At 50.5% G+C, this 71,105-nt stretch overlaps 3 protein-coding genes across 5 annotated transcripts; 1 reads left to right on the plus strand and 2 right to left on the minus strand.

The window, feature by feature from the left end:
• Positions 1–326: 326 nt before the first annotated feature.
• Positions 327–2,338, minus strand: LOC136500387 (indole-2-monooxygenase-like). Its single transcript, XM_066495729.1, has 3 exons — positions 1,720–2,338; positions 1,208–1,636; positions 327–1,115 (listed from the first exon to the last, which is right to left on the minus strand). The coding sequence occupies exons 1-3, from the start codon at positions 2,266–2,268 to the stop codon at positions 489–491; spliced, it is 1,605 nt and encodes a 534-aa protein (XP_066351826.1). The 5' UTR covers positions 2,269–2,338; the 3' UTR covers positions 327–488.
• Positions 2,339–23,308: 20,970 nt separating this feature from the next.
• Positions 23,309–26,580, minus strand: LOC136500694 (SWR1 complex subunit 2-like). 2 transcript variants are annotated; one of them, XM_066496104.1, is made up of 11 exons: positions 26,452–26,580; positions 26,298–26,367; positions 26,018–26,089; positions 25,829–25,872; positions 25,474–25,732; positions 25,226–25,301; positions 24,995–25,114; positions 24,821–24,889; positions 24,449–24,491; positions 23,937–24,002; positions 23,309–23,784 (listed from the first exon to the last, which is right to left on the minus strand). In XM_066496104.1, exons 1-11 carry the CDS (start codon positions 26,517–26,519, stop codon positions 23,589–23,591), a joined length of 1,083 nt encoding a protein of 360 aa, XP_066352201.1. In that variant the 5' UTR covers positions 26,520–26,580; the 3' UTR covers positions 23,309–23,588. The 2 variants fall into 2 exon arrangements, with proteins under 2 accessions (XP_066352201.1, XP_066352202.1); XM_066496105.1 differs by having other exon boundaries at positions 23,642–23,784; positions 24,423–24,491.
• Positions 26,581–30,046: 3,466 nt separating this feature from the next.
• LOC136500442 (F-box protein At5g39450-like) lies at positions 30,047–33,113 on the plus strand. Of its 2 annotated transcripts, none has more exons than XM_066495793.1 (2): positions 30,047–31,817; positions 32,620–33,113. In XM_066495793.1, exons 1-2 carry the CDS (start codon positions 30,148–30,150, stop codon positions 32,636–32,638), a joined length of 1,689 nt encoding a protein of 562 aa, XP_066351890.1. In that variant the 5' UTR covers positions 30,047–30,147; the 3' UTR covers positions 32,639–33,113. The 2 variants fall into 2 exon arrangements, with proteins under 2 accessions (XP_066351890.1, XP_066351891.1); XM_066495794.1 differs by having other exon boundaries at positions 32,663–33,105.
• Positions 33,114–71,105: the final 37,992 nt, after the last annotated feature.

Consider the following 71,105-nt stretch of genomic DNA (forward strand, 5'->3'; position numbering starts at 1 on the left):
TTTTGTTGAATTGAGAAAAATGTACAATTGATCACACAAGGCCATCATGGGCCCACATGAAGAGGGCTTGGGTTCATTGGCGGTAGCGCAGTGGGGTTGAAAAGTGCATGGTGAAGGCCGTGGGTGACTCAGCATGCTGACCTTACGATAATCTTCGACCTGAAGATCTTCTCAAATTCCTCCTTTTTTGAGCGTTTTCCTAAATCCGAGAAATTCATGGTGAAGGATTAATCCTTTTGAGGATATTATTGTGAACACACTCACCATGTATGTTCCGAGAAATTCCTCCTTTTGTCCATTACAAATATGTTAAACAGTTTGATGCATGGTGAAAGGATGCAACGCATGCTTTCTTTATTTAGTATATATGCGTGCTTGACAACAAGTCCAAAACCCACATGTATGATGCAATTACAATAGGTAGTGCACATCCGAGTCCTTGATCTATTGCATACATAAGGACTCCATATCTATAGACTAATAATGCATTAATCTTGTGGAACTATAGGGACAAGGATGAGTTTCTCTGCACGATGCACTGTCACCCCGAACGATTCAGTCATATCGATGCCTTTCTTTGCTAATTCCACAGGTAGCTCCCAATTGAAGTGGTAAACAAGGTTTGCGAGCATGACTTCGATAGTTGAACTTGCAAAGTTTATACCTGGGCATATCCTTCGCCCTGCCCCAAATGGCAAGTATTGGAAATCGTTTCCCTTATTGTCCATAGCTGCGGCGCTACCTCCTTCCATGAACCGCTCAGGCATGAACTCATCTGCTTTCTCCCAATAGCTAGGATCCCTCGCTAGAGCCCAGCTATTAACAATGGCACGTGTTCCTGATGGTATTGTATATCCTTCTATGTTGCAATCGGCCATGGAGAGGTGGGGCACGAGGAGCGGCCCCGGCATATGGAGTCGGAGTGTCTCTTTGATGACTGCCTTTAGGTAGGCTAAACTGTTAAGCTCGTCTTCGGTAACGATCTCTTTTCCCTTGGCTATAGTGCTTCTCACCTCGGTTTGTAGCTTGTTCATGAGGCAGGGGTTTTGCATGAGCTGAGCCATCGCATATTCTAGCACAATGAATGATGTATCTGTGCCAGCTTGAAACATTACCTACATACATATGGATACAAATATATAAGAATCAACAACATATATATAATATAATGTATGTAATAGTTGGGTTATGTCATATCCATATATACCACTAGCTGCGCCTTAATATGATCTCTTGTGAGGTTGTACTCTTGTTGAAGGGAGAGTAAGACATCAATGAAGTCACTCTCCTCCCCGTCACGTTCTGACGCTGGCTTACTTGCATGGTCATCAATGAGCATATCGAGCAAGATGTCCCACATCTTGTTCACCTTTTGTGCCTTTGCACACACCATCCTCTTGATGATGTCTAGCTTCACCAGCACCGGGAAGTAGTCCTCTACGTTGAAACCCCCAATGAGTGACGAGTTCGCCTCAAGGAGCTCCCGAAAAAGTGTATTCCGGCCTTCCTCCCTGAAGAACTTGCCAGACACGGCGTGACACACGATGTCGTTGGCGAAGGAGTTGAGCAGTTCGCTCAGGTCGATAGCGGTGCCTGCGGTGGCCGCCTCGTGGATCTTACCCACCACCAACCTCACCTGTTGTGAATTATTTTAAGGCAATCATCTTCGTTCATGGAACGATATACCAGTGATTGTTCAAACAGACGCATGGTTATTACCTCATGTTCACGTGCATGGCGGTAGGACCGGACCTTCTTGTTGGTGAGGAGGTGCGTGGTGACGATCTTCTTGACCTGGCGCCAATGCTCGCCGTAGGGCGAGAAGGCGATGCCCGTGGAGCCATAGAAGAGGATGTCAATGGCGGGGGAGTAGGCCCTGGACGCGAAGATGTGGTCTTGCGTGCGGAGCACGGCCTGCGCGGCGCTCGGTGAGGAGACGATGAGCGTTGGTACGGCGCCGAGGTGGAGGAGCATGAGGCCATCGCGGCCATGCCTGGCGGCGAGGTCACGGAGGGAGACGTGCGGGAGGGAGCCGATGAGGTGCAGGTGGCCGATGATGGGGAGCCTGCTGGGAGGCGAAGGCAGCTTGCTTAGCAGCTGTTCTCTGGCTCTTGCGCTGGCGGTCGACAGCGTTGTTCCAAAGCGACGGCGCACTAGAAGGAGGACGAGAAGAGGACAGACGACGAGCAATACAGAGACCACTAGGGCCGCGTGTGGAGGAGACTTGGCCTGCAGCAGAGGCTCATGGTGGCCATGAACGTGAGCCATCACTGCAGCGCAGCGCTTCCTACAGCTGGCTGGGTAAGGTTGTTCAGTTTACTGAATGATGATAGCTGGGTTTCTTTGCCCAGGTGGCTTTTTATAGAGCCGAAACCTGGTGATTGCACCAGGAACGAGGCATCTTTTTAGTCCATATAGTTTTCATTCAGAACAAGCTGCCGACAGACGTAGAGAGCCACGACCATAAAATGCTATTGTACAAATATAAACAGCACGGTGGCCTCCTTCGCAGATACCATGGTTAACTAGCTTTTTTAATTAGTGAAATTTTACGGTGCTCAAAAAAAATTAGAGCCATCTGTTTGAATAAATCACGTGGCTATAAAATTTGAAGAACCAATATAGAGCAACTTAAGTTTTGGGATTGAACCAGAAGTGTGTGGGCTCGGAACGGAGTAAAGAATTATTTTCAAAATAAATTTAAAGGATAGAATAGTACTTCGCGTAGCTGCCCTTTATCTCCCAGGCGAGCTCATTTCACTCCTTTAGGGGCATGTTTGGAACCTTTGCCACAGCTCTCCTGGGCGGGCAAGATTTTTCTCGCGCGCCTCTCCTTTGCGCCGGAGTCATCGGACCAGGCGGCTGCCTGCCGCTGGTGGTGTTCCTGCCCCGTTCGTGACGCCATCGTCGGGACGACGGACTCAAAGTGGTGCGTGGGCGAGCCGTCGATGCCTATCATGAGACTACGCTTGCAGCCTGGAGGCGGACTGCGACTCAATCCAGCCGTGGAGCCGTGCTTCCGGCCGGATGTGAGCCCGTTCGGTTGGCTGGTTCGTATCGTTGCTGGTTCGTGAAGAAGTATTGCTGGTCGGTTTGTGTGAGAGAAAAATACTGTTCCGGCTAAAAATTTACGATCGTTTACGAGAAGCCACAGCCAAACGAACAGGCTGACAATATGCCGGCGCACGCCCCTTCGCCTTCAACAGCTACTGGTGTGTGGTGTGTGTGGATGCCCGACGATGTGAGTGAAGACCTTGCAAACTGAATCGATGGCGCAAGTGAGTTGAATCGATGGCATGCAGGTGATGTGGATCAGTGCCATCAGGCGCAAATAGATCTCTATCACCCTATGGTAATTAAAGATTGTGTACCGGAGAGGAAAAATACTAAACTACCCTTAAGCACAATTAATTAACTTTTTAATTAATAGCTGCGGCAAATAATTTCATGGGATGACCCTAAGCACCGTAACAAACCTCTTTTAATCCTATCATACTTAGGTTTTTGTTTATTTATTTGTTCTATAGTTATTATTCTCTCTTCATGCATCCCCGTTGTATCTACTGGCATGAATTGTTCTATATTAATCATCATCTATCAATTCCTTGGTTTAGCGTCGTCCTCTTGTTTTCACCCCTATATTTTTTAATAAGGAAACAAAGTTTCAACCTTTATCATCCGGGAATGGTATATATAAGTGATATCTAATTAGTTTATTTTCAAGCCTCTCACAAATCTTAGGCTTTGTACTCACGGTACTCTATAACACTGTAGCACAGACTCCTACTCACCTCCCGCATAGTCCGTGGCCGCACGCCACCGCCGCCGCTGTTGCTCGTGCGCGCCCCAGCCGCTCACGCCTCGCATCCGCAACAGCTACACCGCGCCACCGGCCCCCGCGTCCTGGCCGCCGCCCGGCTGCATCCTCCTCTGGTTTTCTGAACTGGAGCAGAGTTTTGGGAGAGCAGGAGATCCGACTCCCATTCCAGCGTACCGAGGCAGCGGCGCCGGACCGTTGACACTCCGGCGAGCCGGCGGCGGCGGATCCGCGCTACTCCGGGGCTGTGGGCTGCGGGTGGTGTCCATTGCCTTCTTCTATCGCCGACTTCGTCAGATCTGCGGCCGGTGACACACCACCGGGAGCAAGCAAAAGAAGCAGATCTTGGGGCCCTTGAAGGGCACCTCGGGCCGCCGGCCAACACAACAATCGTCATTGCTGGCCCCATCGTCTTCTTGATGTGAGGAGCCTCGATTCAAGCGCCGCCGTCGCTACCTCCGACAAGTCAACGCCACCTTCGCCCTTGTTCCCGGTTACGCTACGCTTCACGACCGAGGAGCTCCTCCTTCGTCAACAGCTCTTCAATCGACTACATCTCTTCTCGGCGGACCTGACCTGAAGCTTGTTGAGACCGTGAGGTGCCATCTTCACTTCATCACCAGCCACCATTTTCTCATTGTGCGTCGCTATCAGAGTTCATCTGCTGCGTCAGTCAGACACTTGGACGGAATAAATTATTTGCCGAGTGCCAAACGGGGGGCACTCGGCAAAGAGGACGCCGCTGGATGCCGTTAAACCCTATCAATCTTTGCCGAGTGTTTGCCTTTGCCGAGTGCAGAGTGCGGCGCTCAGCAAAGCAGGTCTTTGCCGAGTGCCCGAAATTTGGCACTCGGCAAAGATTTTTGCACTCGGCAAATCACGTGTTTCCCGTAGTGACTGTAGCGTGAAGCCGTTTTGTAAGCCAGGGTTAAAATGAACTAGAAGTCGGGAAAAACCAGTTTTTCTGGCTTCACCGGTGAAGCCGTTTTGGATGAGCCGTGCCAAAGGGGGCCTAATACACGCGCAAGAACGCTGCCGCCGCCGCCTAGCTCGCTCCGCTAGCACGAGTTGGCTGCGCTGCCGACGCTCCCTGAGTGGACGGTTCCTGATCTGTCGAGCTATGTGAGCGAGGACTGCACAGAAAGGTCACCAAGGGGCGTCGCAAGGTGCTACAGCTGGTCCTGCGTCGTGGCCGCTGCCACCGCCATCGCCGCCGCTCCTTGTACCGCCGGTTGCCAATTTCTGTGATGCAAAAGAGATCCATCTGTAATGCATTTTGGAATGACAGATTATCGGTATTTTTTTTCTTGAAAATACATAAGGATGCTTCTTGCTTGACCATATCCCATCTCGTCGCTTTCCACATAAATAGTTCTTGCATACTATCCAACTTATGTGCCTGTTTGGGCCGAATTCCTGTGTCATCATCTATCTCAATTTCAAAACCTTGTAACTCCAAAATTTTCCCTTGAGACACCAACAGGTGCAAAGTTAGTGGCAACTGAATGGTGTGATTAGTATTCCAAAACTAGATCAGACACTTTATAATGTCCCTTCTCTTATGACAACACCCATGCGAACTTGACAATCGGTTCTAGTTTCAGCACTTGGATACTTTGTTAGATAATCCCTTTTCTGAAAGATCTATTACCGGCTTTCATCGATAAGAGGAGAGCAATTTTATGTACAAGGCCACCAAACGTGGCGTCAAGCACCACGAAAGGCGAAGCCCACCCATGCAAACACGACAGAGTACACACTACCGTGAGTCATTGTTGCTGAGCATGGCTACAAAGCAGCCAGTAGCTTCGACTTCCCATGGCAGCTCACAGATGACCCAACTAAGATGTGAGACCGACGACCCGAAGCAGGAGGTCGTGGTTGGTCATCGTGGAAGAGCTCAAGCGCGCCGCGAAGAGCAGCTCCGACTTCCATCCTCGACCTCACGCCCCGCCCGCGGCGATTGTCGTGCATCCGAAGCAAACCCAGCCATCGAAGAAGGGGTGGACCGGGCGCCGAGAAGCAAAGGGCATCCGCCACAGGAGGCATCGTGGCCGAGTAGAAATTCCACAGCGACGCCTTCAGGAAGGGTACGACGTCGAATGCGCCGCCGTCGCTCATCCAGGAATGGACCGGGTTTTCACCCGCGGAAGATTGCTATGGGGACACGACGCCCCCAATAGGGAAAGCGACGCCCACAGGCATCGCCGTCGCTAGGCTTTCGCTCGAGGTGCCCTCCCAGCATAGACGCCGGCTAAGATACCGGACCCCAGCCTATCAGCACCGTCGTCACTGCCAGCCATCCTGCAGAAGCCTCGCCAGAGGGGCATCAACGCGTCGGTTGCACGCAGCAGCCGCACAGCTGCGTCGGCCACCCCTACCGACCAGACAACATGCCGAAACCCGGTCTCACTCTACCGCGCATCCCCCTGCCCCTGCAGCATGTTGAAGCCATTGCCGGCTGCCGCCGCCGGCTGAAGCACCCTCCGTGGACGCTGTCGACCTTCGCCAGGCATCGTTAGGCGCATGCTCCACCACGGGCGCCGCCCCTGCCCTGGGGGAGCCGGATCTTGCCAACAAGGCACCAGACCCGGGTTCCCTTGCCGCCGCCGCCACCACCACCATAGATCCATGGTCGAGTGCGCGCCCCGCCGGCCCACTGCTACGCACGTCGCCACCACCACCGAGCGTGGGGAAGAGGAAGAGGCCCGCCCCTGGTGCCCCAGGCAGGCACAGCCGCACCGCGCGTGTCCCGGCCGCCGAACCGGCGTCTAGGGCTGCAGCCGCCGCCGCCGTTGCCCAACCACCCGAGCTCGGCACGGATCTGACCCAAGGCTCACCGAATGCGGACGCCTAGGAGAGCAAGCAGTCGCGAACCGGCGGCGCCGCCGGCGCCGCTGCACGCTCCATGCCGCGCCTCAGGACGCCACACATGAGCTCTTCCTTGACCACCACACCCACCACCGCGAAGAAGGGCTCCACTGCCGCCCTCACGGCAAGCCGCACGGCCATGCCAGCGGCCTACTCCGGCGGCGGCACGGTGGGAGGGAGGGAGGAAGGGGAGTGGCGGCGAGGGTTCAAGTCGCCTCCTGTATCGCTCACGTGGGAGCGACGTGGGGGCCTCCCGTAGCCACCACAATGCAGATAGATAATCCCTTTTACCTTGCACTCTATGACCTTTACTTGAACAAATGTATCTGCAAAATCTAACCTTCCCATCAGACTTTCTTTTTTTTTACCTTTTTGTAACCTCAAAACCCTTTTGACTTCCAAAGGTTAACCAAAACATCCAAGCCTTTTCTATTGTACTGAATTCCATGTCAAATTGAGGTAACAAACTAAGAAGCGAACCCTCCCTACAAGAAAAAAAATGGTTTGGTGCTAAACTGAACAACTATAAAATGGAGCATCTGTGCTCAACTGAACAACATCCGGTATGCCGGCGTGTGCGATGCATCATGCATGGGACGCAGAATCTGTAGGCCTTTGTATTTTCAAAGCATTCGCTGCCGTGGATGGGGATCGAATTGGACAAGAAGGCATGCAGGCATTGTCCATAATATATCAAAAGGATCGGAGAAGACGACGAAGCTTATGTTGCTGCAGCAGCAAGGGGCTGTCGGGTGGGGCCATGCACGTCACGGCTGGTGGAAATAAAGGCAAGCAGCACTCGCTGTCACTAGCGCCCTTGCCTGCTTTCTTCGAGCATTATTTTTTCGAGAACATATTTAGCACATGTTTCATGAAGAAGTTGTCATACACACCTATCATCACATCACAGCGAAATACTATTAGTGATGGGGTTGAACACAAACAAAAGGCACCACTAGACGGTGGAACGCTCGCTGGTTTGACTAACTAAGAAACTGATTGTGCGACCTAATAGAGCAGTGATCCTAGTCGAAGATGGACCGAGCCACCCCCCTGCGCTCTTTCCTGGCGGGGAAGAGATCCCACATTGCCTCATGAATGGTACAATGCGGCGGGACTTTTCCATGACCTGTGGGACGTTTTTTGTGGAGACAACAATGACATGAAAGTGGAGCCTAACCTTTTTAATACAGAGTCTTGCATTTCCTTAAACTTTGACCGCAGGTATTATAATTTGGGTCCATGAACTTTCGGAGTGCATATTTGGATCTCTTAACTTTATTTCTAGTGGTTTGTTCAAAGTGTGAATTCAGGTCCATGATTGGACCAAGCTAAGAGTGAACTTAGAATGAACCACTTTTAAAGTTGAAGAAGCCATATGATTACTTCGAGAGTTCACGGACTCAGATAAGAATATGGCAAAAGATTAGCACTTAACTCTATAAAAAGCTATTAGCAAATTCCCTCTAGCTATTACTGCTTATAAAAAGTTTAGATAATCCAAACAGGATCTAACATTATTCAACCTTCTCCACCCCCCCCCCCCCCCCCCCCCCCCCCCACCCCCAAAAAAAATGAAATAGCAATAATTTGTCTTTTTTTGTTGAATTGAGAAAAAATGTACAATTGATCACACAATATATTAAAAATACTAATATTTATGGTACATAATTAGTATCATTGGAAAGATCTTTAAATCTAGTTTTTTTAATAAATTTATTTAGAGATACAAATGTTGCACGCATTTTCTACAAATCGAGTCAAACTTGTGGCACGGAAACAAAAAAACGACAGTTAATTTGGGACAGAGGGAGTACTCTCTTGGTCCCCTAATAAGTGACGTTTTAGCTGTAGGCACGGAGATTAAGAAAAAATGTAAAAGGTGTAGTTCATAGGAAATGAGAAGGAGAAGAAAAAATTGATTTGAAAAGTGAGAATGACATTTATTTTGGGATAAGTATAAAAGGCTAGATAACACTTATTTTTTAGATAGAGGTATAGGTCCGGCTGCTTCAACTTTCTCCATCGGTCCAATTAATCGCAATGTCGTTTGATTGCTGCTTTTTCGTCGTCACTGATACGACGAAGTTCCAGGTACAAGCATGCATGCGCATATATGGTACATGCATTATACTGATCGGTCGATATATATGATGATACATTTTTGTCTATATTTGTGAAACGATAGGGATCGGTCGATATGATGATACCTTCTTATCCATTTGCGAAATGATATGGGTGGATGGATGACAACGAGTATACAAAGTCAAGAGAGAACACTGGCGCTTTGGAAAACTTAATAGTAACATCAATTATTACCTTAGTAAACGTCAATCACCTTGTTCGCTTATTGGTTTCAGCCAGCCCAAACCAGCCAACCAACAGTGTTTTCTTCTCACAACAAACCAGCACCAGCCAGCTCAAACCAGTCCAGAAACCAACCAGCGATCAGGCCGAATATCATCCTTTTGTCAGAGAAGAATGATATGCTGCCTTTGTAATATATATGCCTATTTACTATCATTAAGCCGGCGAGCTTTGGCCGCCACCCAGGCTGTCCACGTCGCCTGAAATCCTTCAGCCGTCCGATTCTGCTATCGACGATCGGTATTGACTTCACCGAACGCTACAGTGCAGAACGCCTCCACCAAAACATTCCCGATAGCTATTTCTCCTTCTCGACCGCGACGCCCTCCCACACCGTGCCACCTCCACCGCTCCCGCCGCCGCCGCCCCTTCCTCCCTCCTTCTCCCTCTCCCTCTCCCTCTCCCTCTCTCCCAGCGTCGCTGCGTGCCTCCCAGGTCTCGGCGCCGCCGCCTCACCGCGCGATGCGCTGCCTAGGCGACGGCGCCGCCGGTTTGGTGCGCAGCGGCACGCGTGCGCCCCAGTGGCAGACCTCCACCGCAACGGCGTGGTGCCAGCAACCACCGGCGGTGCCCTCCTTCGTGCCTGCCCACAGCGCTGGCTGCTCCCGCGGGTTCGCGTGTGCTCCACAAAACCCTAACTCCATGGGCTTGACGCCCGCCACTGCACCACGAACTGCTCCCTCTCTTCTGAGCTGCGCTAGAGTTTGATGGATTCGTTCCATTCGTACAAGAAGAGACAAGAAGACAGGTGCTTCCTCCTGATCTCCGTCCCCATCTCTCTATCTATCATGCACTGATGAACATATCAATACATTCGTTCCTTTTGTTGCAAGGGGAACACGTGTGGTGCTCTGTTCAGGTGTGTGCGTAGGGTTTGGGAAGCGGACATTGTGGGAATTTCCCCCTTTTTTGATATCTTTTTTAGATTGGCACTAATCTGGGTTTGGCACTGATCTAGGTGTTCGCCAGGTATTGACTCGGATGTTTTAAGTTACAAATGTTTACAAATGTAAAAAAGCATTGTGTCGGGTACCATAAAACGGGGTACCCCGGGCGTACACCAAAAGAGTCACTTAAGTCCCATCAACAACGAGGCCAGAAGGTAAACCATGGGTTCATCACCGGCCCCGTCCGAGCCCACCGGCTCTCTGCCTCGCCCGAGGCCACGCACGGGAGGTCTCGACGCCCTGACGAAATCTCTGCCTCGCGCGAGGCCTCTCGCGGGAGGCCTCGGCAAGGAGCCCAATCTCTGTCTCGCCCGAGGCCCCGTGCGTACAACCTCGAATGAGATAGCTATTCTCCATACCGCTCGAGGCTGGCTTGTCAATAACCCGTCGCTCCCGCCTCGACCAGTCTTCCTGACAGCATGTCACGTCCTATTAATGCGTCAACCACTCCCGCAATCTCAGTCGGACGACGGCTCGACACCACGGAGTGGCCGACGGGACAAGAAGTCGCATCAGCGCCATACCGGCTGAGACAGGGCGTGGCGGGGATTACCGGCCACTGTATTCTGGCGCTGTGCCCACGACCAGCGCCCGCACTACACTATGCCCCGCAATCCCCGCCCCGAAGACAACGCGACATGGGAAGTCTAGCCCGGGTCATCATCGCCTCTGAACCAGCGTACCAGAACGACCGCTCCCTCCGAGCGTCGGCACCCTACGTCAGGGCCTCGGCCATCTCGAGATTCACGTCTACCGAGACCCCCAACATGGTTTGGCCTCGGCGCCAATCGAGCCCCGGCCTCGCGCGCAGTCAACCCACAGCGACCGCACGCTGACCGCCGCGCCCGCTTCGAGGCAGCCCTGGAGCTCCCATGACGCACAGGATCGGATGTGACCAGCATGTCACCCTAGCGCTTCAAAGACAGACCACTCCGACAACCACGCCGCTACAGGAACAGGCTACAGGGCTCGGACATGCCGCCTCCGTTCGCACGACGCCGTATAGTTAGCACACGTACTACCCTTGTCTTCCCTTCAACTATAAAAGGAAAGGACTTGGGCCATTTCTAGGGAGGAGGAGACACGCACTCACAAAAACAACACCATGTAACACGCATACTCCCCTGCCGCCTGAGAGCGACGTCTCAAGCAGCCTGCACCACTCCACACCGAGACCTGGGACTAGCTCCCTCTCTCACCCAGCTTGTAACCCCCTACTACAAGCACTTCGGTGTAAAGAATACAAGATCGATCTCTCAGACTGGATGTAGGGCACTGATTGCCTGAACCAGTATAAGCTTTGTGTCTCTTTGCATCACCATCCGGGATTGGGAACACGCAGTACAAATTCACTAGTGGGTTGAGGATCCACCGGTCCAAAACACCGACAGTTGGCGCGCCAGGTAGGGGCCTCTGCGTGTCAGCTTCGTCATCCCAACAAGTTCTGGATGGCAGACCCCATACGACCACTGCGTCTCGGCATGGTGGTCTGGTTTGGGAGCCTAGAGTTCATGTCTCTAGGGCACGAGTATGACATGGTACTCCTCACACCCCGAGCCCCGCCTGCCGACGACGACGTCATGCACCGGCAACCCAGGCGTAGGCGGCACCTGGGTGGCCGCTCTCGCCACGCTCGCCGGGCACGACGCGAGCAGGATCACCCCGATGCTACGCGAACACAGGACGACACGCCGCACTCTGCTAATATCCTGTGCCCAGCTATTGGCATAGGGCCCCTGGTTGGGGACCTGTCTGGCCTAAGCCTGGACAAGGGAGAGACGCCGGTGGCATGCGACAGCGCCCTGTTACCGAGCCCTACTCTGCCACCCCCTGAGGCGTCGGCTCTGGCAAAGCGGAATCCGGCGATAGCACTATCTCCGTACCCCTTCGGGTTGAGAAATGCCGCCGCCTCCTACGCTTATGCCTATGCTTCCATTCACGTGAAGCCCTCAGGACACCACCAACGCTTCGCCCTCGACTTCGATACCGTGACTTCAACTCACTCTCACGCCGACTCCTCAGAGGAGAACGAGGCGTGGGCCGGAGCGGATTTCTCTGGACTTCGTGACCTCGAAGCCATGCGTCGCTTCCTGGCCACGAGTGACTATTGCTTTGGCTATTCCGACTCTGACGACAAAGGTACTTACGATCCCGCTCGTGAGTGCTTCCACATCGGACTTGGGATGCCAAGCACAGGCGATGAGGATGAGGGGGCAGGCAACCGTACTCCGCTTCATCAGGGAACGGGCGATGCCACGCCCTTGCGCATTGTCCCACCGGCAGCACGGAGCGAGAACCTTGCCCTCGGACAATTTCGACGACCAGACCTGGAGCAGCTCCGCGAACTTTAGGCCAAGGTCGAGCAAGATCGACTCCTTCTGCAACAGCTTCGAAACACTCTCGAGCAGGAGCAGCAGGGCCGTGGTGATGGCGGAGGAGCCCAGCGACGGGCTCGCGACATGCACCACCGCATCAACGACGACGAAGGGGACGATCGTCCCCCAATCTTCAATCATGCTAGCCAGAATGTCATGGCTGTGGCGATGCTAGTGCGCGCGATGCCCGAGCCCTCCACCACGGAAGGGCGACGGGTTCACGGCAAGCTCTAGGATCTCCTCGACACCGCCACGGTGCAGCAGGCCGAGAGTTCCGCCTCCCAGCGGCGTGGTACCGTCTCGGACCTCCCCTCAGCACCGCATCGGCAGGATAGGGAGGCCTCGGTTCGTCCCGAGCCCGCTCAAGCACCGACGATCAATAGGGTCCCCTCGGTCCACGACCACCTCGACAACCGACGCGAGGCGTAGGGCGACCACGAAGTGGTCGGCCGACGACGGCGCCACGACAGTGAGGGGCCCGCTCGAGGCTACCATCCGCATCGGGGCAGCCGTTATGACAGTGAGGAAGACCATAGTCCTTCTCCTAAACCACCTGGCCCTCGGGTCTTCAGCAGAGCCATCCGCAACGCTCAGTTTCTAGCCCAGTTCCGCCAGCCAGCCAACCTCACAAAGTATAGCGGCGAGACCAACCCCGAGCTCTGGCTTGCCGATTACCGTCTGGCTTGTCAGCTAGGTGGCGCAGACGATGACCAACTCATCATCCGCAACCTCCCCTTACTCTTGTCAGACTCGACGTGAGCCTGGCTCGAGCACCTTCCTCCCTCTTAGATCCACGACTGGCGCGACTTGGTTAGGATCTTCATCGGGAATTTCCAGGGCACATACGTGCGCCCTAGAAACTCCTGGGACCTTAAGAGCTGTCGCCAGAAATCAGATGAGTCTCTCCGAGACTTCATCCGGCGCTTCTCTAAACAGTGCACCGAGTTGCCTAGCGTCGGCGACTCAGAGATCGTCCAGGTTTTCCTCTCCGGCACCACCTGTCGAGACTTGGTCCGAGAGTTAGGCCGGAATGTGCCGCGCTCAGCTGCCGTGCTCCTCGACATCGCCACCAACTTTGCCTCGAGCGAAGAGGCTGTAGGGGCCATCTTCCCCGACAACGACGCCAAGGGGAAGCGGAGGGATGAGGCCCCCGAGGCCTCGGTTCCCCACCTCCCCAAAAGAAAGAAAAAGGGTCGCCAAGGGAAGCAGGCCATCCTCGAGGCCGATCTGGTCGCGGTCGCAGAACGCATGAATCCCCGAGGCCCCAGGGGCCCCAGGCCCTTCGACGACATGCTTAAGAAACCCTGCCCTTACCACCAAGGCTCGGTAAAGCACGCCCTCGAGGATTGCTCCATGCTGCGGCATTACTATGCCAGGCTCGGACTCCCCAACGACGACGCCAAGCAGAAGGGCATCGGCGACTGGGACGATGACAAGGACAATGGGTTCCCCGAGGTGCACAACGCCTTCATGATCTTTGGCGGACCCTCGGCGTGCCTTACGGCATGGTAGCGAAAGAGGGAACGCCGAGAGGTCTTCTCGGTCAAGGTGGCCACTCCCTGGTACCTCGACTGGTCTTGGGAGGCGATCACCTTTGATCGAGATGACCACCCGAACCATGTCCCGAATCCTGAGCAGTACCCGCTCGTCGTTGACCCATTTGTGGGCAACACCCGGCTCACTAAGGTGTTGATGGACGGAGGCAGCGGCCTCAACATCCTCTACACCAGCACCCTAGAGCTCTTGGAGATCGACCGGTCGAGGCTCCGAGGCGACGCCGCACCTTTCCACGGCATCGTGCCAGGGAAACGCACGCGACCCCTCAGGCGCATCGACCTTCCCGTTTGCTTCGGCACCCCCTCCAACTACCGCAATGAGGTCCTTACCTTCGAGGTGGTCGGGTTCAGGGGAACCTACCACGTCATCCTGGGGCGACCGTGCTACGCCAAGTTCATGGCAGTCCCCAACTATACCTACCTCAAGCTCAAGTTGCCGGGTCCCAACGGTGTCATCACGATTGAGTCCACGTACGAACATGCATACGACTGCGACGTCGAGTGCATCGAGTACGTCGAGGCTCTCGTGGAGGCCGAGACCCTCATCGCCAACCTCGACCAACTCGGTGGTGAGGCGCCTGACTCCAAGCGTCGTGCAGGGGCGTTCGAGCCCGCGGAGGCCATCAAGCTCGTCCCGGCCGACCCCGCCTACCTCGACGACCGGGCGCTAAGGATCAGCACCACCCTCGACATCAAATAGGAGGCCGTGCTCGTCGACTTCCTCCGTGCAAATGCTGACATGTTCACATGGAGTCCCTCGGACATGCCGGGCATACCAAGGGAGGTCGCCGAGCACGCCTTGGACATCCAGGCCGGCTCTAGACCGGTGAAGCAACGCCTACGCCGATTCGACGAGGAAAAGCGTAGGGCCATCGGCGAGGAGGTGCAGAAACTCTTGGCGGCCAGGTTCATCAAGGAAGTGTCCCACCCGAAGTGGTTGGCTAACCCCATGTTAGTCAAGAAGAAAAATGGGAAATGGAGGATGTGTGTAGACTACATCGGTTTGAATAAAGTCTATCCAAAAGTCCCCTTCCCATTACCTCAAATCGATCAGATCGTTGACTCCACTGCGGGGTGGGAGACCCTGTCTTTCCTTGATACATATTCTGATTACCATCAAATCAAGATGAAAAAGTCCGACCAGCTTGCGACTTCTTTCATCACCCCCATTCGGCATGTACTGCTACGTGACTATGCCTTTTGGCCTCATAAACGCAGGGGCCACGTACCAGCGGTGCATGACCCAGGTCTTTGGCGACCACATTAGGCGAACCATTGAGGCCTATGTGGACGACATCGTGGTCAAGACCAGAAAGGCCGAGGATCTCGTCGACGACTTAAAGATAGCCTTCAAATGCCTTAGAGAGAAGGGCATCAAGCTCAATCACGAGAAGTGTGTTCGGGGTCCCCCGAGGCATGCTCTTGGGATTCATAGTCTCGGAACATGGCATCGAAGCCAACCCAGAGAAGGTCTTGGCCGTAACTAGCATGGGACCAATCAAAGACCTCAAGGGAGTGCAGAGGGTCATGGGATGCCTTGCGGCCTTGAGTCGCTTCATCTCGCGCCTCGGCGAAAAAGGCTTGCCTCTGTACCGCCTCTTGAGAAAATCCGAACGCTTTTCCTGGACCCCCAAGGCCAAAGAAGCCCTCGCCAAGCTCAAAGCACTGCTCACCAATCCTCCTGTCCTAGTACCACTGGCCAGAGACAAGGCCCTCTTACTCTACGGCACCGCAACGACCCAAGTGGCCAGCGCTGCTGTAGTAGTAGAGAGGCAGGAAGAGGGGCATGCTCTACCCATCCAACGACCTGTCTACTTCATCAGCGAAGTACTCTTCGAGACCAAAACATGATACCCCCACATCCAGAAGTTGATCTACGCCATAGTCTTGGCTCGACGCAAGCTGCGTCACTACTTCGAGTCTCACCCAGTAATTGTGGTGTCATCTTTCCCCCTAGGAGAGATAATCCATAATCGGGAGGCTTCGGGTAGGATAGCCAAGTGGGCCGTCGAACTCATGGGGGAAGCCCTGACCTTTGCGCCTCGAAAAGCAATAAAGTTTCAGGTCTTGGCTGATTTTGTGGCTGAGTGGACCGACACCCAATTGCCACCTGCTCAAGTCCAGACAGAATGCTGGACCATGTACTTCGATGGGTCTCTGACCAAGACCGAGGCAGGCGTGGGTCTGCTCTTCATCTCACCCCTCAGAGTACACATGCGCTACATGGTTCGGCTCCATTTTGCCACCTCCAACAACGCAGCTGAATATGAGGCCCTCGTCAATGGCCTACTGATCGCCATCGAACTTGGAGTATGGCGTCTCGACATCCGGGGCGACTCGCAGCTCGTCGTCGATCAAGTCATGAAGGAGTCAAACTGCCTCGACCCCAAAATGGAGGCGTACTGCAAGCTGGTACGCCGCCTGGAAGACAAGTTCGACAGTCTCGAGCTCAACCACATCACACAGAAATACAACGAGGCCGCGGACGAACTGGCAAAGATGGCCTTGGCACGGGCTCCGGTCCCCCCGAACGTCTTTGCCAGGGACCTCCACAAGCCTTCCATCGACTACGCCTCGGCAACGGAAGAGGGCCCACCGGTCGAAACCACCATGGGGCTCGACACCCCCTCTGCCGCCGAGACTCTCTCGACCAAGCCCGAGGTCATGGAAGTCAACACCAAGCCTCCCCAGACTGACCAGGATGTGGATTGGCGAACCCTGTTCCTTGATTGGCTTGCTCGGGGGGAGCTTCCTAGTGACCGGACCAAAGCCCAACGACTTGCGCGGCGAGGCAAGACTTACGTCCTCTACAATGGTGAATTGTACAGGCGAAGTCCCTCTGGTGTCCTCCAACGATGCATCACCGCCGAGGCAGGCCGAGCCCTGCTTTGGGACTTGCACGTAGGGGCCTGCGGGCACCATGCGGCGCCTCGGACGCTCGTCAGAAACGCCTTCCGTCAAGGGTTCTACTGGCCAACGGTGGTTGCCGATGCCACGTGTCCTCCAACGATGCATCACCGCCGAGGCAGGCCGAGCCCTGCTTTGGGACTTGCACGTAGGGGCCTGCGGGCACCATGCGGCGCCTCGGACGCTCGTCAGAAACGCCTTCCGTCAAGGGTTCTACTGGCCAACGGTGGTTGCCGATGCCACCAAGCTAGTACGCTCCTGCGAGGGATGCCAGTACTATGCTTGGTAGACGCACCTCCCGGCCCTAGCCCTCCAAACCATCCCCATTACGTGGTCGTTCGCCGTGTGGGGGCTCGACATGGTCGGGCCTCTACAAAAGGCCCCCAGGGGCTGCACCCATCTACTGGTAGCAATCGACAAGTTCTCCAAATGGATCGAGGCTCGTCCGATCAATCGAATCAAATCCGAGCAAGTAGTGCTGTTCTTCACTGACATTATCCATAGGTTTGGGATCCCTAACACCATCATCACCGACAACGGGACACAGTTCACCGGCAAAAAATTCTTGACGTTCTGCGACGACCACCACATCTGTGTGGCCTGGTCGGCCGTAGGACACCCAAGGACCAATGGCCAAGTAGAACGTGCCAATGGCATGATCTTACAAGGCCTCAAGCTAAGAATTCACAACCGGTTGAGGAAGTTTGGCAAGAAATGGCTCGCCGAACTCCCATCGGTCATCTGGAGCCTGAGGAACACTCCAAGCCGAGCCATGGGGTTCACGCCTTTCTTCTTGGTCTATGGGGCCGAGGCCATCCTCCCCACTGACTTGGAATATGGTTCCCCAAGGCTATAGGCCTATAACGAACGAAGCAACCGCACCACCCGAGAGGACGCCCTCGACCAACTGGAGGAAGCCCGAGACATCACACTACTGCACTTGGCTAAATACTAGCAGACCCTATGGTGCTATTAGGCCCGGCGCATCCGAGGCCGAGACTTGAAGGTAGGTGACCTGGTGTTGAGGCTGGCACAGAGCAACAAGGGCCACCACAAGCTGACCCCACCATGGGCACCATGGGAAGGACCGTACATCATCGCCCAAGTGCTGAAGCCCGGGACCTACAAGCTAGCCAACGAAAAGGGCGAAATCTTCACCAATGCTTGGAATATAGAACAGCTACGTCGCTTTTACCCTTAAAATTCCAAGCATTGTATATATTGTTTCTCGGAATACAATTAAAAAGCGTTCTTTAGTTGTTCTAATTTTTCGAGAAACCCCCTCGAGCCCATCGTGGGTCTTGGCAATACGATGACACTGTAAGGGAAACTCGGCTCTGCCTTCGCAGAATCGAATCTCCCTCGGGGGCTAGATGGGGGATTCCCCCCTAAGTCCCACGCACCATTTTTTAGTCGTTTTTCGAAAAAAAAATCCTACGCCAAACCCTCTAGCACGCTCTGACGAATCGGTTGCGAAAAACCGAAGGACCAAAAGCCCGTCTCAGGGCCAGAAGGCCGGTAGAGTCACGAGACGACCTAGGCCTCCAGGCTACGGTGCTCCCTCACCACCTTTCGCCCAGGGGACGGCTTAGGCTCCAAGGAGGTTTTTTGCGAAGAAATCTAATCAGAGACAACAAGAGGGCAGAGGCTCGGAAACACAAGACAAACAATTAAAGAAACATGAGTACTTCAAAAAGAAAGGCCTCCATGGCCACAAACATTACGATACATAGTTAATTCCTATTCTATTTACATGGCCTCTCGGGCCCAGGTCACGGCTCAAGGCCTCCGGCATCGGCAGACGGCGGGGGAGGGACCACCTCCTCTTCAAACAACGTTGCCAGCGTCATGCCAGGGCCTTCTGCCGCCTCCAATAGCTTCGTCACCACCTCATCGGCCTCATCGGCATCATCGGGCAAGACGTAGCCATCACTGATGGCTTGGAGGTCAACACCAACATAGTTCGAGGCGATGACGGCCAGTGCGCGCTTGACGCCCATATGCAGCGCTCCTCGAAGCCGCTCACGCACTTGACTGCTCAGTGCAATCAGACGGCTCCCAAGGGAGCTGCCTGACTGAACCCCCTCGACCACCAGGGCCTCGCAGGCGGCACGGGCGGCACCCTTCAGCGCGTTGTGCTCCTTGATCTCGGTCTTGAGCACCGTCTGCACCGCGACGGAAGCCTCGGCCGCCCGGGTGACCTCCACCTCCGACTCTGCACCATAGAAAACAAAATGGGGTTGAGCGAGAGGAAAAACAAGCTAAATAGGGACGGAAGCCTACGGAACTCACCCTTGGCCTTAAGCTCCTAGTGTCGGGCCTCGACCCAAAAGGCCTCGGCTTTCTCCTTTAGGCGCTGAGCCTTGACTCGAGAAGCCTCGGCCACCCTAAAAGCTTCACTCCCCAGCTCTGTGTCACACCAGGAAGTTAGGGAGTGAACATAAGGAAAAGAAAATAAAACGAGGGGACTAGGACTCACCCTCGGCCTTTCCCCTCCAAACCACAGCCTCGATTCGTGAGGCCTCAGCCGCTGCAAGGGCCTCATCCAAAACGCCTTTTGTCAGCTGGTGCGCACTCTGTTCCGCTCCTAGCTGCCCAGCAAGAGCCTTGCCCGAGGTCGTGGCTTCTTTGGCTCGAGACCTGAAGGCATCCCGATCACTAGCCACGCGGGTGAGCTCCTCCTCCAACTCCTTGACCCGCGCCGCCAGAGGGGCGACCTGCTCCTGAGCCGTGGCCACCTCGACCTTCGCGTCGGCACAACGAAGGCAGAGGTCCTCCACCTCTGCGCTCCGCACCGACAGGAGCTCGTTGGCGCCTGCAAGAAGGCCCTTCTGCCGCTGAAGCTAGTCCTAGACGTCCCTCTCCCGCTGGAGAAAGACCAACTTCCCAAGAGACCGGGTCTCGAGCTCCTGGGGGAAACAGAACAGGGGTCAATCCCTACAAAGAAAACTCAGAAAAAGACCATCGCATGAGAAAAGAAAGCACGAACCTGGGCGACTCTGGGCAGATCGTTGGCCACCATGGATAGTGCCGTTTGTAATGACCGCTCTGCCAGCTGGTGGTACTGCTCGAACATGTCCCAGCGACCTCCCTCGACCGCGTCCTCGAGGGCAAACAGAGGCTCCGCCCCAGGGTCGTCTCGGCTCTGCCATAGGACACGCGGGTGATCCCACCCGTGAGGCTCGAGTCGTACTCGCGCGAGGGCCGAGCTTCCCTCGCCCGGGGTTGGAACCGGCTATTCCATGACACCGGCCACCTCAGCGCCGGCCATCTCCTACGCCCAGGAAGTATCGTTGGAGGAGATCGGAAGGACCTCCACCACCCAGGTGCTTTCCCGCAACAATGGCGGGCCTTGAACCAAGGGTGCCACCGAGGCCTCCGTCGCCTTCATCTCCACTTCCTGGGCCGGCAGCCTCGCCATGATCACGACAGCCTCAGCGGTCCCAGGGGCTTCGGCCTCTGCCATCGTGGCCTCGGTGGTCTCGAGGGCTCCGGCCTCCACCATCATGGCCTCGGTGGTCATCAGGGCTCCGGTGCCTGCCGCAGCGGCCTCAATGGTCCTAGGCGCCACGGCCTCCGTCACCCCAGCATGTGAAACCCCGGGGACCTCAATCCCGGTGGCCTCGGTAGCCAAAGGAACCTCGGCCGCATCCGACCCACGGGCCTCGCCATCGCGGGGCGGAGGTGCTCCCTCTCCCTCCTATGTCAGGGCCACCTCAGCAGCCCCTCCTTGGGTGGCCGACTCCTTCGGGTCGACCCTCGCCGACGCTGCGCCACGTTGTAGGGCGGCTTGCGCCTCTGCCACCCAGTGGGCGGTGGAGCTAGGGTTAACCTTGAGCGCTTTAAGGGGCGCCAAGGTAGGCACCTCCGCAGGTCGCTTCCGGCTAAGGACAAAACGTTTACAGGGTCAGCACAAGACAAAAGAACAAACGGAAAGCACTGCGACCCCACCAAATATACACCTACCTCGAGCAGGGCGGCAACCGCTTTGGCACGGCGACCCTTGTCCGCAAAGGTGGTGGCGGCGGCAGAGGCACGGCCTCTGTGTTCATCGGCGCCGGTTGGTCCTCAACGGACCCCGGTGCCCCCTCGGTCCTCTACGGGGGCAGTTGCGTCGTCTCCACCGCCACCTGCTCCACCGCTACCGCCGAGCCCACCGGGCTGACGGCGCGTTTGCCCAACGCCCGCGCCTCAGGCGTGTCAGCCTCGGCCCCGGAGTGGGCAATTGTCGACCCCGGGTCTGCTCCTCCTCCTCCTGGGAGCGCCGGGCTGCTGGCCGACGCCCCGAGCACCGTCTCCCCTACGTCAGGGAGATGGTCTAGGGGACCCCGCCCCATCTCGCCCTTGTCATCCCCGTCCGAGGCCTCCGTCGATAGCGACGGCGACGGGGATTCCTCCAACGGGAGGCCATCCTTCCTTTGCTACCGGTGGCGCTTATCCAGTTCCTCACACGCGAGGATCTTCTTCGTGCGCTTCGCCACCTTAGCGTGCTTCCGCTTTTTCTGCGCCTCAGCGTGCGCCCGGTTGATCGCCCACCGCCTCGCGTCCTCGGGAACGGGCGGTGGAGAGGCGCGCACGTCCCTCATCCCCTGTAGGAACGGCGAACGCGCAAAAGGGAACGAGAAGTAAGGAGAAACAGAGGAGGCTCGGGGGCTGCAGCGGCGCACGACTTACCAGCGAGAGGAACCCCCACGACAGGCGCATCGCGATGGGGGTCAGGTTGCCGCCCCTCAGCTTCTTCTCCACCGTCTCCCCCACCCGACAAAGAATTTCCTCATCGGAAAGGGCGGAGGAGGACATCCAGTTGCCCTCATTTGGCTCACCCGGCCTCATCTCGAACAGGCGCCGCCGCTGAGCCATCAGCGGCAGCACCCTCCGGCGGTGGAAGGCAGCCACGACCACGGTTGCGGTAAGGCCACGGCCCCGCAGCCTCTCCAGCCCCTCCAGAAGCGGCTGCAGCTTAGGCTGATCCTCCCTCGGGACGCCGTACTTCCACCTCTCTGGGCAGCTCCCCACAATCCACCCAGTGTTGGGGGGAAGTCCTCTGTCGTCGTTGCGAAGATAGAACCAGCTCGTGTACCATCGACGATTGGATGACGCGAGCTAGGCCGGGATGTAGAGGTGCTGGCGGTCCTGGCGCACTTGGAGAGTGCAGCCACTGGCCCTCACCGCTTTCCTCATGCCCGTCGGCTTAGTGGTATGCCCCGCCCGGAAGAGATGGAGCCACAACTCCCAATGGGGAGCAATCCCCAAGTACCCCTCGCAGACAGCGACGAAGATGGCCGCCTGTGCGATGGAGTTGGGTTGAAGTTGTGGAGCTCCACGCCATAGTAGTGCGGGAGCGCCCGCATGAACCGATCCACCGGGACGCCGAGGCCGCGCTCGTGAAAGGAGACGAAGCTCACGACGTAACCGTCGCGAGGCCTCGACTCCGGCTCGCCCGACGGAGCAATCCACTCCGGCCTGTTGGGGTCCATCACCGGACGAAGGAGTCCACCGTCGACGAGCGACTGAAGCATCTCCGCGGTGATGTCAGATGGATCCCAAGGGTCCGCCTCGATGACAACAATGTCGCCGGCCATGAGTGCGGTGGAGGGATCGTATGCGGCGGTGAGTTTCTCTCTCTCTCTCTCTCGCTCTCGCCCTGGCTCGCTCTTCTCCCTTCTTCTTCCCGGCGCCCGCTGCTCTAGCGATGGCTCGATGGGGGCAGAGCTAACGCAGCCAAGGTAAAGTGAGGAGGGGCGAGGCTCTTTGCGTATTTATGCAGGGTAAAGGCAAAACGGACGGGCGATGAAATCGGGGAAGTTTCCCCCGGATCCGGCGCGGTTAACCCCGATCCGATTTTACCGCCCACGCGCCCACCTTTTTCGCATTAATTGCGGGAACAGTTGCGTCCCATCCGCTAACACCACGTCGCGCCCGACCGCTGCGGCAGCAGGCGTCGTTCCGTCTCCCCAGAAAACCGCCTCAAAAGGCGCGCCAGCCGTTGCCGAGCCGATGGGGAAGATATTCCCCCCGCCCTATTCCTTTCAGATGAAGGAACTAGGCGCTGAGCCTATTACGGTACAGGGGTTCGAAGGCTGGGCCCCTAAGGTTTCGACAGCCGCCCCAGGGCAACAGAGTCAGGGACGACCGCCGGCGAGCCCTTCCCGGCCACCAGCGCGGCCATCCCGGCCGCCAGCCCTGCAACCCTAGCCGGCAGCGCGGACCAAAGCCGGACGCGAGACAGGGGAAAGGAACCGCAACCGGAACTCCGGCGGCCGGTGAACAACAGATGCAGGCGAACACGCAGGTGCTTATCCCAGCCACGCCGCAGAATGTTTACTACGTTTCAACTCCTGCATGTACTTTGCTCTTAACCTTGGATAGCTCGAGTTCCTATTAAAAATGGTAATGTATGATTGGGAAAAAAAACTTAGCACGAGAAGAAGAATCGATTTATAAAAACAGGTTGACATCGGATTTGGATGGTGAAATAATAGGATGATCAAACAAATTGCACGAATACATGCTTCTGCTTCGGCCAACAGCAACGACCACTGCAAGCTAGAAGTCAAAGAGTGTAGCAACAGACGGCTGCGGCATCATTCAGCGACCACCAATCAACCATACACTCTAGAAACGTCACATAAAAACAATTCAAATGCAAGTAGTACTGTAGTGAGCCAAATACAACCTCAAGTCAATAGGACAGCAAAATTCATGGGCATCTTTCTATCAGGCTCATCTGAAGTCACCATCTGTCTCGTTAGTCCTCGTCCACCATATCAAGAGCAGGTATTCGCCAGAAGCGTCCTCCGTGCCTCGAGCCTCCTGATATGTTCGGAGACCTTATTTCAACCCTTCTCTTCTTAGGCATCAAATGTTCACCAGTTATTGATTCGAAAAGCTCTCCCATATTCGACATGTTCGGCCTCTTTCTATCAGCCTCCTCTTTCAGGAAACTGAATGCATGGATCGGTTGAAGAGATGTTAGCATGTTTCGATTGCACATTCAGATAGTAAGCAGTATTTTGCTTAAGAAACATAGCAGGCAAGTGGTTTACGACTAGCTGCCAGAGCAAAGTAGGAATCTAAGAGAAGAAAGAAACTGTACCTCTCCCGGATTTTTTTAAATGCTTCCATAGTTGCATAAGGCAGCCCTGTCTTCGGATCACGGTATCTACAGGAAGTAAGCCTCGGATAAGCATAAATGTCCTCAAGAGTCTAGTGTAAACTGCTTATAATACTTAAATTGGTTATGTAGTCCTGCCTCAAGTTTACTTCTGCCATAGCATTTCAAAATTCTAAATGAAGAGCACCCTACTACGGCCAGGTAGCTCACTTGAACTTGTTTGCATGGTTAGTGGGAAAATATCTAATACAAATGTCTCAAGGTTTTCAGATCATACACGCACTGGTAGTGGTAGGATCTGAGTGATCCAGAACATATAAAACCATACTCAAAGATAATGCAGCTACAAAACATTGAAGGATGCATGTCTGTCTAATTTATTACTTGTACTGAAATGAAATATATATATATATAGACAATAAAGCAGGGGGGGACTCGTGTGGATTTCAAGGATCAAAGAAGGGATACCATAAACAGGGGTCACAAAAACATACTTGGCTGGAAGTCCTGTCACCACACAAACAGGTTTCTCTGGATCTGTGATAAACAGAAGTATTACGGAAAGACCAAGGCTTGTACAGAAATTTGAATCAAAACTGCTAAGAACACACACATTTTAAAGGAACTGCTAGCAAAAAAAAAAAGGGCGTACCCAGTGCAGAGAGCTCCCGCTCTGTGCGGGGTCTGGGGAAGGGTGTTAGTGGCAAGCCTTACCCTCGCCTGTGCAATGCGAGGAGACCGCGACTCGAACCCAGGACCTTCCGGTCACAGGCGGTAAGACTCTACCGCTTGCACCAGGCCTGCCCAAAGGAACTGCTAGCAACAAAGAAAAAATAATATAGTACTGACGAAACTGTGGCACTTACAAGGGGGTGATGTTGTACAAAGTTCAGACCCAAATGTTGCCCCGTTTATGAATTCCAAACGTGATTCCCCTAATTGAGCACAATACTGATAATCAAGTAAGGAACTCCTAATTTTCTAAATTCAGAATTCATATTGCAAACAAGTGAGTGATGATAATCCGGTAAAGAAATTACCATCTTTTGAGAAAAAACGAACTGCAGGACCCTCATAAGTGTCCTTATGAACAACAGCTTTTTTCTTCACTTCCTCCTCTCTAGCCAGTACACGTTCTAGATTTCTCATGTTCATGATCTCTGGAAACATAGACAATAAACGAATAAAATGTAAAAGGCACAACACAACCGATGCTAGCAAACTCCATCTATGTATTTCTGGATAAGGTAAAAGGGAAACATAGTCTAAACCTGTTTCAGCCGCTTCCAAAAGCATCTCCTCTTGCGTCATCCGCTTTTCTTCTCCCTCCTTTTTCCTCTTAATTGGCTGGCAAGGTACAGCAGAGAGTAAAAAATAAGCCAACACAAATTACAAACAATGCCACAGCAACAAACTAATCCAAGTAGCACAAGATTTTGTCCCAAACAAGTATCTCAAATGCTCAATGGAATTACAACATTTGATACCAGCGGTGGAGAGCTTGCAAACAGGTACATACCTTGGCCGTTGCTTCTTTTTCAGCACGTATCGCTTCTCTTTCGGCTTGTCTCACGATGACCGATGTTCTAGTTGACTTCCGGATGGTCTTCTCAGCCTCCAGTTCATCAGGAACATCTGCTTGTGTGGACGAACTCGGCTTATCCACAGACTTGTCAGCTTTTGCGTCATATTCTAGTTTTGGGGTCACCTTCTTCTTCTTGACATTGGTCTTCCTCAGCGTCTTGCCAGGAAACATTAGCCGTTTCTTGATAGGTAGTCTGCTTGGCAGTGGGGTTGGGACATGGGAGGGGAATTCGTAACAGGTTCACATGATGAAATCTACCAACATGGTTATCAGCAAGGAACATGTGTACCTCTCACGTTCTTCCTTTTCCGGCTCATCGTCAGGTTCAGATTCCTATGCAGATACAGAGATGTTAGATGGGCATACATAAGGCGCTCGAACACTCAGTGAGATGCTAAACTAGAAAGAAACGGAAGAACACAACACAAATATAATAGGCCAAGAGGAGAGGAGGAGAGTGAGAATGAAGGGAACTCACATCTTCACCAAAATCACTGTCGAATTCGTCACCAGCATCCTGCTCTTCCACGTAGTTGTCATCGTTCTCCTCCTGCGAGGAAATGGCAACACATCAGGAACGACAAGTGCAGCACGCTACAACGGTATGTATGTACATGGTAGGAGGAACTCGCAAAACAGCATAAGTCAGAAATGAGAAGAACCCTAAGCTAATCCCCCAGTAGCTGCGGCAGCGGCACCAATCCGGTGCTGGCAAGAGAAGGAAGGAAAAGAACGAGTGGGAACCGTCTGCGACCTACATCCTTGAGGGCTTCTTGGCTCCAGAAAGCCTCATCCTGCTCGACCTCGTCCTCGACAAGCTTGGTTATCCTGAAAAAGAGGAACGATTTCGATCTCAATCAGGAGCAAGCTGCCGGGGGAGAATAAGCATCGGGGTCGGGGAGGGAAGCTGACCTCTTGCCTCGGGTGGCGCGGGCGGCGCGGTCGAGGAGAACGGGGGGCTCGTCGTCGCCGGCGTCCATGGCGGCTGGTGGGGACAAAGCCAGGAGAGGAGAGGAGGCTGCCGGGGCCTGGGAGGGGAGAACGAACGAAAGGAACTAGCGGCGACGGTGGGCCGGCCCATCCAGCCCGGTATCAACTTGGCCACTTGGAAAAAGGTCGCGTGGGCTCTCTCTGGGCCTCAATCACCACCAATGCTCGATCATGTCCAGGTTCATCAGAGATGTACAAAATATTCAAAATTTTCCTAACAAAACAAAATATTCAAAAAAACAGTACAGTTGATGATATATATAACTAAAAAAATAGCTTGTGTGTGTTCCGCAGCTACAAATTTCAGCAACTACACTACAGCGCTAATCCGTGAACAAAGGCTCCCTAAGCATTTTGTATATATAAGCCGCAAAATTAAAGTTATGTTCTTACTATAGAATGCATTAAAGATTTTTTTATATATATTAACAAATGCATAATAATTGGTCAAAGTATTATGCAACACCGTGGGGAACTCCCCCACATTTTTTGCGTCAAAAAAAGTTATTATGCAACAAAATGTTCATAGCGAGCAGGTGTTCACCAGGTATACGAATATGTGTATATTCAAAAAGACGAGCAAACCTCTCAAAAAAAAAAAAAGAGGAGCAAACGAGCCATATGTGTGCATTGGTTTCATTTCATTACTTTTTTACTGTTCATATGACTATTAATATTAGGACCAAGTAAGAGCAAGACAATTGCAATTATGGGGCCAGCCTAAATCCCGAGGTACATGGAAACATCTTTAGCTTGGGCAAAAATATAAAAAGAGTGAAATGCATCATAGGTCTCTAAACTCTTCTCATATTCTTTTCTAGGTCTATGAGCTCTCAAAGTTATCATCTAGGAGACTAGGACCTTTAATTTTGCAAATGGTTCATTCGAAGTGAAAATACAGGTTCATAGTTAGACCTGAAGTGAACTTACAATAAATCACTTATAAAGTTGAAGGACCTAGATGGGAATTTGGAAAAAGTTCAAGAATCCATAATGCATTTCATTGAACATAAAAAATATAGTTTCACTCCGATAAGGAACCATCTTACAAGTATGAAGGCAGAAACAAAATACTCAATTAATTTCACAAGAAATTAGAGCAAGTCAAATAAGGGTCAGCTATAGGCATTTTAGAGCAAAGAACTCAAATGATTCACTATGAAACACAATAAAAGCACGTTTTAATCCAAGGCAAACAAAAATAACTACGGACTTGATACTGTCAGACTCACATTAGTTTAGGTGGCCTAGTATAATAAACTAAATGAATGATATTGCATACTAAGGAGCCAGCTACTCCAAAACTAAAGCTCGTTTTGTGCCTTTGTGAAGCAATTTTTGAATTTTGGAGTAAATGTTTCATTCTTGAATCAAGATATTTACAACCGAAAAATTGTTATTCTTACAAAAGTGTTTTATAATTAGTCCACAAGAGTAAGTCTAATAATTGTTCTATAACCAAGAAAAGTCGGTATTTTTGCTGATATAGAGGAGAGAGAGAGAGGAGGTCAGGTCTCACCAAAGCAAAAAGTTGGACACTGAAATCTATGTAGTAGTGGCTTAGATAACCAATATATAGATGAGAAGAAATTGAAAAAAAAATAATATATAGCATAGATAAAAATTGGTAACATATAACAATAAAAAATTTATTATAGTACTAGCATAGATAAAAAGTAGTACCATATAATAATAAAAAAATTAGTATAATACTTGATTTTACTACTAGACTTTAGTAACAATATTTTTTTGCGAAATGAGCCTAGACCTCAGTTGGTTATGTTCCTTGTAGTGGAACATGCTCATCCGAGTTTAAGTTCTCGACTTGGTATGGGTGCTCGTATTTTCCTGGATTTATTCCAGGATTTAACGGTGTTGTGTTTTCAGTGGCAGGCGACGTTCCTGTCGACAGTGAGGCGTCCGTGGTGACTTCGTCAATCACCCAGGTTCAAGTCCTCGACTTGGCATGGGTGCTCGTATTTTTCTGGATTTATTCCAGGATTTAAAAGCGTTGTGCTTTTAATGATATGTGACATTCCCGTCGACAGCGAGGCATCTGCGATGACTTCTTTGATCTCGAGATATGCCAGCACAATCTTTTGGAGGTGCTCATAGAAATAGGGTATGCATACCTATATTTATAGGGGTGAGTGTGCGTGCGTGTTGAGCGTCTGCGTTTGTGTAATTCGCAAAAACAATATATTTTTAAAAAATGCTACCTTAAGGGGGGGAAGTGGAAGGAAAGCAAATCCCATTCCAAAGGTAGGGGTAAGGCTGGATAACGAGCTGGCTCGGCTCGGCTCAGCTCGTTCTAGCTTGTTAAGATAATGAGCTAGCTCGGCTCGGCTTGTTATCCTAACAAGCCAGAAAGCCAGCTCGGCTCGGCTCGTTAAAAGCTCGAGCTGGCTCGTTAAGCTTGCGAGCCAGATATAAAAAATACATAAAATATAATATTTGTATTTATCTAAAGTTTAAGAATAATAATAATATAAAAGAAATACATCTAGACCAGTTACCCGTCAATTTATAGGGTCTAGATCAGGTACCCGTCAATTGTAAAGTACAAGATATGAAGTAATACAAAAACTAATATAAATTTTGATACTTTTTTCCTGAAAGCTTGGCTCGTTTAGCTCACGAGCGGCTCGCGAGCTGGCTCGAGTTGGCTCGTTATAGCTAACGAGCTAAAATCTTGGCTCGGCTCGGCTCGTTATCATAACGAGCCGAGCCGAGCCGAGTCGAGCCAGCCACGAGCCGAGCGAACTAACGAGCTTCGAGTTTTTCAACCAACCTTAGGTAGGGGTTATTGGTCATATCCGTTTAAATTTATCAACTATATTTTTTTAATAAAATAACAATATTTTTCTTTTATAAAAAAATAACAGAAATGCTATACAACATATATGTGTTTTAATAAAAAAACACATGGATTTTTTCTCTCCCTTCCTCTCTCTTTTCAACCGTCTTCTCGGCCTATACATGTGCACTCCCACAGTGACATGACCAACTTGGCTCCCACGGAGGACCAGCGCGCTAGCCAACCGAAGGACCACCCGTCCTATACGTGTATACGCGTGCAGCCAGAGGACTGTCCGTCTGACGTTCGATTTGTCCTTTTGTCCTTGCATAAAAAAATTATTTTTTGTGATTTATAGATCTATGATCTTGTGGTTTATGATTATCTAGAGGTAGAAGGAGGATGAAAGCTGTTGGATCTTAATTCTATGGTATAAAAAAATTTACGTGTTGAAACTGCATAAAACACGCAGTTGTATGGTGGACAAACTCAAAAAGAGTATCAGCGTCGGCCGTTTTTTCGTTGAACCGAACATGTATTGATAGCAGCTTTCAGTGGTGTGTGCGCATTGGATGTTGGAGTGGAGCACACTGCGGTAAGCAGTGGACACGAGACTGATGCCGTCCGGATTAATAATTTTTTCATTTATTTATTTATTTAATTTTAATAACTGGTCCCACGCCACGACGACGACGACGACTGCGACGAGTACGAGTCGACGAGGAGGAGGAAGTATCGTGGTGGGCGAGGAAGAAGAAATCTGAGCGAGCAGAGCAGGCAGAGCAAAGCAGCTTCCCCTCCCCTTCCCCCCGATCCCCACGATGCTCGCCGCCGTCGCCAGGGACGGCGCGGACCTCATCCTCTCGCTCCCGGAGGACGTGCTGGCGCTCATCTCGGCGCACCTCCGGCCGCGCGACCTCCTCGCGCTCTCCGGCGCGTCGCGCCGCCTCCGCCGCGCGCTCTCCGCCGACAAGGCGTGGCTGGCGCAGTGCCGCCGCCTGCTGCCCTCGCCGGCGCGCCTCCTGGCGTGGCGCGCCGCCGCCGCGGGCGACTCCCTCGCCGTCTGCCGCTTCCTCCACTCCGCCGCGCCGCTGCTGGGACTCTGGGCGCACCAGAACCCGGAGCTCGGCAACCTCGTCGCCGCCGTCCCGGGCTTCCTCTCCGTCGTCGCCGCCCGCGCCATCCCGCAGGAGCTCTCCCCGCGCCTCCGCTGGGCGCCCGTCTTCGAGCTCCTCGCTGACCCCCACGGCCGCCCCGCGCTCCTCTTCCTCCACGGCCACCACCACGCACACCTCTTCCCTGGCCTCCTCGCCTCACTCCAGCCCCACGCCAACGTCATCTTCCTCGAGGCGCACACCGCCCGGGATCCGCTCGCCTCCTCCTCCTCCTCCAGCCTACAGCGCTTCGCCCGCCTCTCCTTTGGCGACCGCCGCCGCCTGCTCGACTCCCTCGTCTCCGCCTGCCGGGTCACGCTGCCGCCCGACCTCGTCGACGCCCCGCTCTTCGCGTGCTCCGACGACGACCTCCCGCTGCTCGCCAAGCGCCGGGAGGCCATGCTGCGCCTGCACAGGGAGGCCGCCGGGGGCATGGTGCGCACGCCGGAGGTCCAGGGACTCCTTCTGGAAGCCAAGAAGAAGGCGACGACGCCGTCGCCGACCGACGGTGGGCGCAGGATTCCCCTGCGGAGGAGCTTCTCAGCCGTAGCGGGGTATTTCAGGAACGGCCTGCGGCAGATGGTCACACGGTCAGTGTCAGCAAATTCCAGGGCTGACTATGTGGACGCCAAACATCTGGCATTGTCTGACTTCCTACACGACGGTGAGAGTGTCGGGCTGAGCCTCCGCGGCGCAAGAATGCGGCTGTCGACTTACCGTTCGTGGCCGAGCATGCATGACAACCGGTTCGCGCTCTACAAGCTCACGGTGCAGGCGCCCGTGCCGGGAAGGGAGTACGCCGGCCTGTGGGGAGGCACATTCGGGTGGCCGCCAGGGCGGCCAAACGATGAATGCAAGCCCAAGAAGGCTCTCTTCTTCCTGCTCCTCTCATACGAGGAGGACAGTGAGGGGAAGCTTCAGCTGATCGCGACCAAGGTGTTGGAGGGAACGCACTATGTTGTCCATCCCAATGGGTCTTCGATGTTTATCGCGAGGATGGGCGAGCCATCAACAGAGCCTTTTCCATGGCAGACTGATGGGGAGTCCCGAAATGTTGATGTCGAGAGAGGCTTCGCGGGAGAGGGCATTGCAAATGGGTATGGCTTCAGATACCCTGGCTCAAAGCCTGGTTCATTGTTTGTCCTCCAGGATGGGCTGCTTGCATTTGTTTGGAAAGAGACCGGGGCCGTGCTTACCTTGCAAAGACTGGATTTGGAGGAGTTGCTGAAGAAAGGGGAGCGTGTGCCTGCATTGCAGCCGGTGCCAAACTTTGCTTACCTGACAAAGTCTTACTCCAATGTTTTCACCGGTTTCCCTGGCAGCTCGGCTTCTCCCAGGTATATTTCCAGTTCCATATTATCACGGGAATATATTGAGATACATGTTACCCATTTCATTCTGTCCTGGTTAGCTCATGGTCTGCAGTTGTTGTTGTGTTTTGTCCTGTTGTTCAGGCTTATATCGATTTTGAAAGTTCAGTTGGACAAATTTGTTAGACGGAACACCTAATTAATTAGGCCCCAAAATCCTAACAGATGATTCTTGTCATTGTTAAGCCATTTGGGGTCAAACCATTTTAGATTCCTTACTGGACTATGCACGCAGAGTATGCCTAATCCCTGTGGCTGTTGCAATTCTTGTATGTTGTTTATTATGTTTTATATGTAAGTACTCCAAGCGTTAACTATCTGATGAGCTATGATTACTGAACACTGTACTCTGCAAGTGCAAAATACAACACTTACAATAGTACTAGTTTGCTTCTGTTCTAAAAGACTAAAACTGCACTAAACACACTGCCAAATATGTATATTTCTTGTAAGGTCTGTATGTTCAACTTGGCTAACAATGCGCCTTCAGTATTCTCCTAGGCTTTTCATTTTTTCTGTTGAAAATATCAGTCTTTGGAAAACTTCTGCTCAATTTATTGTATTTCAGAAGGTTGAGGAGTGGTCTACAAAATGCATCTGTGACTGGCTAGTTAGTTTTTGTTCTGAAACATTTGATTTACATAAATGCTTATGAAATACCATTGTGCTGCATCTACCATGTTGCTCCTGTACTGACTGACTTTATATGGTATGAATTAAGCAATGCCCGATCTATCTTTTCTAACTTCCGAGTCGTTTGGCGTCTCAGAGTATATATCGTCATCTGACGAGATGGACAACCTTTTCTTCAGGTAAAAGGCATGAGAGGAGGAGGATGCATCAAATGATCACCTGATGCAGACAACGGAGAAATGGTCTCGAGGATCAAGTTTAGCTCTTCTTGCTTGCCGGGTGATAGTCACCTGGCGATGCTTCCATAATCCATACCTAGTGGCTGAAGGAGCATAGCAGCAGCCGTAATACTTTAGGAATTCAAATACTTTGTCCTGAAGAAAATAGCAACCACACCCCATATTCCTTACTAGTTACTACAGCTATTTTTCATGTTTGTGCTATAAATGAAAACCATATGGAGTGTACACTTGTTTGAGATCTGTACATTTCTTCGCTGTAATGAAGGTGATTATACAAAGCCTATACTGGCATAGCTCAGGTGACAAAGTGTTTCTTTGGATGCAGTTGACATAATGTGTTTCTTTTGATGCATTCATCATCAGTGTTGTGCATGACCTTTGTGTGTCAAAAGTAAAGCAAAAGCTGAGTCACTGTTTTACTTAAATTGGTTCAACAGGCCCGATAAGGTCCATGTATGGTCAATCGTCTTCCGTCACAGTTTTGGACCTATGTACGGACTATATTAACGAGCGGGCCTTGCTTTCTGGGGCCCAGTATCTTATTCTCGAATGAATCTGGAATAGTTGGGCGGATGCAAAGGGTGGCATTTCTGTCATCTACGTTGAATGTTTTCAAGGTGTAGGACATCTTATCTGCTTGTCAACACCATTCAAATTATATTCCTTTCTGATTGAGAAGTGGTTATTAAGGCAGTTTCATCTTTTTTACTCCCTCCCTCCATTCTAAATTATAAGTTGCTTTGACTTTTTTCCATCTATTTTGCTATTTATCTAGACATATTATCATATCTAGATGCATAGCAAAATAAATGTACCAAAAAAAAGTCAAAGCGACTTATAATTTGGAACGGATGGAGTATTTAAGAAAAGTCCAGTAAACATCCGATAAAATTCTTAAACGGCTAAGAGCATCTCCAAACTCACTTCCCAAATCATCATTTGGATATTCATTTGAATAAAAATAGCTCTCTATATCTTTTCACTCTCCCACAACTACTATCGTGTCCGTACTTTAGAGACTCAACCTCGCTCTCTATCTTTGCTAACAAGAAATCCGAAATATAGGATGTCTATATTTTGATATTTAATTTAAAAAAAAGTTGTCGGGGGGTATTTTCTCACAAAGATCTCTATTCCTATCTACTATAAAAGATATAAAAGATATAAAGAGACTCTTGAAGTTGCTCTAAACCATAAAAACTATCTCTAAACTTCTAAACCGACAAAAATCCTAAAGATAGATTGTAACACAAGAAACCCAAATACAATATTTAGAGCCCGTGAAAATATCTCTAGAAGCTTACAAAAATTATATTTTGCTCTAGGAAAATAGAAATTTCCCAAAACATTTTGATTGATGTCTAAATGTGTTGGAAACTTATCACAACATGAACACGAGATGCAACTAGTGAACTAGAAAACCATGAATGTGACATTTGTTGTGCAAAGTTTTGAAAACACATCTAGACATTCATTCTACTAGACGTTCATGAATGCAACATATTTTTTGGTTGTGCGAAGTTTTTAAAACACATCTAAACATTGATGAATACAACATACATTAATGTAGAAGGCATTCATGCTAGTTGTATCCATATTTTTTTTGTTGTACAAAGTTTTCTAAAATACATCTAGACAACCAGGATAAATCGACTGTCTCTTGCGTTAACCATCGAGTTCCGCATACACTGAAGCCCGAACATACTGCCCCAGGGACCCCCGTGGCAGGCTATCGGTGGTGAAACATCGACAGCTGGCACGCCAGGTAGGGGCTTTCGGCGACTTTGCATCCGAGAGCTCGATGGACCTCGACAACATGATCTTCTCGACAGGGTCAACCTTCATCTTCGGTTCATGGATCTACGAGGCAGGTGACAATGGCAAGCTCTAAGGCCATCTCCTCGAAGATTCGGATCATCATCAAGACCTTTCCATTTTGGCGACAACGACAGATCAACTTGCTGGAAGATTCTCGCAGCTCGCGATGTCCGATCCAACTCAGATTTCGTAGCTTCACGCATCCGATTCAAACTCAAGTTTTGCTTCCGAGACAGAGTCTTATCCGAGTTCTTTCGGAAAACCGAGTTCTTTTCCGACAAGGCTCTGGAACACGACATCAACCTATCAAGAATACAACTCGGAGTACACTCAGAGTACTCTAAAGAAGTTGGGTCATCTTCCGTTCGGACTCCACAACATGGCAACATCTTATTAGACACGGCCCAAAGGATCCACCAATCCGGTGCTTAGAATGCCACTGAAGGGAGCCCAGGAAGGTCTCGTCTTAACTATAACATCCCAAGACTGCATCGTCCACTGGCCAGGTTCCGTTCCTGAGGATAGCGGCACCCAACTAGTCGACAATGCGACAGCAACAATTCTACCCTACCAAGAAGGAGACTCGGTCTATGACCTAGAAGCCTCTACCGAAGTTATCAACAATTCTAACAGTACAGAAACCAATGCTGATGACAGAACAACTCACGCTCAAGAAGTATTCATGATTCGTCGTCCTCTATCACCATTGGTCCCCCAGAAGCGCCCAACGTCAGGTCTTCAGATGAATCTGAGTCCAACATATCACCATTTACCCAGGGGCACGATGGTGAGACTGAGAGTCAGAGGCAAGCCAGAGAGAGAAAGAACAAATTGAAACAAGGACGTCAACGTCGTGCTAAGCAGCGAAAGGAAGCTTGGATAAAATATGAGTCAGACCTAGCCGAGTACAATAGAAGAAAATTAGAGCGAGAGGTCGAAGAAGGATGAGCAGTGAATACACCCTACGATAAGATCTGAGAAGCACTAGAAGAACTCAGGACGACTTCACATCCCAATGAAAAACCAGAACAGCTGTGGGACTTCCTCCGATCAACAGTCCTAAGGACGCACGATGGAAGGGCCCGCTCAAGACTACCTGATAGGTCAACATCTCATGAGTAGGAAGATCAAAATCAAAGGAAGTCCACTTTCGAGAGACTTGGACCAAGTGGAAGTCACAACAGAGAAAGTAGAAGAAATCATAGTCAGAACGACCGAGTCAAACAACCAAGAAAGGCCAGAAGCAAAGCACCTACTCGGACAGCCACGCAAAACTACTCTCACCAAGACAATAGTTGCCAAGAAGGGGGCGCTGAATCAAAATACACAGAAGCCAGAACGCACGATAGATTCCCCTATTTTGCAAATAGACTTGCTTCAATATGACTGCCTCACAAGTTCAAGCCGTCCAACCATTCCAAGTATAATGGCACGACCAAACCAAAGCAATGGCTCAGGATTTACTCACAATCAATTGAATTGGCCGGAGGAGACAATGACATCAAGACCTTGTTCTTTCCCATGGCCCTAGAAACCATGCCACTTCAATGGTTTGACAAATTGAATCCAGGATCAATCAGAAATTGGGAGGACTTGCAAAGAGCTTTCTGTGAAAATTTTGCGGGTATCATTACACACCCAATTACCCACGCAGAGTTAAAAGGATGAAATGTCCTAATATGGCTAGAGGGGGGTGAATAGCCTATTTAAAAATATATAAATCAACTAGAGCAATTTGATTAGTATGACAAATAGCGTAATGCAAACTTGCTCTAGCTCTACAAGGGTTGCAAGCCACCTATCCAACAATTCTAGTTGCAATGATTACTTAGGCACCCAAACTTGATATGTAACTACTCACTAAGAGCTCTCAATCTTGCTACTCTAAAGAGCTCAACTAGATAAATATAAATAATAAAGCAAGCTCTCAATTCTAATTACACTAAAGAGCTTGTATCAACTAGTTTGCAAGAATATAAATAAGTGAGTAGGGTGATTATACCACCGTGTACGGGATGAACCAATCACAAGATGAAGATTAAGCCAACCACCGGGAGAATGCAAATGACAAGAAACAACCGATTTTTCTCCCGAGGTTCACGTGCTTGCCAACACGCTAGTCCCTGTTGTGTCGACCAACACTTGGTGGTTCGGTGGCTAAGAGGTGTTTCACAAACCTTGTCCACACGATAAGACACCATAAGAACCGACCCACAAGTGAGGTAACTCAATAACACGAGCAATTTACTAGAGTTACCTTTCGGCACTCCGCCGGGGAAGGTACAACTCCCCTTACAATCACCGGAGATGGCCATGAACAATCACCAACTCATGCCAATCCTCCACCACTGCTCTAACCGTCTAGGTGGTGGCAACCACTAAGAGAAACAAGCGAAATCCGCAGCGCAACATGAATACCAAGTGCCTCTAGATGCAATCACTCAAGTAATGCACTTGGATTCTCTCCCAATCTCACAATGATGATGGATCAATGATGGAGATGAGTGGGAGGGCTTTGGCTAAGCTCACAAGGTTGCTATGTTAATGAAAATGTGCAAGAGTTTTAGCTTGAGCTGGCCATGGGGCTTTAAATAGAAGCCCCCATCAAATAGAGCCGTTGTACCCCTTCACTGGGCACAACATGGGCTGACCGGACGCTCCGGTCAGACTGACCGGACTCTAGACCCAGCGTCCGATCAACCAATGTAAGCCACATGTCATTGTCCATTCAATAGGAACCACCTGATCGCAATGGCTAAGTAACGACCGGACGCTCCGGCACAAGTGACTGGACGCTGGACCCCCAGCGTCCGATCGTTTACAGTAAGGTTCCAAACCAGGTTTTCTTCGACCGGACACGTCCGGTCCATCTCGACCAGACACACCTCAGCGTCTGTTGCAAAACCCTAGATACTGTGCTGACCCGTTAGTTCGACCGGACCTAGACTTCCAGCGTCCGGTCAATTTAGATACAGCGTCCGGTCACTTACAGTGACCTCCAACTTTTCTATCTAGGGCGCTAGTGGCACCGTCAGACTATCCGCACTCTATGGGCAGACACTCTGCCGGTGAAGTATCTTACCCTTGCTCAAATGTGCCAACCACCAAGTGTATCACCTTGTGCACATGTGTTAGCATATTTTCACAAATGTTTTCAAGGGTGTTAGCACTCCACTAGATCCTAAATGCATATGCAATGAATTAGAGCATCTAGTGGCACTTTGATAACCGCATTTCAATACGAGTTTCACTCCTCTTAATAGTATGACTATCTATCCTAAATGTGATCACACTCACTAAGTGTCTTGATCACTAAAACAAAATGGCTCCTATATTTTATACCTTTGCCTTGATCCTTTTGTTTTTCTCTTTCTTCTTTTCCAAGTTCAAGCATTTGATCATCACCAATGTCATGATCTTCGTCATTGCTTCATCACTTGGAGTAGTGCTACCTATCTCATGATTATCTTGATAAACTAGGTTAGCACTTAGGGTTTCATCAATTAACCAAAACCAAACTAGAGCTTTCAATCTCCCCCTTTTTAGTAATTGATGACAACCCTTATACAAAGATATGAATTAAAGTTTATTTGAATCCATGTTGCTTGCCCAAGCATATTTACCATGTGTAAAGGATATGGACAAGTTTCATGAACTCCAAATGGTAGTAATTGCTCCCCCTACATATGTGCTAAGAGTTTGGATTGTAGCTTGCATATATGCTTAGATAGGAAATATAGGAGACAATTTCTACCAAATGATGCTAAGGTATAAGAGATGGACCTTTGAAGCGTGATACCAATCAGAGTGCACCAATATACCATCTTTAGCATCATTAGTAACTAGACATACACAAAAACTAGAATACCCCATGAGATCAACATTAAAAGCAAGGGTCTAATTTTTATAATGTGAGCATGAGTCTAGTTACTTAGCCTATGCATGCTAGTTTTTCATTTCATCATTCAAACCTATAACTAGCATACACCACACAAGCATGGATATTGAAATTAAGAACTTGTATCATGCAATCAAATATATGAAATGTTCATTCAAATGCATCATACAAGTTTATGAGCTTGCTCCCCCTACTTGTGTGATCAAAATTTTAATTGATCATTTTCCTTTATCATATCTCTCCCCTATCACTCATGTCTTTGTTTCTCTCCCCCTTTGTCAACAATTAGCACAAAAGGTGAGCTCAAATTATAGGTAGGTTAGGGTGAAACCATGTGAAATAAGGATCATTTTCCTAATTTGGTTCAATCTAGATTACTTGCAAAAGATATTTAACTCGGTTTGATCCAAGGACAAGCTTCTTCACACCTCCAAATAAGGGTTATCTTGTACTATGTTGAGTTAAACACTTATAGCTCATTTTCTAAATCAAACACTAGTTTTACAAGCCCACAAACATGTCATATGCTACCACTAGATCATTTCAAACATACAAGCAATAGTAGTACCATACAAGCATCAAATTCATTTGATTTTCATGAATGAGCCTAGAACATGATAGGAATGACTAGATGTACTAAACAAGTCCTTAGCAATGGATGGATGACATGTCAATCAACTTTACCTTGCTTTGCTCGAAGGAGAGGCATGTCATATAATGGGGATGCATCAACACATATTGGAGAAGTCAAGTATGTTCAATTCATTCCTTAGCTTGCAAAACCTCTTCTCATCAAGTGGCTTGGTGAATATATCGGCAAGTTGATCTTCGGTGTCCACACTCTCTATGCAAATGTCCCCTTTTTGTTGGTGATCTCTTATGAAGTGATGACGAACATCTATATGCTTTGTTCTTGAGTGTTGAACCGGGTTGTTGGTGAGCTTTACGGCACTTTCATTGTCACATAGCAATGACACTTGCTTGAACTTGATTCCAAAGTCACTCAAGGTAGCCTTCATCCAAAGTAATTGAGCACAACAACTACCAGCCAAAATGTACTCCGCTTCGGTGGTTGAAAGTGCTACACTATTTTGCTTCTTTGATGACCAAGATACAAGTGATCTTCCCAATAGTTGATATGTGCCCGATGTGCTCTTTCTCTCAACTTTGCATCCCGCATAATCGGAATCCGAATATCCAATCAACTCAAATCTTGCTCCTTTGGGATACCATAATCCAACATGTTGTGTATGCTTTAAATATCTCAATATTCTTTTAGTTGCCTTCAAATGACTTTCTCTTGGTGAGGCTTGAAATCTAGCACACATGCATACACTAAACATCACATCCGGCCTTGATGCGGTCACATAGAGTAGACTTCCGATCATAGTCCGATACATCTTTTGATCCACCATGTTGCCACTAGCATCACTATCTAAGCTTCCACTTGTCCCCATTGGTGTACTAATAGCTTTACTCTCATCCATTTCAAACTTCTTGATCATGTCCTTGATATACTTGCCTTGACTCACAAATGTGCCATTCTTCATTTGCTTGATTTGAAGACCAAGGAAGTAACTAAGTTCTCCAATCATAGACATCTCAAACTCACTTGCCATCATCTTGCCAAACTCCTCACAAAATTCTTGATTTGTTGATCTAAAGATGATATCATCAACATAGATTTGCATTACAAACAAGCCATTTCCAAGCTTCTTGGTGAAGAGAGTGGTGTCAACCTTTCCCATCTTGAATCCCTTAGAGAGTAGGAAATCCCTCAATCTCTCATACCATGCTCTAGGTGCTTGCTTCAATCCATACAAAGCCTTTCTCAACTTGTAGACATGGTTCGGTTTCTTCTCATCTTCAAAACCAGAAGGTTGCTCAACATACACAAGCTCATTGATGTACCCATTTAGAAATGCACTTTTCACATCCATTTGGTACAACTTGATGTTGTGGGCACAAGCATAAGCTAGCAAGATCCTAATTGCTTCCAATCTTGCAATCGGGGCATATATTTCTCCAAAGTCAAGACCTTCAACTTGAGTGTAACCTTGAGCCACTAATCTTGCTTTGTTCCTTATTAATATCCCATCTTGATCTTGCTTGTTTCAAAAGACCCACTTAGTTCCAATCACATTATGATCCTTAGGCCTCTCAACTAAATCCTATACTTGGTTTCTTGTAAAGTTGTTTAGCTCTTCATGCATAGCATTGATCCAATCAACATCCCTCAAAGCTTTATCTATCTTCTTAGGTTCAATGGATGACACAAATGAGAAATGCTCATAAAATGAGGCCAATCTTGATCTTGTTTGCACACCTCTTGAAATATCACCAATGATAGTGTCCAATGGATGATCTCTTACAACATTGGTTGGTTGAAGCACTTGCACTTGATTGCTAGCATTTGATTGATCACTTGGTTGAGATGATGAACTAGCCATTTGTTGATCTTGTACATTGCCATTACTAGTGCTTGCTTGGATTTGATCATAAGAACCACTAGCTTGCACATTTGAGTTAGAGAGCACTTGGTTCTTGTCATCTTCAACATCAATCACCTCTCTAGGCCTTAACTCACCAATGTCTATGTTCTTCATTGCATTTACCAATTGAGTGCCTCTTACATCATCTAGATTCTCATCTTCCTCTTGGGAACCATTTGTTTCGTCAAATTCCATATCATGAACCTCCTCAAGAGTACCACTAGCCAAATGCCAAACTCTATAAGCCTTGCCAGTAGTGGAGTAACCAAGCAAGAAACCTTCATCACATTTCTTTTCAAACTTACTTAATCTAGTGCCTTTCTTCAATATATAACATTTACAACCAAAAACTCGAAAGTATGCTATGTTGGGCTTTCTTCCATTCAATAGCTCATAAGGTGTCTTTTCCATCATGGGGTGACAATAGAGTCGGTTGCTATAGTAGCAAGCCGTGTTGATTGCTTCGGCCCAAAATGAATGACTCACATTGTACTCACTCAACATTGATCTTGCCATATCAATCAAGGTTCTATTCTTTCTTTTAACTAGCCCATTTGATTGAGGAGTATACTTGGCCGAGAATTGATGTCTAATTCCAAATTCATCACATAACTCATCAATTCTAGTGTTCTTGAACTCACTTCTATTGTCACTTCTAACTTTCTTGATTGTTGTTTCAAACTCATTGTGAATACCTTTGACAAATGATTTGAATGTTGCAAACACATCACTCTTGTCAACAAGAAAGAATACCCATGTGTATCTAGTGAAATCATCTACAATCACAAATCCATATTTGTTTCCACCAATGCTAGTGTATGTAGTTGGTCCAAACAAGTCCATGTGCATCAACTCAAATGCCTTAGATGTGCTCATTATGCTCTTCTTAGGATGTGTATTACCAACTTGCTTTCCGGCTTGACATGCACTACATAGTTTGTCCTTCTCAAATGTGACATCTTTTAAGCCTCTAACTAAGTCATGTTTAATCAACTTATTCAATTGTTTCATTCCAACATGACCAAGCCTTCTATGTCATAAACAACCCATGCTAGACTTAGTGATCAAACATGTTGACAATTGAGCTTCTCTATCATTGAAATCAACTAAGTATAGATTCTCATATCTAAATCCTTTGAATATCAAGTTAGAGCCATATACACTTATGATCTCTACATCATCCACACCAAATATGCACTTGAAACCAATATCACACAATTGAGCTACCGACAATAGGTTGAAGTTCAAGCTCTCTACTAGTAGCACATTGGAAATGCTCAAATTATTGGATATTGCAATCTTACCAAGCCCTTTGACCTTGCCTTTGCTATTGTCACCAAATGTGATACTATCAATCCCATTGTTCTTGCTTTCATTGATTGAATTGAACATTCTTGAGTCACTAGTCATGTGTTGTGTGCACCCACTATAAAGCACCCAATGCCTTTCTCTGGCTTTATAATTTACCTATAAAAGCAGATCAATTCTTTTTAGGTACCCAAACTTGCTTGGGTCCTTGTAGGTTAGTCACCAAGGACTTTGGTACCTAAATGGCCTTCTTCTTTGGGCCCATAATTGGTGTACCAATGAACTTAGCATTCACACCATTGGCACCCTTATAAAGCATGTAACAAGAATCAAATTTGATTGAGGATACATTAGGTAGCTTGTTCTTGTTAGTCTTGCAATTTTGCTCTATATGCCCAACTTGCTTGCATCTATTGCAAAACTGACCATTGCCCTTCACAAAGCTAACTTTGGGAGTGACAAAGGCTACCTTGCCTTTCTTAGGGGTATAGCCTAATCCCTCTTTGTTGAGAGAAAACCTTTTGCTACCCAAGCACTTTAGCAAGCGGGCATCTCCACCATAGGCATTGCCTAAGGCACGAGTGAGCTCATTCACCTCCTTCTTGAGGGTTTTATTTTCCACCATTAGTGATGTATCATTCATAGGTGGAGTGGTAATGGTTGTGCTACAAGAAGTGTTAGTAGAAGCAACAATAATGGGTTCATGAAAAGATTCATCAATAAGATCACATGTTAGTCCCACATCACATGTTACTATCACTTGCTCCTTCTTGGCTTCCTCCTTCTTGACTTGCTCAATGAGAGAGGAGTGAGCCTTTTCAAGCTTAGAGTGAGCTTTGCTAAGCTTCTCATGGGCATCCATTAGCCCCTCATGAGTGGCATTGAGCTCATCAAAGGATTGCTCAAGAAATTTTACTTTCTTGCGCAATTCTTTGCACTCCTTTCTCTTCATCTCATTGCAAGCGTGCACTTGCTCACATATGTCCAAGAGCTCCTCCTTGGAGTACTCCTCCTCCTCCTCATCATCATCATTATCATTCCTACAAGAGTCACTTTCACATTCATCATCATCACTCTCATCATATTTTACCTTGGTAGGCTTTGCTATGAGACATGTCGATGGAGTGTCGAAGATGGAGAGCTTCTTGTTGATGGCGATGCTTGCTAGTGCTCTCTTGATAGATTTCTTGTCATCATCACTAGAGCTATTACTATCCGAAGATCCATCACTATCCCATGTGACCACATAACCTCCACCCTTCTTCTTTTGGAAGGTCATTCTCTTCTCCTTCTTTTCCTTCTTTTCATTCTTATCTTTCTTGTGCTTCTTCTTCTCATCTTCATTATTATCACTATTGTAGGGATAATTTGCTACAACATGATCGGGGCTCTTGCAATTGTAACATCTTCTCATATATTCTTTGCTCTTGGTGTGATCTCTTCTCTTTCTTGCACCATAGCCCTTCTTTTTCATGAATTTGCCCATCTTGCGTACAAATAGGGCCATGGCTTCATCATCAATGTCACTAAGATCATCATCGTCACTTGATTCTTTCTTGGACTTGCCCTTGTTCTTAGATGATGATGAGCTAGCCTTGAATGCTATACTCTTCTTCTTCTTCTTCTTCTTCTTGTCCTCTTCTTCCTTCTTGTCATCCTTGTCATCCCCCTCCCTTTCCACACGGTATGTCTCTTGTGTCATGACATCACCTAGTACTTAGTTGTGGGTAATGTCCTTCAATCCTCCTCTTATGATGAGCAATCTTAACATCTCAAATCTTGGAGGTAAGCACATCAAGAATCGATGGGAGACATCATCATCCTTGATCTTCTCTCCCAATACCTTCAAGTCGTTGACAATGACTTGTAATTGATGGAACATCTCTGGAATGCTCTCATCATCCTTCATCTTGAAACTTGTCAACTTGTCCTTAAGGATGTACAACTTGGCACTCTTCACCGCCGGTGTGCCCTCATATGTTTCCTCCAATCTCTTCCACACCTCATTTGCTCTTTCACAATCCTTGATTTGCTCAAACACCTTGGAATCAATGGCATTGTATATGGTGTTGAGAGCCATTGTATTGCATTGCTTGTTGATCTTATCTTGATTGGTTGGATCATCGGGATCAATGATAGCATAGTCATTCTTGGTCACTTCCCATACTTGATCATTGATTGAACCAAGATACATCCTCATCTTTCTCTTCCAATAACCATAGCATGTGCCATTAAAGAACTGTGGTTTGCCCCCCACATGGTTGAACACAACTTGAGCCATAATTTGACACCGAGGTTGTTAAGCCTTCAATCAAACGGTGACCACAGCTTTGATACCACTTGAAAGGTCCTAATATGGCTAGAGGGGGGTGAATAGTCTATTTAAAAATCTACAAATCAACTAGAGCAATTTGATTAGTATGACAAATAGCGTAATGCAAACTTGCTCTAGCTCTACAAGGGTTGCAAGCCACCTATCCAACAATTCTAGTTGCAATGATTACTTAGGCATCCAAACTTGCTATGTAACTACTCACTAAGAGCTCTCAATCTTGCTACTCTAAAGAGCTCAACTAGATGAATGTAAATAATAAAGCAAGCTCTCAATTCTAATTACACTAAAGAGCTTGTATTAACTAGTTTGCAAGAATGTAAATAAGTGAGTAGGGTGATTATACGGCCATGTAGGGGATGAACCAATCACAAGATGAAGATTAAGCCAACCACCGGGAGAATGCAAATGACAAGAAACAACCGATTTTTCTCCCGAGGTTCACGTGCTTGCCAACACGCTAGTCCCCATTGTGTCGACCAACACTTGGTGGTTCAGTGGCTAAGAGGTGTTTCCCAAACCTTGTCCACATGATAGGACACTGCAAGAACCAACCCACAAGTGAGGTAACTCAATGACACGAGCAATTTACTAGAGTTACCTTTCGGCACTCCGCTGGGGAAGGTACAACTCCCCTTACAATCACCGGAGATGGCCACGAACAATCACCAACTCGTGCCAATCCTCCACCACTGCTCCAACCGTCTAGGTGGTGGCAACCACCAAGAGAAACAAGCAAAATCTGCAGCACAACACGAATACCAAGTGCCTCTAGATGCAATCACTTAAGCAATGCACTTGGATTCTCTCCCAATCTCACAATGATGATGGATCAATGATGGAGATAAGTGGGAGGGCTTTGGCTAAGCTCACAAGGTTGCTATGTCAATGAAAATGTGCAAGAGTTTTAGCTTGAGCTGGCCTTGGGGCTTTAAATAGAAGCCCCCATCAAATAGAGCCATTGTACCCCTTCACTGTGCACAACGCGGGCTGACCGGACGCTCCGGTCAGACTGACCGGACTCTAGACCCAGCGTCCGGTCAACTGATGTAAGCCACGTGTCATTGTCCATTCAACAGGAACCACCTGATCGCAATGGCTAAGTAGCGACCGGACGCTCTGGCACAAATGACCGAACGCTGGACCCCCAGTGTCCGGTCGTTTACAGTAAGGTTCCAAACCAGGTTTTCTTCGACCGGACACGTCCGGTCCATCTCGACCGGACACACCTCAGCGTCCGGTGCAAAACCCTAGATACTGTGCTGACCCGTTAGTTCGACCGGACCTAGACTTCCAGTGTCCGGTCAATTTAGATCCAGCGTCCAGTCACTTACAGTGACCTCCAACTTTTCTATCTAGGGCGCTGGTGGCACCGTCGGACTATCCGCACTCTACGGGCAGACACTCCGCCGGTGAAGTATCTTACCCTTGCTCAAATGTGCCAACCACCAAGTGTATCACCATGTGCACATGTGTTAGTATATTTTCACAAATGTTTTCAAGGGTGTTAGCACTCCACTAGATCCTAAATGCATATGCAATGAATTAGAGCATCTAGTGGCACTTTGATAACTGCATTTCGATACGAGTTTCACTCCTCTTAATAGTATGGCTATCTATCCTAAATGTGATCACACTCACTAAGTGTCTTGATCACTAAAATAAAATGGCTCCTACATTTTATACCTTTGCCTTGAGCCTTTTGTTTTTCTCTTTCTTCTTTTCCAAGTTCAAGCATTTGATCATCACCAATGTCATGATCTTCGTCATTGCTTCATCACTTGGAGTAGTGCTACCTATCTCATGATCATCTTGATAAACTAGGTTAGCACTTAGGGTTTCATCAATTAACCGAAACCAAACTAGAGCTTTCAAAGGACTCAAGCAGAAAGAAGGCGAAAGTCTCAGAAATTACTATCGATGATTTGGCGAACTACGATCTCAAGTACATGACATCACCCAAAGAGAAGTAATTGAAGCTTTCTCTCATGGAATCATGGCTAGGTGGCAATTTCAAGACTTCTGCAAAGAAAACCCAAGAAACAATGAAGAATTTAGACGAACAGTGGAAAAGATGATTACTGTAGAGGAAAAGACACAAGAAAGATTCCCAGATAGAAACAACCGAGACAACCCAGACAAGCAAAATCTTTGAAACAACAGACATCAGGAAAGAAAACGTGGACCAGACAACACCGTAGCAGTCACTAACAAATCAAGAAAGTTTTCTAAGCCTAGGAGGTATGACGACATTGAAAACATGCATTGCGTCTTGCACCCCAAAGGAAATCACACCATCGAAGATTGCTACACCTTCAAAGATCAATACACAAGAAAGGATAGTAAGGAAAATACCAAAGAAGGCAATCAGAGAAAAGAATAAGACAACCACGAAGACAAGGAATTCCAAAAATCCAGGGGGACAGTAGCGGTAATCTTTGCCGGGGTCCCAGATTCCAGAAGCAAACATCAAGAAAAGCTAGCGTTGCGAACCATCATGGCAGCAGAACTGGCTACCCCAAGATATCTCAACTGGTTACAATATCCAATCCAATTCTCAAGAGAAGACCAATGGACTAGCGTAGGAAATGCAGACCATTACCCACTGGTTCTAGATCCAACTATTGCCAGTATGACTGTCACGAAAGTACTAATCGACGGGGGAGCCGGACTCAAACATCATTTTTTCGGAAACCTTAAGGAAGATAGGACTACAACTCACCAGGATGATTACACCAACAAGCATGCCTTTTTATGGCATAGTACCCGGCAAGGCAGCAATGCCACTTGGACAAATCACTCTACCAGTTACTTTCGGGACTCCCTCGAACTACCGTATAGAGTTCATCAAGTTTGAAGTTGCGGACTTCGATTCATCATATCATGCAATCCTTGGGCGCCCAGCACTAGCAAAATCCATGGCGATACCGCACTATCCATACCTATTGCTTAAGATGCCAGGGCCTAATAGTGGCCTTTCTCTTTGGACTGATTTGAAGCGCGCTTTTGACTACAACGTTCAGGCAATCCAAATTGCAGCAAAAGCACAGGCCGCCGATGGAAGAAAAGAAATAGCCACTGTTGCAGCAGAAATGAGCCCAGAAGAGCTAGAGATACCGGCTAAAAAGCCTAGCATCCTAGCACCACCAAAAGAAGCCGACATCAAGCAAATCGACCTGGGCACCAGTGATCCCTCCAAAACGGCAACCATCAGCGCCCACCTCCCGGCAAAATAGGAACTTGCGCTCACCAACTTTCTTTGGGACAACAAAGATTATCTTCGCTTGGAAGCCGACCGACATGTTAGGGGTTCCAAGAGAGTTAGCTGAGCATAGAATTGATATCAATGAAGGCTCCAAGCCTATAAAGTAATGACTACGATGATTCTCACCCGACAAGAAGGCAACAATCAAAAAAGAAATCACAAAACTAATGGCAGCTGGATTCATTAGAGAAATCCTCCATCCAGATTGGCTAGCAAACCCAGTTCTAGTACAGAAAAAGAATACGGACGAGTGGCGCATGTGTGTTGACTACATAGATCTCAACAAACACTGCCTGAAAGATCCGTTTGGGCTACCATGCATTGATCAGATAGTTGATTCAACAGAAGGATCTGCCCTATTATCCTTCCTTGATTGCTATTCAGGATATCCCCAAATCACATTAAAGGAACAAGACCAGAGCAAGACATCTTTCATCACTCCATTCGGTGCCTACTGCTACAAAACTATGTCATTTGGACTCAAAAATGCTGGTGCCACTTACCAAAGAGCTATCCAAACATGCCTTGGTGATCAGATCGGCGAAAACATAGAGGCATACGTGGATGATGTAGTAGTAAAGACAAAGAACACGGATACACTAATTGAAGACTTAAAGCAAACCTTCGAAAACCTAAAAAGATGGAGGTGGAAATTGAACCCAAACAAGTGTGTATTCGGAGTTCCTTCAGGACAACTACTCGGATTCTTGGTCAGTCATCACAGAATCGAAGCAAGCGCCAAGCAAATTCGAGCCATAACAAAGATGGGCCCTCCTCAAAGTGTCAAAGATGTGTAGAAGCTAACAGGCTGCATGGCGGCCCTAAATCGTTTCATATCAAGACTCAGTGAAAAAGGATTACCTTTCTTTAAATTGCTAAAGAAGACAAACAAATTCGAGTGGACAGAAGAAGCCAATGAAGCTTTCAAGAAGCTCAAGGCATACCTAACTTCCTCACCCGTTCTCACACCTCCAAAGAAATACGAAGACATAATGCTATACATTGCGGCAACTTCTACTGTGATCAGCACAGCAATTGTCGTAGAAAGAGAAGAAGAAGGGCGTGTATATAAAGTACAACAACCCATATACTACATTAGCAAAGTACTATCAGAATCAAAAATCCGGTACCCGTATGTACAAAAACTACTCTATGCCCTACTGATCACTTCATGTAAGCTTTGCCACTATTTTGAAAGCCACAAGATTATCGTGGTGATAGATTTCCCACTCGAAGACATCCTACACAATAGAGACGCAACAGGGCGCATATCTAAGTGGGCAGTTGAACTTGGTGCTCTCAATATTGATTTCACCCCATGGAAGGCAATTAAATCTCAAGCCCTGGCTGATTTTGTTGCCGAGTGGACAGAAATTCAACAACCTATGTCAAATACCATCCTTGATCACTGGAAGATGTACTTTGATGGATCACTCAAGCTAGGTGGAGCCGGTGCAGGCGTTCTCCTCATTTCTCCAGATGGAAAACAACTCAAGTATGTCCTTCAGATACTATGGCAAGCTACAAATAATGAAGCAGAATATGAAGCCCTCATCCATGGGCTACGAGTAGCAATTACCCTCGAAATCAAGCATTTACTCATATACGGCGATTCAGCAGTAGTCATCAATCAAGTTAACAAAGATTAGGATTGCACCAAAGAAAACATAGGCGCTTACTGTGTAGAAATACGAAAGCTCGAAAAGCATTTTGAAGGACTAGAAATTCTACACATCCTGCGTGATTCTAATATTGTAGTAGACGTCCTCGCCAAGCTTGGATCAGACAGGGCGAAGGTCCCACCCGGTATATTCATAGAGGAGTTATCAGCTCCCTCTATCAAACAACCCGGTGAGATAACCCCTGAAATCTCAGCTAAAGGCACCCAGATTTTGGTAATCACCACTTCATGGACCCAGGTTTTTATTGATTACATCAAAGAGAATAAGTTGCCAGCAGAAAAAGAGGAAGCTACCCAAGTTGTTCGCAGAAGCAAGAATTACGTCCTAGTAGGAGACAAGCTCTACAGAAGAGCCGCATCATCAGGAGTACTCCTAAAATGCATCTCATTTGAAGAGGGCAAAGAGATCCTAGATGAAATACACTCAGGTTGCTATGGAAATCACGCCGCTTCAAGAACACTAGTCAGCAAAGCATTCCGCACCGGTTTCTACTGGCCAACCGCTTTGAAAGATGCGGAAGAACTCGTTAGAAGATTCAAAGGTTGTCAAATGTTCGCAAGACAAGCTCATGTGCCAGCTCACAACCTCATCTATATCCCACCTGCTTGGCCTTTCTCCTACTGGGGGCTGGATCAAGTAGGACCTCTCAAGAAAGCAAAAGGCGGTTTCGAGTACATCTTCGTAGCAATTGACAAGTTCACCAAGTGGATTGAATTCAAATCACTCACAAAATACAGCGCAGCCAAAGCAGTCGAGTTCATCCAAGACATTATGCACCGCTTCGGCATACCGAATCGAATCATCATGGATTTGGGTTCTCCCTTCACAGCCACTGAATTCCAAAGTTGGGCACAAGACTACGGCTTTAGCATAGATTATGCATCAGTCGCACATCTAGAGGCCAACAGACAGGTAGAAAGGGCTAATGGACTCATACTAGCCGGATTAAAACCAAGATTATATGAAGAACTAGTGGACTATGGATCAAAATAGATTGAAGAATTACCCAAGGTCGTATGGGGGCTACGAACTCAAATAAGCAGAGCCACCAAGTACTCACCTTTCTTCCTAGTTTATGGATCAGAAGCCGTACTACCTGCTGACTTGATCTGGATGTCACCAAGGATAGAACAATATGACGAAGGAGAAGCAGAACACACCCAAAGATTAGAACTCGATAGTACAAAAGAAGTCAGAGTAAACGCTACCCTTCAATCAGCAAGATACCTCCAAGGATTAAGACGCCACTACAACAAGAATACCCAGCCTCGATCACTACAAGTCGAAGACCTAGTACTAAGAAGAATACAAAAAACCGACGGACGCCATAAACTACTTAGTCCATGGGAAGGTCCTTTTATCGTCAAAAAAGTCACCGGACCAGGCACATACAAGTTGGTAACTGAAGACGGAAAAGAAGTCAACAATACATGGCACATCAGCCAGCTACGAAGATTCTATGCATGAAAACAACTCGAGGGAAAATATATATACAAGCCACAAGAGATCAATGTTCATGATCAATAAAGATAGCACTCATCAACAACATATGTACTATTATGACCTATCAATATTCATGATCAATAAAGATGGTTCTTTCTCAACAAACATATGTCTTATTATGGCTTTCCCCGAGTTGTTTCCAATGAGCACCAAAAAACAAAATGGCTGAAAAGACGCCTGAGCATACCGGCCAAGAGCAAAAGAGCCGAAAATATGCTTGAGCCCACCGATGAGGGTAGCTAACAAGCTAACACCCGAAACAAAAAGCAAAATGGCTGAAAAGACGCCTGAGCATACCGGCCGAGAGTAAAAGAGCTGAAAACATGCTTGAGCCCGCTGATGAGGGTAGCTAACAAGCTAACACCTAAAACAAAAAGCAAAATGGCTGAAAAGACGCCTAAGCATACCGGCCGAGAGCAAAAGAGCTAAAAACATGCTTGAGCCCACCGATGAGGGTAGCTAACAAGCTAACACCCAAAACAAAAAGCAAAATGGCTGAAAAGATGCCTGAGCATACCGGCCAAGAGCAAGAGCTGAAAACATGCTTGAGCCTGCCGATGAGGGTAGCTAATAAGCTAACACCCGAACAAAAAAGCAAAATGGCTGAAAAGATGCCTGAGCATACTGGCCGGGAGCAAAAGAGCTAAAAACATGCTTAAGCCCACCGATGAGGGTAGCTAATAAGCTAACACCTGAACCAAAAAGCAAAATGACTGAAACTAAGCCTGAACATAAATCAGAGCAATTTCAAGACAAGACCCTTTAGCTCCTTGTTCCAAATAGCAAGAGGTCGAGGGCTACACTCAGAAGATCCCAAGAAGCGCTACATGGTTTCGCTCAAGAAAGCACTCGGACGACGCTTGTTCCTGCTCAACAAGACTTGAAGGAACAAGACGAGGCTTCCAGAGCTCTACCATGAAGTGCTCGGGGGCTTGTCGATCCTAGGATGTTTTTGTAACCAGAGATAGGACCAGATGCTGACCACACTCTGAGAAGAAGAAGCTAGAGATGTCCTAAGTCTTTTCAGTACTAACAAGAACACAAAGTTTGTTGAGACAACAATCTATACCGAGTTGTTTACAAGTCACAGACGAAAGCCAGACAAGCACTCGTCAAATCAAGGAAGTCTGTCAAGACATCAAACTACATATACCGAGTTGTTTACAAGGCACAAACGAAAGCCAGAAAAGCACTCGATAGATCAAGAAAGTCTATCAAGACAATGATTTACCTAAGCCAAGTTGTTTACGAGACAAAGAAATACAGACAAAGAAGACATCGACAAAAAATAAAGAATCTCCATTCAATTTTCAAGTATAGTGTTTTGTTATAGAAGCTGTAATACAAAGGTCGATTACATCAGGCATTGTCATCAGGAGAAGAAACATCAATGTTAAGATTATCTACAATCTTCCTGGCTAAATCATCGACCTCAGGCTCCAACCTCTCAATAGCATCCAGATACTCTTGGCTCTCGGCTTCATCAGCAACCTTGGACAAAGGAAAGTCTAGAGAAAGAACCCAGACCTAGGCAAGAACGTTCCTAGTACAAAGATGGGCACACCGCTTCACAAACTCCTAGAAACGGGTCGGCACTTGGGGAATGAACTGAGCCCAAGAATGACCATCATCTGCTGGAGTCCGGAGAAGGTCGGCTACTGACCGAAAAGACTTCCACAAAACCTTCCAGTTCTCAGTAGCCATTGCCAACTTGCTAGTCAAGTCCTCAATGGTTTTTTGGGCCTGCACAAGATCTCTATCAGCTCCACGCCTAATCAACTTAGCAAGCGTGAGTTCTTCTTTAGCTTGAGTAATTACCTCCTCAGCCTTATTGTGGCTAGTATGAATGAGTGTCTTCATCTCCTCGATACCCTCCGAGAGCTTCTGCTTTTCAACTTAGAGAGCTAGACCAAGCAACAAAAGACAAGTCAACAGAAAGGCAAAATTTGAATATAAAGGGAAGCGAAAAAGAACTCATGATACCGTGGCACTCTTTCTTCATGGCCTCCATGTTTTTTAAGGCCTCCTGGGCAGCTGCATCTTTCTGCTTTGCTACCTCAACTACTCGGGCACGGAGAGCCTTCTCCTCCTTCTGAAGCATTTGATGCTCAGTCTCCAACTCAGCCCAACAGAGGTCAAGCTCTGCCTTCAGGGTACTCACCTCGGAGGACAACTTTTTCTCAGTTTTAGACGAGAAAAAGAAGCTGGTATGATCATGAGAAAAAGACTGAGCGAAAAGAAAGAGAGAAAAACAAGAAATAAGGATAGGAGAAAAATGAACATCCAAAGAAAGAAGTTCAGAAAAACTTACCTAGAGCTTTCCCCGAAAGAAGTCATGAAGGTCGTCAAGTTTCCCTAGGCGGCACTCAGCTCCGACAATCGATGAGTGGCATCAAATTGCTGCACCACGTCTTCAGCCAAAGGCGGACCACTAGAAGCAAGAAGAGGAGAGGGAGAAGCCGGCCGAGGCGAAGAAGGCACGACCAAGGCAATCTCTTGGGAAGCCACGGCCAATCCCTCAGATGAACCCGCCGCCATGGCCACGGTCACCTCAGGAGTCAGCAAATCAGTAGCTGCGACCTCTATCCCCCTCATAGCCACCTCGGTGACCATGCGTTCCGAGTCCTGAAACTCAGTACGTAAGGGCACACCAGAGGTCTGACAAGAAGTCGACTGGAGGCTTAGGGAAGACAAAGGCCTAAAAGTTGACAAGGAAACTCGCCAATAAGAATAAGAAAAAAGGAGAACAGAAGCAAAGAAATAAAACTAGAATTCACTCACTCAGCTATCTTCTTCTTCATAAAACCAAAAGAAGACCTCGCAGGGGGAACCACAGTGGCAAAAACATCACCGCCACCCTACGATAGGAGCGGTGCAGCCAGTACTGGAGCCCCAGAAGAACTCAAATCCGATGACCGCTTACTACAAGAGAACAAGACCAAAGTCAGAACAAAAAGAAGGGTTCAACAACAGGGAAACGAGAAAAGAACTCACCGATGAGTAATGAGGGCGGCATCATCATCCTCTTCTTCCTCACTCTCGACCAAGGCCACCATAGCACCAGCTGAAAAAGGACAAAAGTACTTGGTCAAAGATAAAAACAAACAACAAAAGGGCAGAGCATATTAATATGCTCACTTAAGAGCATGCTAGCTACAACTGGAGTACCTGGATGAGTACTCGACTTGTGAGACTTCTTGGCAGCAGATGGAGCAGAAGAACTATCTGCTCGACCCCTCTTTTCGAAAGTACGAGGAGCTTGAGGAACTGGATGAGGAACATACTCTTCATATACATCAGAAAATGCGAAAGAAACACCAGGAAGCATCATGGTAGTTTGAGACTTACTGGTCAAGGATGCCCCAGCAAGACTACCCCCAGCCTCCACATTTGCAGGGCAATCATCAAGAGGAATTGGATCGACGAAATTATGCCCCAATTCCTATAAAAGAGTAAAACAACAAGACAAGGATGATTAAGCAAAAAAAGTGGATACAACAAAAGACACACAAAAGTACCCGCATAAGAAAAGAACAACTCACAGCAGGGGGCGGGTTGTTGGCACTATTGAAAGCTCTAGTTTGGTTTTGGTTAATTGATGAAACCCTAAGTGCTAACCTAGTTTATCAAGATGATCATGAGATAGTTAGCACTACTCCAAGTGATGAAGCAATGACGAAGATCATGACATTGGTGATGATCAAATGCTTGAACTTGGAAAAGAAGAAAGAGAAAAACAAAAGACTCAAGGCAAAGGTATAAAATGTAGGAGCCATTTTGTTTTAGTGATCAAGACACTTAGTGAGTGTGATCACATTTAGGATAGATAGCCATACTATTAAGAGGAGTGAAACTCGTATCAAAATGCGGTTATCAAAGTGCCACTAGATGCTCTAATTCATTGCATATGCATTTAGGATCTAGTGGAGTGCTAACACCCTTGAAAATATTTGTGAAAATATGCTAACACATGTGCACAAGGTGATACACTTGGTGGTTGGCACACATGAGCAAGGGTGAAGAAGTTTGATGTGAAATGGAGTTGGTTGCAAAGATGCTGGCGTCGGTCAATTGACCGGACGCTGGATCTCCCAGCGACCGGACGCTGAAGGGCTGCATCCGGTCAAGTTGTCGAATGGCATAGTGACTAGGGTTAAGCACCGGACACTGGTCTGTGTCCGATCAAGCATGACCAGATGCGTCTGATCAGCAAAAGATGGTTTTGGGAGCTTACAGGAAATGACCGGACACTGGGGTCTGAGCATCCGGTCACTTGTGTTGGAACGTCCGGTCAATTAATAACCATTGAGATCTGGCGGCTCAGGTTTAACTCAGAATGACATGTGGCTCCGGTCACTTGCGCTACGGATTTCACTTGTTACTCTTGGTGGTTGCCACCACCTAGACGGCTTGGTGTAGCGGTGGAGGATCGACACGAGTTGGTGATTGTTCATGGCCGTCTCCGGTGATTGTGAGGGGAGTTGTACCTTCCCTGGCGGAGTGCCAAAAGGTAACTCTAGTAAATTGCTCATGTCATTGAGTTACCTCACTTGTGGGTAGGTTCTTGCGGTATCCAATCCTGTGGACGAGGTTTGTGAAACACCTCTTAGCCGCCGAACCACCAAGTGTTGGTCGACACAATGGGGACTAGCGTGTTGGCAAGCACGTGAACCTCGGGAGAAAAATCGGTTGTCTCTTGTCATTTGCATTCTCCCGGTGATTGGCTTGATCTTCATCTTGTGATTGGTTCATTCCTCTACACGGCGGTATAACTATCCTACTCACTCGTTTATATTCTTGCAAACTAGTTGTAGCAAGCTCTTTAGTGTAATTAGATTTGAGAGCTTGCTTTGCTATTTAAGTTTGCTTAGTGGAGCTCTTTAGAGTAGAAAGATTGAGAGCTCTTAGTAAATAGTATCATAGCAAGTTGTGTGTCTAGCTATCATTGCAACTAGAATTATTGGATATGTGGCTTGCAACCCTCGTAGAGCTAGAGCAAGTTTGCATTACGCTATTTGTCTTACTAATCAAATTGCTCTAGTTGATTTGTAGAATTTTAAATAGGCTATTCACCCCCCCCTCTAGCCATATTAGGACCTTTCAAGTGGTATCAGAGCTGTGGTCACCGTTTGATTAAAGGCTTAACAACCTCGGTGTCAAATTATGGCTCAAGTTGTGTTTAACCATGTGGGGGGCAAACCATCGTTCTTTGATGGCACATGCTATGATTATTGGAAGAGAAAGATGAGGATGTATCTTGGTTCAATCAATGATCAAGTATGGGAAGTGACTGAGAATGACTATGCTATCATTGATCCCAATGATCCCACCAACCATGATAAGATCAACAAGCAATGCAATACAATGGCTCTCAACACCATATACAATGCCATTGATTCCAAGGTGTTTGAGCAAATCAAGGATTGTAAAAGAGCAAATGAGGTGTGAAAGAGATTGGAGGAAACATATGAGGGCACACCGATGGTGAAGAGTGCCAAGTTGTATATTCTCAAGGATAAATTGACAAGCTTCAAGATGAAGAAAGATGAGAGCATTCCAGAGATGTTCCATCGTTTGCAAGTGATTGTCAATGACTTGAAGGCATTGGGAGAGAAGATCAAGGATAATGATGTCTCTCATCGATTCTTGATGTGCATACCTTCAAGATTTGAGATGTTGAGATTGCTCATCATAAGAGGAGGATTGAAGGAGATTACCCCCAACCAAGTACTAAGTGATGTCATGACCCAAGAGACATACCATGTGGAAAGGGAGGGGGATGATAAGGATGACAAAAAGGACAAAGAAGACAAGAAGAAGAAGAGTATAGCATTCAAGGCCAGCTCATCATCATCCAAGAACATGGGCAAGTCCAAGAAAGAATCAAGTGATGATGATGATCTTAGTGATATTGATGATGAAGCTATGGCCCTCTTTGTACGCAAGATGGGAAAATTCATGAAGAAGAAGGGCTATGGTGCAAGAAAGAGAAGAGATCACACCAAAAGCAAAGAATATGTGAGAAGATGCTACAATTGCAAGAGTCCCGATCATGTTGTAGCAAATTGTCCCTACAGTAGTGACAATGATGAGGATGAGAAGAAGAAGCACAAGAAGGATAAGAAAGAAAAGAAGGAGAAGAAGGAGAAGAGAATGACCTTCCAAAAGAAGAAGAAGGGTGGAGGCTATGTGTCGGGTACCTTAGAATGGGGTACCCCAAGCAAACATCAAATGGGTCGCTAAAGTCCCATCTAAAAAATAAAGCTAGAAGGTAAGCTGTGGGCCCCTCACCTGCCATGACCAGGCCCACTGGGTCCTCCTCCTCCTCGCTTCGAGCCTCGAGCAGGAGGTCTCGGCATCCTAACATAAACTCCACCTCACGCGAGGCTCCCTAGGGAAGGCCTCGACAGGGAGCGCCGTCTCTGCCTCGCCCGAGGCTCTCCACAGAAGGCCTCGGTAGGGGGTGCATTCTCCATCTCGCGCAAGGCCTCATTCTCCGTCTCGCGCGAGGCCTCATTCTCCGTCTCACGCAAGGCCTCATTCTCCGTATCGCTCGAGGCCGGGTCATCAGTAGCCCATCACCCCCCGCCTCGACCGACCCTCCAGACAGCGCGTCATGTCTCATTAATGCTTCAACCACTCCCGCAATCTCAGCCGGACGATGGCTCAACACCACAGAATGGCCGACGGGACCCGAGGTCGCATCAGTGCCATACCGGCAGGGACAGGGCACGGCAGGGATTACCGGCCACTGTGTCCTAACGCTGTGTCCACGATCAACGCCATACCGGTTGGGACAGGGTATGACGGGGATTACCGGCCACTATGTCCTAACGCTGTGCCCATGATCAGCCGCCCACTAGAGGCCTCGGCACTGCACACCAAGGTCTCGGCTATCTTGGGGTTCGTGCCCACTGAGACCCTCCACTACGGTGCGGCCTCGGCGCCGATCAAGCCTTGGCCTCATGCACAGTCCGTCCACAGTGGTCTGCACATCCGCCGCCGCACCCACTCCGAGGCTGTCCCAGGGCTCCCACGACGCACAGGATCAGATGGGACGGCCACGCCGCCCTAGTGCTCCAAGGACGAACCACTCCAATGACCACGCCGCCATAGGAACAGACCACAGGGCTTGGACACGCCGCCCCTATTGGCACGACGCCGCATAGTAATACATGTACTGTCCTTGTCCTCCCTTCAACTATAAAAGGAGAGGACTTGGGTCATTTAGAAGGAGGGAGAACACCTTGTAACACACACACGCGCACATCCCTGCCGCCTGAGAGCAACGCCTCAAGCGGCCTGCACGACACCCTACCAAGACCTGGGACCAGCTCCCTCTCTCCCTTAGCTTGTAACCCCCTACTACGAGCACTTCGGTGCAAGGAATACAAGATCGACCTCTCAGACTAGATGTAGGGCCTCGATTGCCTGAACCAGTATAAACCTTGTGTCTCTTTACATCACCATCCAGAATTGGGAGCACACAGAACAAATTCACTGGTTGGTTGAGGACCCCCTGGTCCGAAACACCGACAGTTGGCACGCTAGGTAGGGGCCTCTGCGTGTCAGTTTCGTCATCCCAGCAGGTTCCGGATGGCAGACCCCGTACGACCATTGCGCCTCGGCACCGTGGTTTGGTTCGAGAGCCTCGAGTTCATATCTCTAGGGCATGAGTATGACATGGTACTCCTCACTCCTTGAGCCCCACCATCCGACAATGAAGTCACACCCCGGCAGCCCAGGCACAGGCGGCGCCCGGGCGACCGCTCTCACCGCGCTCGCCAAGCACGACATGAACAAGGCCACCCCGATGCTACGCGAATCCAGGGCGGCACGCCACCCCCCGCCGATATCCTACGACCAGTTGTTGGCACAGGGTCCCTGGCTAGGGACCTGTCTAGCCTAAGCTTGGACAAAGGAAAGTCAACTGTGACATGCAGCGATGCCCAGTCGTCAAGCTCCGCTCCACCACTCCCTAAAGAACCGACCCCGGCGGGGTAGAATCTGGCGACGGCACTATCCCCATACCCCTTTGGGTTGAGAAATGCCGCTGCCTCTTACGCCTATGCTTACACTGCCACTCACGAGCATCCCTCGGAACACTGCCAGCGCTTCGCTCTCGACTTGAGCATCCATGCCGACTCCTCGGATGAGAACGAGGCATGGCCCGGAGTGGATTTCTCCGGACTCAATGACCCTGGGGCTTTGCGCCAGTTCTTGGCCACAAGCGACTACTGCTTCGGCTACTCTGACTCCAACGATGAGGGCACCTACGACCCCACTCACAAGTGTTTTCACGTCGGGCTCGAGATGCCGAGGGCGGGCGAAGAGGACGAGAGGGCAGGTAGCCGTTCCCCGCTTCGCCCAGTCACGGGTGCCGTTACACCTCCACGCGCCGTCCTGCCGGCCGCATGAAATGAGAACGTCGCTCTTGCGCGACCTCAGCGCCCAGACCTAGAACAGCTCCATGAGCTCTAGGCCAAAGTTGAACAAGACCAACTCCTTCTGCAGTAGCTTCGAGACTCTCTCGAACAGGAACAGCGAGGTCGCGGCGAAGGCGGGGGAGCACGACAGAGGGCCCGCGATGTGCATCACCGCATCCATGACGACGAAGGGAGTGAGCAACCCCCAGTCTTCAATCGTGCTAGCCAGAACATCATGGCTGCGGCAATGCTGGTCCACGCAATGCCCGAGCCTTCTACCACGGAGGGGCGGTGGGTCCGCGGTGAGCTCCGGGATCTCCTAGAGACCGCCGCGGTTCAACAGGCTGAGAGTTCCGCCTCCCGACGACACGGGGGCACCTCAAACCTACCCACGGCACCGCCTCGACAGGATAGGGAAGCCCCAGCTCGTCCCGAGCCCGACCGAGCGCCGATAGCCCACAGGGCCCCCGTGCTTCTAGACCGCCTCGGTAATCGATGCGAGGTACAGGGAGACCATGAGGTGGTCAGCAGGCGACGATGCCACGATAACGAGGGGCCTGCTCAGGGCTACCACCCACACCGAGGTAGTCGCTACGATAGCGGGGAGGACCGCAGTCCTTCCCCTGAACCGCCAGGCCCTCAGGTCTTTAGCAGGGCCATCCGCGCTGCTCTTTTCCCCGCTCGATTTTGGCAACCAGCCAATCTCATGAAGTATAGCGGCGAGACCAACCCTGAACTCTGGCTTGCCGATTACCACCTGGCCTACTAGCTAGGTGGTGCGGACGATGACCTGCTCATCATCCGCAACCTCCCCTTGCTCTTGTCAGACTCAGCGTGAGCCTGGCTCGAGCACCTTCCTCCCTCGCAAATCCACGACTGGCGCGACTTGGTTAGAGTCTTTGTTGGGAACTTCCAGGGCACATACATGCGCCCTGGGAACTCCTGGGATCTTAAGAGCTATCGCCAGAAGCCAGACGAGTCTCTTCGAGACTTCATCTGGTGCTTCTCCAAATAGTGCACCGAGTTGCCCAATGTCGGTGACTCAGAGATCGTCTAGGCTTTCCTCTCTGGCACCACTTGTCGGGACTTGGTTCAAGAGTTAGGTCGAAACATGCCGTGCTCTGTTGCCGCGCTCCTCGACATTGCCACCAGCTTCGCCTCGGGTGAAGAGGCTGTTGGAGCCATCTTCCCCGACACCAGGGGTAAGCGGAGGGACGAGGCCCCCAAGGCCTCAGCCTCCCACCTCCCCAAGAGAAAGAAAAAGGGGCGCCTAGGGAAGCAGGAGGTCCTGGAGGCTGATTTGGTCGCGGTCGTAGAACACAAGAACCCCCAAGGCTTCAAAGGCCCTAGGCCCTTCGACGACATGCTCAAGAAGCCCTGCCCTTACCACCAGGGTTCGATCAAGCACGCTCTCGAGGATTGCACCATGCTGTGGTGTTACTACGCTAGGCTCGGGCTCCTCGACGACGACACCAAGTAGAAGGGTGCCGGTGACCAAGACGAGGACAAGGATGATGGGTTCCCCGAGGTACGCAACGCCTTCATGATCTTCGGTGGGCCCTCGGCATGCCTTGCGATGCGGCAGTGCAAGAGGGAGCACCAAGAAGTCTTCTCGGTCAAGGTGGCCACCCCCCAGTACCTCGACTGGTCTCGAGAGGTGATCACCTTCGATCGAGATGACCACCATGACCATGTTCTGAATCCTGGGCAGTACCCACTGGTTGTCGACCCGATCATCGGCAACACCCGACTCTCCAAGGTGTTGATGGACGGAGGCAGTGGCCTCAACATCCTCTACGCTAACACCCTGGAGCTCTTGGAGATCGACCGGTTGAGGCTCCGAGGCGACGTCGCACCCTTCCACGGCATCGTGCCAGGGAAGCGCACGCGACCCCTCGGGCGCATCGACCTTCCTGTCTGCTTCGGCACCCCCTCCAACTACCACAAGGAAGTCCTCACCTTCGAGGTAGTCGGGTTCGGGGGAGCCTACCACGCCATTCTAGGGCGGCCGTGCTACGCCAAGTTCATGGAAGTACCCAACTATACCTACCTCAAACTCAAGATGCCAGGCCCTAGCGATGTCATCATGATTGAGTCCACGTACGAATATGCATACGACTACGACGTTGAATGCATCGAGTACGCCGAGGCCCTTGCGGAGGCCGAGACCCTCATCGCCCACCTCGACCAACTCAGTGACAAGGTGCCTGACTCCAAGCATCGCGCGGGGGCGTTCGAGCCCGTGGAAACCATCAAACTCATCCCGATCGACCCCGCCTGCCCCAACGACCGAGCGCTAAGGATCAGCGCCACCCTCGACATCAAATAGGAAGCCGTGCTTGTCAACTTTCTTTGTGCGAACACCAACATATTCGCATGGAGTCCCTCGGACATGCCGGGCATACCAAGGGAGGTCGCCGAGCATGCCCTGGACATCTAGGCCAGATCTAGACCCATGAGGCAACGCCTGCGCCGCTTCGACGAGGAAAAGCGTAGAGCCATCGGTGAGGAGATACAGAAACTCTTGGTGGCCGGGTTCAAGGAAGTGTCCCACCCAGAGTGGTTGGCTAACCCCATGTTAGTCAAGAAGAAAAATAGGAAATGGAGGATGTGTGTAGACTACACCGGTTTGAACAAAGCCTATCCAAAGGTCCCCTTCCCATTACCTTGAATCGATCAAATCGTTGATTCCACTGCAGGGTGTGAGACCCTGTCTTTCCTTGATGCATACTCTGGTTACCATCAAATCAAGATGAAAGAGTCCGACCAGCTCGCGACTTCTTTCATCACACCATTCGGCATGTACTGCTATGTGACGATGCCCTTCGGCCTTAGAAACGCAGGTGCCACGTACCAGCGGTGCATGACCTAGGTCTTTGGTGATAACATCAGGCAAACCATCGAGGCCTATGTAGACGACATCGTGGTCAAAACCAAAAAGGCTGAGGATCTCGTTGATGACTTGAGGATAACCTTCAAATGCCTTAGAGAGAAGGGCATCAAGCTCAATCTCGAGAAGTGTGTGTTCAGGGTCCCCTGAGGCATGCTCTTGGGATTCATAGTTTCGGAACGTGGCATTGAAGCCAACACAGAGAAGGTCTTGGCCATAACTGGCATGGGACCAATTAGGGACCTCAAGGGAGTACAGAGGGTCATGGGATGCCTTGTGGCCCTGAGCCACTTCATCTCGCGCCTCAGCGAAAAAGGTTTGCCTCTGTACCGACTCTTGAGAAAATCCGAGCATTTTTCTTGGACTCCTGAGGCCGAAGAAGCCCTCGACAGACTCAAAGCACTGCTCACGAATCCTCCTGTCCTGATACCCCCGGCCATGGATGAGACCCTCTTACTCTACATCGCTGCAACGACCCAAGTGGTCAGCACTACCGTAGTGGTAGAGAGGCAGGAAGAGGGGCATACTCTGCCCACCCAATGACCTATTTATTTCATTAGCGAGGTGCTCTCCGAGACCAAAGCACGCTACCCCCACATCCAGAAGCTGGTCTACGCCGTGGTCCTGGCCCGGCGCAAACTGCATCACTACTTTGAGTCGCACCCAGTGACTATGGTATCATCTTTCCCCCTAGGCGAAATAGTTCATAACCGGGAGGCCTCGGGCAGGATAGCCAAATGGGCTGTCGAGCTTATGGGGGAAACCTTGACCTTTGTGCCTCGAAAGGCGATCAAGTCTCAGGTCTTGGCCGATTTCGTGGCTGAATGGACAGATACCCAACTGCCACCCACTCAAATTCAGACGGAGTGCTGGACCCTATACTTTGATGGATCCCTGATGAAGACCAGGGCAGGCGCGGGTCTGCTCTTCATTTCGCCCCTCGGAGTACACATGCGCTACATGGTGCGGCTCCACTTCGCCGCCTCCAATAACATGGCCGAATACGAGGCCCTCATCAACGGCTTACAAGTCGCCATCGAACTTGGGGCACGGTGCCTCGATGTCCGAGGTGACTCGCGGCTCGTCATAGATCAAGTGATGAAGGAGTCAAACTATCTCGACCCCAAAATGGAGGCTTACTGCAAGTTGGTACGACGCCTAGAAGACAAGTTCAACGGTCTCAAGCTAAATCACGTCGCACGGAAGTACAACGAGGCCGCCGACGAGCTGGCAAAGATGGCCTTGGCACGTGCCCCGGTCCCCCCAAACGTCTTCGCCAGGGACCTCCACAAACCTTCCATTGGATACACCTCGGCAATAGAGGAGGGCCCACCTATGGAACCCATGGCGAAGCTCGACACCCCCTCTGCTGCCGAGACCCCCTTGACCAAGCCCAAGGTCATAGAAGTCAACGCCGAGCCTCCGCAAACTGATCAGGACACGGATTGGCGAGTCCCGTTCCTCGATTGGCTTGATCGGGGGGAGCTTCCTGATGACAGAACCGAAGCACGATGGCTTGCGTGGCGAGCCAAGACCTACGCCCTCTACAACGATGAATTGTACAGGTGAAGTCCCTCAGGTGTCCTCCAATAGTGTATCAGTTCCGAAGCGGGCCAAGCCCTGCTTTGGGACCTACACGCAGGCGCCTATGGGCACCATGCGGCACCTCAGACGCTCGTAGGGAACGCTTTCTGCTAGGGGTTCTACTGGCCGACGATAGTCGCCGATGCTACCAAGCTGGTACGCACCTATGAAGGATGTTAGTACTATGCTCGGTAGACACATCTCCCGGCCCTGGCCCTGCAAACCATCCCCATCATATGGCCATTCGCCGTGTGGGGGCTCGACATGGTCGGGCCTCTACAAAAGGCCCCCAGGGGCTTCACCCATCTATTGGTATCAATCAACAAGTTCTCCAAATGGATCGAGGCTTGTCTGATCAATCGAATCAAATCCGAGCAGGCGGTGCTGTTCTTCACTGACATCATCCACATGTTTGGGGTCCCCAACACCATCATCATCGACAACGGGACGCAGTTCACCGACAAAAGGTTCCTAACGTTTTGTGACGACCACCACATCCATGTGGCCTAGTCGGCCGTAGGACACCCAAGGACCAACGGCCAAGTAGAGCATGCCAACGGCATGATCCTACAAGGCCTCAAGCCAAGGATTCACAACCGGTTGAAAAAGTTTGGCAAGAAATGGCTCGCTGAGCTCCCGTTGGTCATCTAGAGCCTAAGGAACACTCTAAGCCAAGCCACGGGATTCACGCCTTTCTTCCTAGTCTATGGGGCCGAGGCCGTCCTCCCCACCGACTTGGAATATGGTTCCCCGAGGCTGCAAGCCTATAACGAACAAAGTAACCGCACCACCCGAGAGGACGTCCTTGATCAACTGGAGGAAGCCCAAGACGTCGCGCTACTACACTCGGCCAAATACCAGTAGAGCCTACGGCGCTATCAGGCCCGACGCGTCCGAGGCCGAAACTTGAAGGTAGGCGACCTGGTGTTGAGGCTAGCACAGAGCAACAAGGGTTGCCACAAGCTGACCCCGCCATGGGAAGGACCGTACATCATTGCCCAAGTGTTGAAGCCCGGGACCTACAAACTGGCCAACGAGAAGGGCAAAGTCTTCACCAACGCTTGGAACATAGAACAGCTACGTCGCTTTTATCCCTAAATTTCCAAGCATTGTATATATCGTTTCTCGAAATACAATTAAAAAGCGTTCTTTAGTTGGTCTAACTTTTTGAGAAACCCCCCGAGCCCATCGTAGGCCTCGGCAATACAGTAACACGGTAAGGGAAACTCGGTTCTGCCTCGGCAGAACCAAGCCTCCCTCGGGGGCTAGATAGGGGACCCCCTAGGCGTCCCCTAGGTCCCATGCACCATTCTTTAGTTGTTTTTCGCAAAAATTCCTACGCCAAGTCCCTAGCAGGCTCTGACAAATCAGTTGTAGAAACCCCTCAGACCAAGGTCGGTTTCCTAAGCAAGAGGCCGGTAGAGTCACGAGACGGCCTATGCCTTCGGGCTACGGCACTCCCTCACTACCTCTCGCTCAAGGGACGGCTTAGGCCCCAAGGGGGTGTTTTGCAAACGAAATCCGATCAGGAGCGACAGAGGGCAGAGGCTTGAAAACATAAGTACTTCAAAAGTAAAGGCCTCGACGGCCACAAGCGTTACGATACAAAAAATAACCCCTATTCTATTTTTACATAGCCCCTGGGGCCCAGATCAAGGCTTAGGGCCTTCAGCATCGGCAAATAGTAGGGGAGGAACCACCTCCTCTTCGAAGAGCGTCGCCAGCGCCGTGCTAGGGCCTTCCGCCGCCTCCATCAGCTTCGCGACTGCCGCATCAGCCTCCTCGTCATCATCAGGCAGAACATAGCCATCACTGATGGCTGGGAGGTCGACGCCAAGGTAGTGAGAGGAGATGACGGCCAGCGCCCGCTTAACACCCATGTGCAGTGCCCCTCGGAGCCGCTCGCGCATCTGGCTGCTCAGCACAATCAAGCGGCTCCCAAGGGAGCTGTCTGACTAAACCCCCTCAACTTCCAAGGCCTCGCAGGTAGAAAGGGCAGCACGCTTCAACGCCTCGTGCTCCCCGATCTCGGTCTCGAGCACCGTCTGCACCGCACTGGAAGCCTCGGTGGCCCAAATGATCTCCGCCTCTGACTCTGCACCGTGGAAAATGGAATGGGGTCGAGCGAGAGAAAGGACAACCTAAGTTAGGGATGGAAGCCCACAGAACTCACCATTGGCCTTCTGCTCCCAGCGACGGGTCTCAGCTTGACAGGCCTCGGCCTTCTCCTTCAACCATTGGGCCTCGAACCTAGAGGCCTCGGCCGCCCTGGAAGCTTCACTTCCCAGCTCTGCGTCATACAAGGAAGTCAGGGAGCAAACATAAGGAAAAGGAAACAAAATAAGGGGACCGGAACTCACCCTTGACCGCCCCCTTCAAAACCACAGCCTCAATTTGTGAGGCCTCAACCGCAGCAAGGGCCTCGTTCAGAGTGCCTTTTGTCAGCTGGTGTGCACTCTCCTCTGCCCCCAGCTACCCAATGAGGGCCTTGCCCGAGGCCATCGCTTCTTCGACCCGGGACCTAAAGGCATCCCGATCGCTGACCGCACAGGTAAGCTCCTCCTCCAGCTCCTTGACCCATGCCACCAAAGGGGCGAGCTGCGTCTGGGCCGTGGTCGCCTCGACCTTCACGTCGGCACAGCGAAGGCGGAGGTCCTCCACCTCCACGCTTCGCGCCGACAAAAGCTCATTAGCATCGACAAGAAGGCCCTTCTGCCACTGAAGCTGGTCCTAGACGCCCCTCTCCCACCAGAGAAAGACTGACTTCCCAAGGGACTGGGTCTCGAGCTCCTGAGGAAACAGAACAGAGGTCGTCGATTGTGACAAAACCGAGAAAAGAACGACCACGCGAGAAAGGAAAACGCGAACCTGGGTGACTCCGGGCAGTTCGTCGGCCACCACGGACATGGCCGTCCACAGCGACCGCTCCACCAGCTGGCGGTATTGCTCGAAGGTACCCCACCGCTCGCCCTCGGCTGCATCCTTGAGGGCGAACAGAGGCTCCCCCTCAGGGTCGTCCTAGCTCCGCCATAGTACCCGCGGGTGGTCCCACCCGCAGGGCTCGGGTCGCGCCCGCGTGAGGGCCAAACATCCCTCATTCAAGATTGGCGCCGGCTGCTCCACAACACCAGCGTCCTCGGCGTCCACCACCTCCCGCGCCCGGGAGGTATTGTCGGAAGAGATCGGATAGACCTCCGCCTCCCGGGCGCTCTCTCGTAACAACGGCGGCCCCTGAGCCAAGGGCACCACCGAGGCCTCCGCCGCCTTCATCTCCGCCTCCTAGACGGACAGCCCCGCCGCCATTACAATGGCTATGGTGATCTCAGGGGCTCCAGCCTCCGCCATCATGTCCTCGGAGGACATAGAAACATCGGCCGCGGCCACTGCGGTCTCGATGGCCTTGGGTGCCCTGTCCTCCGTTGCCTCAGCCTCGGAGACCCCGGGGGCCTCGGCAACCAAGGGCACGCCGGCCCCATCTAACTCGTGAGCCTCGCCCCCACGGGATGGGAGCGATCCCTCTCTCGTCGGTGTAGGGGCCACCTCGGCAGCCCCTCCTTGGGCGGCCGGTTCTTTCAGGTCGACCCTCGCCGACGTCGCGCCACGGTGGATGGCGGCTTGTGCCTCCGCCACCTAGTGGGCGGAGGAGCCAGGGCTTGCCTTAAGCGCCTTAAGGGGTGCCAAGGGAGGGTCGTCCGTAGGCTGCTTCTGACTAAGGAAAATTAACCTACAAGGTCAGCGCAAAACCAAAAAAGCGACTGGAAGGCACCATGACCCTGCCAAGAATACAGTTGCCTTGAACGGGGCGGCCCCCGCTTCGCCACGGCAAACCTCATCCACAGCGGCGGAGGCGGCGGCAGAGGCGTCGCCTCCATATCCATCGGCGCCGGTCGGTCTTCAGCGGACCCCGGCGCCCCTTCGGTCCTCTGCAGGGGCGGTGGCGTCACCTCCACCACCACCTGCTCCACCACGACCGCCAAGCCTACCAGGCTGACGGCGCGTTTGCCTAACGCCCGCGCCTCGAGCATATCGGCCTCGGCCCCGGAGCGGGCAACCGCCGGCCCCGGGTCCGCTTCTCCTCCCCTTTCCGGGGGTGTCGGGCTGCTTGCCGACACCCTGGGCGCCACCTCCATGATGTCAGGAAGGTGGTCCAGGGGACCTCGCCCTCCCTCGCCCTTATTGTTCCCGTTCGAGGCCTCCGTCGACAACGACATCGACGGGGATTCCTCCAGCGGGAGACCGTCCTTCCGTTGTTGACGGCGGCGCTTATCCAGCTCCTCGTGCGTGAGGATGTGCTTCGTGCACTTTGCCGCCTTGGCATCCTTTCGCCTCTTCTACGCATCGACGTGAGTGCGGTTGATCGCCCGCCGCCCCGCGTCCTCGGGAACAGGCGGTGGAGAGGAGTGCACGTCCCTCATCCCCTGAAGGAACGACAAACATGCATGAGGGAACAAGGGGTAAGGGGAGACTGAGGAGGTTCAGAGGCTACAGCGGCACACGACTTACCAGTGAAAGGAACCCCCGTGATGGCCGCATCACGATAGGGGTCAAGTTGCCGCCCCTCAGCTTCGCCTCTACCGCCTCTCCCACCCGACGAAGAATTTCCTCGTTGGAAAGGGCCGAGGAGGACAACTGGGTGCCCTCAATGGGCTCACCCGGCTTCATCTCGAACAGCCGCCGCCGCCGAGCCATCAGCGGCAGCACCCTCTGGCGGTGGAAGGCGGCCACGACCACAGCCACGGTGAGGCCATGGCCCCACAGCCTCGCCAGCCCCTCCAGGAGCGGCTCTAGCTTGGGCTGGTCGACCTTCGGGACACCCCACTTCCATTTCTCTAGGCAACTCCCCATAATCCGCCTGGTGGAGGGGGGAAGCCCTTCGTCGTTGTTGCAGAGGTAAAACCAACTCGTGTACCACCGGCGGTTGGAGGACGCGAGTTGGGCCAGGATGTAGATGTGCAGGCGGTCCTGACACACTTAGAGAGTGCAGCCTCCGGCCCGCGCCACCTTCCTCTTACCTGACATGCCCGTCGGCTTGGTAGTATGCCCCACCCGGAACAGATGGAGCCACAACTCCCAATGGGGAGCGATCCCTAAATACCCCTCGCAGACAGCAACAAAGATAGCCACCTGAGTGATGGAGTTGGGGTTAAAATTGTGGAGCTCCACGCCATAGTAGTGCAGGAGCGCCCACATGAACTGGTCCGTTGGGACACCGAGGCCGTGCTCATGGAAGGAGACGAAGCTTACGATGTAGCCGTCGCGAGGCCTCAGCTCTGGCTCGCCGTATGGAGCAATCCACTCTGGCCTAGTGGGGTCTGTCACCGGGCGGAGGAGTCCACCGTCGACAAGTGACTGGAGCATCTCCTCGGTGATATCCAACAGATCCCAGGGGTCCGCCTCGACAACAACAATGTCACCGGCCATGGGTGCGATGGAGGAATCGAGGGCAATGGTGAGTTTTTTCTCTCCCTCCCATGCTCTTGCTTTTTTTCTCGTTGTCTCCCTAGGCTCGCTCTCCTCTCCTCTCCTTCCCAGCACCCGCTGCGCTAGCGACGACACGACGAAGACGGTGCTAATGTAGGTAAGGTAAGATGAGGAGGGGCGAGACTCCTCGAGTATTTATGCAGGGAGGAGGCGAAATGAATGGGCAACGAAATCGAGGAGGTTCCCCCCCGTCCGGCGCAGTTAACCACGAGCCGATTTCGTCGGCCCACGCGCCCACGTCTCCCGCATTAAATGCGAGGACGGTTACGTCCCATCCACCATGTCACGCTCGGCCACTACAGCAGCAGGCATCATTTTGACTTCCCATGAAACCGCCTCAAAAGGCGCGCCGCCCGTGCCGAGCCAATAGGGAAGATACTCCCTGCGGCCTATTCCTTTCGTGTGAAGGAACCGGGCTCTAAACCTATTACGATCCAGGGGTTTGAAGGCTGGGCCCCAAAGGGTTTTGACAGCCGCCCTAGGATAACAGAGTCAGGGACAACCGCGGGCGAGCCCATACAGGGCCGAGGCCTGAGCAAGCGAAACGCTTGGGATGCCCAAAGTTGTGTCCGAGACCGGAGGAAAGTCTCCGAATGGGATCCCACCATAGGGAGGCACCGAGCCACCGAGGCCCAGCGAACGGCCTCAGCACCCACTAGAGACATCCTCTGGTACTCTTGGAGTGTGTCTCTGGACCGCTAGCAGTCCCCTAGCGAATGGGGTACGGGCCTCCACTCGGACTACCCGATAACAGCTCACCGGAAGTGCCACCGCTCGTGCCCATCGAGGGTAGCGAGGCACATTCCACCCCTCCTTCCGAGCAAAAAGGAAGCGTGAGGGTCATACAAAAAGACAGGGGAGTTCCTGACGGCCCTCTCACCCTGTGCAGAGGCTAGGGGGCTCTTCTTGCAAATACGCCGAGACCCCACAACTCGGGCTCACGCCCAAAAGGGGCCTCGGCAAACAAACCCTCACGCGCGAGGGGCGTATAAAAAGTTAGGGGAACTCCCGACGGCCCTCTCGCTCCGCGTAGAGGCTAGGGGCTCTTCCTACAACCATGCCAAGACCAGAATGGGCTCGGCAAACAAACCCTCTGCCCGAACGAAAAGGATATGTGAGGGGCGGATGAAAAAGTCAGGGACCCTCGACCGCCCTCTTGCTCTAGGCGGAGGCTCGGGGGCTCCTCTTGCACCCGAAGACCAAGACAAACAATCCAAGCCCACGTTAGAGGTTTCATTACAAAACACGATAAAGGGCACCGAGCCCGTTACGGTCCAGGGGTTCGAAGGCTAGGCCTCTGAGAGGTTTCGACAGCCGCCCCAGGGCAATAGAGTCAGGGACGACTTTGGGGCAAGCCTACGAATGGCCCAGGCCTGAGCGAACAGTCGCTTGGGGCGTCCTAAGTCATGTTCGAGACCGGCAGAGAAGTATCCGAATGGGATCCCACTGTAGGGAGGCACCGAGCCACCGAGGCCTAGTGAACGGCCTCGGCACCCACTAGAGAAACCCTCTGGTACTATTGGAGTGCATCTCTAGACCACTAGCCATCCCCTAGCGAATGGGGCTCGGGCCTCCACTCGGACTACCCGATAACAGCTCACCAAAAGTGTCCACGCTCGCGCCCATCGAGGGTAGTCTGGCACATTCCACCCCTCCTTCCGAGCGAAAGGAAGCGTGAGGGTCATACCCAAAGTCAGGGGG

This window comes from Miscanthus floridulus, chromosome 13 (assembly GCF_019320115.1).
Source record: "Miscanthus floridulus cultivar M001 chromosome 13, ASM1932011v1, whole genome shotgun sequence".
Taxonomy (NCBI): Eukaryota; Viridiplantae; Streptophyta; class Magnoliopsida; order Poales; family Poaceae; genus Miscanthus; species Miscanthus floridulus.

What these genes read in the sequence shown, in the direction of transcription:
- LOC136500387 (XM_066495729.1), bottom strand. Translation starts at nt 2,268, where the DNA reads ATGGCTCACGTTCATGGCCACCATGAGCCTCTGCTGCAGGCCAAGTCT. An exon ending in GCCATGCACGTGAACATGAG is followed by an intron (nt 1,637 to 1,719) that starts GTAATAACCATG and finishes AATTCACAACAG; the next exon opens with GTGAGGTTGGTGGTGGGTAA. An exon ending in ATATTAAGGCGCAGCTAGTG is followed by an intron (nt 1,116 to 1,207) that starts GTATATATGGAT and finishes ATATGTATGTAG; the next exon opens with GTAATGTTTCAAGCTGGCAC.
- LOC136500442 (XM_066495793.1), top strand. Translation starts at nt 30,148, where the DNA reads ATGCTCGCCGCCGTCGCCAGGGACGGCGCGGACCTCATCCTCTCGCTC.
- LOC136500694 (XM_066496104.1), bottom strand. Translation starts at nt 26,519, where the DNA reads ATGGACGCCGGCGACGACGAGCCCCCCGTTCTCCTCGACCGCGCCGCC. An exon ending in TCGTTTTTTCTCAAAAGATG is followed by an intron (nt 24,890 to 24,994) that starts GTAATTTCTTTA and finishes GTGCTCAATTAG; the next exon opens with GGGAATCACGTTTGGAATTC. An exon ending in TTGTACAACATCACCCCCTT is followed by an intron (nt 24,492 to 24,820) that starts GTAAGTGCCACA and finishes TGTTTATCACAG; the next exon opens with ATCCAGAGAAACCTGTTTGT.